This window comes from Triticum dicoccoides, chromosome 7B (genome assembly GCF_002162155.2).
Source record: "Triticum dicoccoides isolate Atlit2015 ecotype Zavitan chromosome 7B, WEW_v2.0, whole genome shotgun sequence".
NCBI lineage: Eukaryota > Viridiplantae > Streptophyta > Magnoliopsida > Poales > Poaceae > Triticum > Triticum dicoccoides.
The window spans coordinates 232563624-232635346 of record NC_041393.1 but is presented as its reverse complement, the minus strand read 5'-3'; the positions used below and the strand labels follow the sequence as shown (position 1 = coordinate 232635346).

Genomic DNA, 71723 nt, shown 5'->3' with positions numbered 1-71723 from the left:
ACATGACTACTAATAGCAAGACTTCTCCCTTGTCCTCGGGAACAAACGTAACTACTCACAAAGCATATTCATGTTCATAATCAGAGGGGTAATAATGTGCATATAGGATCTGAATATATGATCTTCCACCAAATAATTCAACTAGCATCAACTACAAGGAGTAATCAACACTACTAGCAACCTACTAGCACCAATCCCGGACTTGGAGATAAGAATTGGATACAAGAGATGAACTAGGGTTTGGATATGAGATGGTGCTAGTGAAGATGTTGATGGAGATTGCCCTCTCCCGATGAGAGGAGCGTTGGTGATGACGATGGTTATGATTTCCCCCTCCCAGAGGGAAGTGTCCCCGGCAGAACGGCTCTGCCGGAGCCCTAGATTGGTTCCGCCAAGGTTCCGCCTCTTGGCGGCGGAGTCTCATCCCGAAAGGTTCTCTGCTATTTTTTTCTCATCGAAAGACTTCATATGGGAGAAGATGGACGTCGGAGAGCCACCAGGGGGTCCATGAGGTAGGGGGCGCGCCCAGGGAGGGCGCGCCCCCCACCCTCGTGAACAGGGTGTGGGCCCCCTGGCCTTCATCTTTGGCGATGATTTTTCTTTATTTATTTTAAGGTGTTCCGTGGAGTTTCAGGACTTTTGGAGTTGCACAGAATAGTCCTTCAATATTTGCTCCTTTTCCAGCCCAGAATTCCAGCTACCGGCATTCTCCCTCTTCATGTAAACCTTGTAAAATAAGAGAGAATAGCCATAAGTATTGTGACATAACGTGAAATAACAGCCCATAATGCAATAAATATTGACATAAAAGCATGATGCAAAATGGACGTATCACTAGTCAACCAAAGTCCATACTTTGTTCTCATACATGGATCCCATCTCAGATTTCATGGCCTCAAGCCATTTTGCGGAATCTGGGCTCATCATCGCTTCCTCGTAGATCGTAGGTTCGTCATGGTCAAGTAACATGACCTCTAGAACAGGATTACCGTACCACTCTGGTGCGAATCTTACTTTCGGTAGTAACTTGATCAGAAGTTTCATGATCATCATCATTAGCTTCCTCACTTACTGGTGTAGTAATCACTTGAACTGATCTCTGTGATGAACTACTTTCCAATAAGGGAGCAGGTACTGTTACCTCATCAAGTTCTACTTTCCTCCCGCTCACTTCTTTCGAGAGAAACTCCTTCTCTAGAAAGGATCCATTCTTAGAAACGAATATCTTGCCTTCAGATCTGTGATAGAAGGTGTACCCAACAATCTCCTTTGGGTATCCTATGAAGACATATTTCTCTGATTTGGGTTCGAGCTTATCAGGTTGAAGCTTTTTGACATAAGCATCGCAGCCCCAAACTTTAAGTAACGACAACTTGGGTTTCTTGCCAAACCACAGTTCATAAGGTTTTGTCTCAACGGATTTAGATGGTTCCCTATTTAATGTGAATGCAACCGTCTCTAAAGCATAACCCCAAAATGATAGCGGTAAATCAGTGAGAGACATCATAGATCGCACCATATCTAGGAAAGTACGATTATGACGTTCGGACACACCATTACACTTTGGTGTTCCAAGTGGCGTGAGTTGCAAAACTATTCCACATTGTTTCAAATGAAGACCAAACTCGTAACTCAAATATTCTCCTCCACGATCAGATCGTAGAAACTTTATTTTCTTGTTACGATGATTTTCCACTTCACTCTGAAATTCTTTGAACTTTTCAAATGTTTCAGACTTATGTTTCATCAAGTAGATATACCCATATCTGCTTAAATCATATGTGTAGTTAAGAAAATAACGATACCCGCCGCAAGCATCAACACTCATCGGACTGCATACATTAGTATGTATTATTTCCAACAAGTCTGTTGCTCTCTCCATTGTTCTGGAGAACGGAGTCTTACTCATCTTGCCCATGAGGCATGGTTCGCAAGCATCAAGTGATTAATAATCAAGTGATTCATAATCAAGTGATTCCAAAAGCCCATCTGCATGGAGTTTCTTCATGCGCTTTACACCAATATGACCTAAACGGTAGTGCCACAAATAAGTTGCACTATCATTATTGAACTTATATCTTTTGGCTTTAATACTATGAACATGTGTATCACTACTATAAAGATTTAGTAAAAATAGACCACTCATCAATGGTGCATAACCATAAAAGATATTACTCATATAAATAGAACAACCATTATTCTCTTATTTAAATGAATAACCGTCTCGCATCAAACAAGATCCAGATAAAATGTTCATGCTCAACGCTGGCACCAAATAACAATTATTTAGGTCTAAAACTAATCTCGAAGGTAGATGTAGAGGTAGCATGCCAACGGCGATCACATCGACTTTGGAACCATTTCCCACGCGCATCGTCACCTCGTCCTTAGCCAATCTTTGCTTAATCCATAGCCCCTGTTTCGAGTTGGAAATATTAGCAACAGAACCAATATCAAATACCCAGGTGCTACTGCGAGCATTAGTAAGGTACACATCTAACATGTATATCAAATATACCTTTCACTTTGACATCCTTCTTCTCCGCCAAATACTTGGGGCAGTTTCGCTTCCAGTGACCAGTCCCTTTGCAATAGAAGCACTCGGTCTCAGGCTTAGGTCCAGACATGGGCTTCTTCACTTGAGCAGCAACTTGCTTGCTATTCTTCTTGAAGTTCCCCTTCTTCCCTTTACCTTTTTTCTTGAAACTGGTGGTCTTGTTGACCATCAACACTTGATGCTCCTTCTTTATTTCTACCTTCGCAGCCTTTAGCATTACGAAGAGCTCGGTAATTGTCTTATCCATCCCTTGCATATTATAGTTCATCACGAAGCTCTTGTAGCTTGGTGGCAGTGATTGAAGAACTCTGTCAATGACACTATCATCAGGAAGATTAACTCCTAGTTGAGTCAAGTGGTTGTGATACCCAGACATTCTAAGTATATGTTCACTGACAGAACTATTCTCCTCCATTTTGCAGATGTAGAACTTATTGGAGACTTCATATCTCTCAGTTCGGGCATTTGCTTGAAATATTAACTTCAACTCCTGGAACATCTCATATGCTCCATGATGTTCAAAACATCATTGAAGTCCCGGTTCTAAGCCGTAAAGCATGGCACACTAAACTATCGAGTAGTCATCAGCTTTGCTCTGTCAGACGTTCATAACATCTGGCATTGCTCCTGCAGCGGGTTTGTCACCTAGCGGTGCTTCCAGGACGTAATTATTCTGCAATGAGGATAATCCTCAAGTTACGGACCCAGTCCGTGTAATTGCTACCATCATCTTTCAACTTAGCTTTCTCTAGGAACGCGTTAAAATTCAACGGAACAACAGCACGGGACATCTATCTACAACAACATAGACATGCAAAAATACTATCAGGTACTAAGTTCATGATAAATTAAAGTTCAATTAATCATATTACTTAAGAACTCCCACTTAGATAGACATCCCTCTAATCATCTAAGTGATCACGTGGTCCATATCAACTAAACCATGTCTGATCATCACGTGAGATGGAGTAGTTTTCAATGGTGAACATCACTATGTTGATCATATCTACTATATGGTTCACGCTCGACCTTTCCGTCTCAGTGTTCCGAGGCCATATCTTCATATGTTAGGCTCGTCAAGTTTAACCCGAGTATTCTGCATGTGCAAAACTGGCTTGCACCCGTTGTATGTGAGCGTAGAGCTTATCACATCCAATCATCACGTGGTGTCTCGGCATGACAAACTGTAGCAACGGTGCATACTCAGGGAGAACACTTATACCTTGAAATTTAGTGAGAGATCATCTTATAATGCTACCGCCGAACTAAGCAAACTAAGATGCATAAAGGATAAACATCACATGCAATCAATATAAGTGATATGATATGGCCATCATCTTGTGCCTTTGATCTCCATCTTCAAAGCACCGTCATGATCACCATCGTCACCGGCTTGACACCTTGATCTCCATCGAAGCATCGTTGTCGTCTCGCCAACTATTGCTTCTACGACTATCGCTACCGCTTAGTGATAAAGTAAAGCAATTACATGGCGATTGCATTTCATACAATAAAGCGACAACCATATGGATCCTGCCAGTTGCCGATAACTCTGTTACAAAAAATGATCATCTCATACAATAAAATTTAGCATCATGTATTGACCATATTGATATGTCCATTTTGCATCATGCTTTTATATCGATATTTATTGCATTATGGGCTGTTATTACACGTTATGTCACAATACTTATGCCTATTCTCTCTTATTTTACAAGGTTTACATGAAGAGGGAGAATGCCGGCAGCTGGAATTCTGGGCTGGAAAAGGAGAAAATATTAGAGACCTATTCTGCACAACTCCAAAAGTCCTGAAACTCCACGGAAGTTATTTTTGGAATTAATAAAAAATACTAAGCGAAGAAAGTACCAGAGGGGGGCCACCCACCATCCATGAGGGTGGGGCACGCCCTACCCCCTGGGCGTGCCCCCTGCCTCTTGGGCCCCCTGTCAGGCCTCCGGTGCCCATCTTCTGCTATATGAAGTCTTTTACCCTGAAAAAATCGTAAGCAAGCTTTCGGGAAGAAACTCCGCCGCCACGAGGCGGAACCTTGGCGGAACCAATCTAGGGCTCCGGCGGAGCTGTTCTGCCGGGGAAACTTCCCTCCGGGAGGGAATCATCGCCATCGTCATCAGCAACGATCCTCTCATCGGGGGGGGGGGGGTCAATCTCCATCAACATCTTCACCAGCACCATCTCCTCTAAAACCCTAGTTCATCTCTTGTATCCAATCTTAGTCCCAAAGCCTCAGATTGGTACCTGTGGGTTGCTAGTAGTGTTGATTACTCCTTGTAGTTGATGCTAGTTGGTTTATTTGGTGGAAGATCATATGTTAAAATCCTTTATGCATATTAATACCCCTCTGATTATGAACATGAATATGATTTATGAGTAGTTACGTTTGTTCTTGAGGACATGGGATAAGTCTTGCTATAAGTAGTCATGTGAATTTGGTATTCGTTCGATATGTTGATGGGATGTATGTTGTCTTTCCTCTAGTGGTGTTATGTGAACGTCGACTACATGACACTTCACCATTGTTTGGGCCTAGAGGAAGGCATTGGGAAGTAATAAGTAGATGATGGGTTGCTAGAGTGATAGAAGCTTAAACCCTAGTTTATGCGTTGCTTTGTAAGGGGCTGATTTGGATCCATATGTTTCATGCTATGTGAGAGAGTCCTGGACTAGGGGGTGTCCGGATAGCCGAACTATCATCATCGGCCGGACTCCAAGACTATGAAGATACAAGATTGAAGACTTCGTCCCGTGTCCAGATGGGACTTTCCTTGGCGTGGAAGGCAAGCTTGGCGATACGGATATGTAGATCTCCTACCATTGTAACCGACTCTGTGTAACCCTAGCCCTCTCCGGTGTCTATATAAACCGGATGGTTTTAGTCCATAGGACGAACAACAATCATACCATAGGCTAGCTTCTAGGGTTTAGCCTCCTTGATCTCGTGGTAGATCTACTCTTGTAATACCCACATCATCAATATTAATCAAGCAGGACGTAGGGTTTTACCTCCATCAAGAGGGCCCGAACCTGGGTAAAACATCGTGTCCCTTGTCTCCTGTTACCATCCGCCTAGACGCACAGTTCGGGACCCCCTACCCGAGATCCGCCGGTTTTGACACCGACATTGGTGCTTTCATTGAGAGTTCCTCTGTGTCGTCACCGATAGGCTCGATGGCTCCTTCGATCATCAACAACGACGCGGTCCAGGGTGAGACTTTTCTCCCCGGACAGATCTTCGTATTCGGCGGCTTTGCACTGCAGGCCAATTCGTTTGGCCATCTGGAGCAGATCGAAAGCTACGCCCCTGGCCGTCAGGTCAGATTTGGAAGTCTGAACTTCATGGCTGACATCCACGGAGACTTGATCTTCGATGGATTTGAGCCACAGCCGAGCGCGCCGCACTGTCACGATGGGCATGATTTAGCTCTGCTGCCGGACAGTGCCCTGGAGGCCGCACACGAGTCCGCTCCGACCCTCAATTCGGAGCCGGCTGTGCAGATCGAGGACGGGTGGTTAGACACCGCCTCAGGGGCTGCAACCTCTACGGCGATAGAGCCGAATACTGACCTTGTCCCTTGTGAAGCTCGTGACTCCGAGGTGCCGGACTCCGAACCTCCTACGCCCCCTCCAATCGAATCCGATTGGGCGCCGACCATGGAGTTCACCGCTGCGGACGTCTTTCAACACTCACCTTTCGGCGACATCCTGAATTCGCTAAAGTATCTCTCGTTATCAGGAGAGCCCTGGCCGGATTGCGGTCAGGACGGTTGGCATGCGGACGACGAAGAAATTCAAGGCCCACCCACCACCCACTTAGTAGCCACTGTTGACGATTTAACTGACATGCTAGACTTCGACTCCGAAGACATCGACGGTATGGACGACGATGCCGGAGACGACCAAGAACCAGCGCCTACTAGGCACTGGAAAGCCACCTCGTCATATGACATATACATGGTGGACATCCCAAAGGATGGGAATGGCGAGGGAACAGCGGAGGAAGACCCCTCCAAGAAACAGCCCAAGCGCCGGCGTCAGCACCGCCGCTCTAAATCCCACCACAGCAAGAATGGAGATTCCGGCACCGGAGATAATAATACCCCAGACAGTGCCGAATACAACCCCCTCTAGCAAGATTCAGCACAGGAGGACAAAGAAGCCAGCCCTCATGAGAGAGCGACAGACGAAGAGGTAGAGGATGATAATTACATGCCTCCCTCCGGAGATGAGGCAAGCCTCGACGACGACGAATTTGTCGTGCCTGAGGATCCCGTCGAACAAGAGCGTTTTAAACGCAGGCTTATGGCCACGGCAAACAGCCTCAAGAAAAAGCAGCAACAGCTTAGAGCTGATCAAGATCTGCTAGCCGACAGATGGACTGAAGTCCTTGCGGCCGAAGAGCATGAGCTCGAACGCCCCTCCAAAAGCTACCCCAAATGCAAGTTGCTCCCCCGATTAAAGGAGGAGGCATATAAACCTGCATCACCAGTGCACAATACGGCTGACCGACCACCTCGTGGCCGTGACAGAGAGGCCTCTAGGCCCTCCACTAGAACCGTACCCCGGCATCGCTCGAAAAGCACAAGGCCATAGGGGAATGCTCCGGACTTGCGAGATATATTGGAGGATAAGGCAAGACAATCAAGATCGATCTACGGATTGCGTGGGTGCCCCATGATACGTGACGACAACCGTCGCGCCGGACACAGCAAGTCCGGCCGGGCCGAACACAGTAGACAAAGCTCGCTTGAGCTCCGTCGCGATATAGCCCAATACAGAGGCGCCGCACACCCACTATGCTTCATAGATGAAGTAATGGATCATCAAATCCCCGAAGGGTTTAAACCCATGAATATTGAATCCTATGATGGCACAACAGACCCCGCGGTTTGGATCGAAGACTATCTCCTTCATATCCACATGGCCCACGGTGACAATCTTCACGCCATCAAATACCTCCCACTCAAGCTTAAAGGACCAGCTTGGCATTGGCTTAATGGCTTGCCAGCAGAATCAATTGGGTGTTGGGAGGACCTGGAAGCCGCATTCCTTGATAACTTCCAGGGCACGTATGTGCGACCACCAGATGCTGACGACCTAAGCCACATAATTCAGCAACCAGACGAATCAGCCAGACAATTCTGGACACGGTTCTTAACTAAGAAAAATCAAATCATCGACTGTCCGGATGCGGAGGCCCTCGCGGCCTTCAAACATAACATCCGCGACGAGTGACTTGCCCGGCACCTGGGACAGGAAAAGCCAAAATCCATGGCAGCCCTCACATCACTCATGACCCGCTTCTGCGCGGGAGAGGACAGCTGGCTAGCCCGCAGCAACAACCTCAGCAAAAATTCTGGCGGTCCAGATACCAAGGACCGCAACGGCAGGTCGCGTAGCAACAAGAACAAACGCCGCATTAACGGCGACAATAATGAGGATACGGCAGTCAATGCTGGATTCAGAGGCTCCAAACCCGGTCAGCGGAAAAAGCCATTCAAAAGAACTACTCTGGGTCCGTCCAATTTGGACCGAATACTTGATCGCTCGTGCCAGATACACGGCACCCCCGAAAAGCCAGCCAACCACACCAACAGGGACTATCGGGTATTCAAGCAAGCAGGCAAGCTAATTGCCGAAAACAATGGCAAGGGGCTGCATAGCGATGACGAAGAAGAGACCCGACCGCCGAACAATAGAGGACAGAAGGGTTTCCCCCCACAAGTGCGGACGGTGAACATGATATACGCAACCCACATACCCAAGAGGGAGCGGAAGCGTGCACTCAGGGACGTATACACGATGGAGCCAGTCGCCCCGAAGTTCAACCCATGGTCCTCCTGCCTGATCACTTTCGATCGAAGGGACCACCCCACCAGCATCCGCCACGGCGGATTCGCCGCATTGGTTTAGACCCAATCGTCGATGGATTTCACCTCACCAGAGTCTTGATGGACGGTGACAGCAGCCTGAACCTGCTTTATCAGGACACAGTGCGCAAGATGGGCATAGACCCCTCAAGGATTAAACCCACAAAGACGACCTTCAAAGGCGTCATACCAGGTGTAGAGGCCAATTGTACAGGCTCAGTTACACTGGAAGTGGTCTTCGGATCCCTGGATAACTTCCGAAGCGAGGAGTTAATCTTTGACATAGTTCCGTTCCGTAGCGGCTATCATGCTCTGCTCGGACGGACCGTGTTTGCAAAGTTCAACGCGGTGCCGCACTACGCATACCTCAAGCTCAAGATGCCAGGCCCTCGAGGAGTCATCACGGTCAACGGAAACACTGAACGCTCCCTCCGAATGGAGGAACATACAGCGGCTCTCGCGGCAGAAGTACAATGCAGCCTCTTAAGGCAATTCTCGAGTCCGTCCGTTAAGCGACCGGACACGGCTAAACGCGCCCGGAGTAACCTACAACAAGACCACCTGGCACGTTCCGAGCACGCGTAGCAATGCGGCCCCAACCCCAGCCCTCGCAAGATTGCAAGACTGGTCCTCCGTGTACATCATTACGCTCTGGAGATACCATGGGCATAGGGGGAGGGGCACAACCACGACAGGCCCAGAATGCGGCTTAACCACACCAGGGGCTCCCAAGTGTGTCATTCTTTTTTTCTTTTTCTTTCTTACCCACAGGACTCCATTCACCAGAGGCCCTGTCCGGCAGTAGACCGGCCGAACTCATGATGCAACAGCCAGGGAAGGAGAAAGGCTACGATGAATATCCAGGTGGTCTCCATTACGAGCATTAAATCTATTTTATACACCATTCCGCAGCCTACCCATGGAGGGGGACATGTTTAATAGTCCCATCCCTTGCTTACCGCACTACTTGTATCGTTCTGCATTCATGGCAGTATTTCTTGAATAAACAATGCAGCACCTTTTTGCTTACAATTGCATTCCTTTCTTATACATATGTTCATTTATGACATGTCGCATCCGTACACTTTGGTACGGCTAAATACACCAGGGGCTTAAGTTCACCACATTATGGTGTGATAAGTCCGAACACTTCCACAAGTGCGGCACCCCGAACTTATAGCATTATATGCATCAGCTCCGAATCATGTCTTGGGTCAATAGTTGGGTTTGCCCGGCTCCCATGTTTTGGTACCTTAGGTTCCGTTGTATCGGCTAAGGTAGCACTGGGAGAACCACTGCGATTGCGCCCCAGTTGAGTTGGGCGAGCGCCTCAGTGGAGAAAGCTAAAACTGACCATCATGATGAGGCGAGAGCCGGTCACTGTTCGAGAGGTTTTTTCGAGTCCCTAAAGACTTATGCCGCTTAGAGCGAGGAACCGGCTTTGTCCGGCCCAGGCGTGGATAGCGCCCCGAATTTGGCCTTCTGAACACTAGGGGCTTCGCCGAAATTTAAAATTATAGAATTCTATGGCTAAGTGAGAGTGTTCAAGCATTATAAGTCCGGTTGCCTCGTTCGTTGTGTTGGGCGCCTCCCTAGATGGACCCAAATATGGGAACAAGAGTGCTCAAATTTATCCCGAACACCCCAGCACTCGTGGCATGGGGGCTGAAGCCGACGACTTGCCATCTCTCAGATTTGATAAACAGCTGCACAGAAGGTAATATTTTAAATCAACAAGCGTTGCTTAGCGCATATGAACAAAGTTTTCAGCGCACAGGATAACAAAATGCGAGTCTACTCAAATATTACATTTTTGGAGCACTCACCCGCAATAATGCGGGCACCCTTCAGGACACCCTTATAGTACATCTCGGGCGTGCGATACTCCTTGCCCGGCGGTGGCGCGTCCGTCACAAGCTTCTCAGCATCCATCTTGCCCCAGTGCACCTTAGCACGGGCAAGGGCCCGACGGGCACCTTCAATACAGGCGGATTGCTTGATGACCTCAACCCATGGACAAGCATCCACCAGCCGCCGCACCAGGCCGAAGTAGCTCCCAGGCATGGCCTCCTTGGGCCACAGCCGAACTATGAGGCCCTTCATGGCCTGTTCGGCCACCTCGTGGAGCTCAACCAGCTGCTTCAGCTGGTCGCTAAGGGGCACCGGATGTCCGGCCTCAGCATACTGAGACCAGAAGACCTTCTCCGTCGAGCTCCCCTCCTCGGCCCTGTAGAAAGCAGCAGCATCGGACACGCTGCGGGGCAGATCTGCGAACGCTCCTGGAGAGCTCCAAATTCGGGTAAGTAACAGGTAATTCACATTCACATGCTTACTTTGCATGAAAAATGCCTTACCCGCCGCTATTTTCCTCAACGCCTCGATTTCCTGAAGGGCCTTGTGGGCTTCGGCCTTAGCGGCTTTGGCACTCTCAAGAGCTGATGCAAGCTCGGACTCTCGAGTCTTCGAGTCGCGCTCCAAACTCTCATGCTTTTCCACGAGAGCCTGGAGCTCTTGCTGTACCTCCGCCACCCGCGCCTCCTGCTTCTCTCGCCCAGCACGCTCCACAGCCACATTACGTTCGGCCGCGGACACCGCCTCCTTCAGGGTCGCCACCTCGTTCGTGGCCCCTGAAGTACCCACGTTATCCTTGTCATTTCTCTTGCAACCAAATCCTTTTCTTTAAGGTACAACTTTAATAAGGTGTTACTCACCTTCCTTGTCCTCGAGCTGCTTCTTGGCACGGCCGAGCTCGTTCTCGGACCGCTCGAGGCTTTGCTTCAAAGCATCGACCTCCGCAGTCAGTGCGGCAGAGGTCAGCAGCGCAGCCTGCAATCCCATATTGACATATTTTTTAAGACTCCTGCGTATATCTTTTTAAATCCTCAGTCCGGCTTTTCTTTCCGAACACCGAACCGAGCATCAGGGGCTACTGTCTATGCGGTACTATTTTACATATATTAATATTCTTACCTCAAAGCCTGTTAGAAGGCTGCTGCAGGGTTCGGTCAGCCTGCTTTTGGCGAGCTGAACCTTCTGAATCACCGCACTCATGATAGTGCGGTGTTCCTCCTTGATGGAAGCGCCGTTGAGCGCCTCCAGCAAGTTATCCGGCGCCTCCGGTTGGACGGAGGCCGCTGGTGTCACGGTCTTGCCCTTCTTACGAAGGGGCCGCCTGCCGGACTCCGGAACCACTGCAGGTTCCGGTGCGGAGTCCGGTACGAAGTCCGGGAGGTTGCCCTGTGGCACCTCCGGGGCCTCCTCCTCCAGGTGGGTCCCTCTCTGGGATCCCACCTCGGCATCGTCGGCGTCACGGGGGGTGGAGGCGGTTGGAAGTGAAGTACTATTCACATCCAACGTACCCAAGGACCCGCTCGATGAAGCGGGAAGATCGTCCTTGGGCGGACTGCAGGGTTGTATGCGGCATTAGAAAGACACCGTGTGGCGAAAAGAAAAATCATGAAGTTATTCGGAAGTCCGGATACTTACGATCTCGCCAGGGGCTTAACCCTTGAAGGCCAATCCTCGTCGTCGTCACCGGCGTTGGCGGAATAGTCCGGGGGAAGAGTCCTTCCCTTCTTGGACCCTTCGGCCTCCCTCGTTGGGGAGGCCTTCCTTTTCTTCCCTCCCCCCGCTGGGGGAGAGGCCTCTTTCTTATCCTCCTTGTCCTCATGGGAGGAGTCCGCCTCAGAGTCATCGGACGATGAGTCCGATAACACCTGAAAACGGGAACTCTTTCGAGTGCATGTGGCCTTCTTCTTGGCCTTCTTCTCCGGCACCACGTGGGGTGCTGGAACCAGCAGCCCCGTTAAGCGGGCGTCCGTTGGGTCTTCTGGCAAAGGGGCCGGACAGTACGTCCGCTCGGCCTTCTTCAGCCAGTCCTGTCAAAGGAGAGGGAGTTTAGATCCCGCATAGAGTCAAACTATGGAAAACAAGTGTCCCGTAAAGGGTAGAATCGCTTACCTCGCTAGCCTGGCGCTGCGAGCTGAATCCGCGATCTTCAGTAGCGGATGCGGGAGCCTCGGCGCCCTTAAACAGCACCTTCCAGGCATCTCCGTACGTAGTGTCGAAGAGCCTGCTCAAGGTTCGGTGCTGGGCCAGATCAAACTCCCACAATTTGAAGGCCTGTTGTTGGCACGGGAGAATCCGGCGGATGAGCATGACCTGGACTACGTTGACAAGCTTGAGCTTCTTGTTCATTAGCTTTTGGACGCAGGCTTGGAGTCCGGTCAGCTCCTCCGAATCGCCCCAGGCCAGGCCACTCTCTTTCCAAGAGGTGAGCCATGTGGGGATGCTAGATCTGAATTCGGGGGCCGCTGCCCATTTAGGGTCACGCGGCTCGGTGATGTAGAACCACCCCAATTGCCACCCCTTGATGGTTTCCACGAAGGCACCCTCAAGCCAAGTAACATTGGGCATCTTGCCCACCATGGCGCCTCCGCGCTCCGCTTGGCTGCCCTTCACAACCTTCGGCTTGACATTGAAGGTCTTGAGCCACAAGCCGAAGTGGGGCTGGATGCAAAGCAAGGCCTCGCACACGATGATAAACGCCGAGATGTTGAGGATGAAATTCGGGGCCAGATCATGGAAATCCAGGCCGTAGTAGAACATGAGCCCCCGGACAAAGGGGTGAAGTGGGAAGCCCAGTCCGCGGAGGAAATGGGGAAGGAATACCACCCTCTCATGGGGCTCGGGGGTGGGGATGAGCTGCCCCTCGTCGGGGAGCCGGTGCGCGATGTCGCTAGACAGATATCCGGCGCTACGCAGCTTCTTGATGTGCCCCTCCGTAACGGAGGAGGCCATCCACTTGCCTCCCGCTCCGGACATAGTTGGAGAAGGTTGAGGTGAGATGTGCGGACTTGGGCGCTGGAGCTCGAGTGCACGGAGATGGATAAGCAAAGGAGGAAGAAGGCGCGGGTAAAAAGGTGGATCCTTATCCCCTTATATATGGGCGGACGAAACTATGCGTCCCCACCGGCCTGGTAAAACTCGCTTTTCTCCCAAGCGCCGCAATCAATGGCGCGGTTGGGTTACCCACATCCGTATTGATGGGAATCCCGGAATAAGGGGAACACAATCTCTGCTTCGACAAGACGTGCCAAGGAAACCGCTTCGCTAAACGCGCTGAGGTGGTATAACAAAAACGATTCAAGTAAAGGCTTGGTTGTGGTGTGACGTCACGCCACGAAATACGTCAGCAGATTGAACTTGTATAAATATTATTCTTTCTACGGTGGAATGTGGAATTTATTTTGCAGAGCCGGACACTATCCTGGTGTTCACAATCTTCTATAAATTATTCGGAGGAGGAACCCGCCTTGCAATGCCGAAGACAATATGCACGCCGGACTCGTCGTCATTGAAGCCTAGTTCAGGGGCTACTGAGGGAGTCCTGGACTAGGGGGTGTCCGGATAGCCGAACTATCATCATCGGCCGGACTCCAAGACTATGAAGATACAAGATTGAAGACTTCATCCCATGCCCGGATGGGACTTTCCTTGGCGTGGAAGGCAAGCTTGGCGATACGGATATGTAGATCTCCTACCATTGTAACCGACTCTATGTAACCCTAGCCCTCTCTGGTGTCTATATAAACCGGATGGTTTTAGTCCATAGGACGAACAACAATCATACCATAGGCTAGCTTCTAGGGTTTAGCCTCCTTGATCTCGTGGTAGATCTACTCTTGTAATACCCACATCATCAATATTAATCAAGCAGGACGTAGGGTTTTACCTCCAACAAGAGGGCCCGAACCTGGGTAAAACATCGTGTCCCTTGTCTCCTATTACCATCCGCCTAGACGCACAGTTCGGGACCCCCTACCCGAGATCCGCCGGTTTTGACACCGACACTATGGTTAGGTTTACCTTAATACTTCTTTTGTAGTTGCGGATGCTTAGGGGTTAATCATAAGTGGGATGCTTGTCCAAGAAAGGACAGCACCCAAGCACCGGTCCACCCACATACCAAATTATCAAAGTAACGAACGCGAATCATATGAGCATGATGAAAACTAGCTTGACGATAATTCCCATGTGTCCTCGGGAGCGTTTTCCTTCATATAAGAGTTTGTCCAGGCTTGTCCTTTGCTACAAAAAGGATTGGGCCATCTTGTTGTACCTTATTTACTTTTATTATTTGTTACCCGTTGCAAATTACCTTATCAGAAAACTATATGTTACCGACAATTTCACTGCTTGCAGAGAATACCTTACTGAAAACCGCTTGTCATTTCCTTCTGCGCCTCGTTGGGTTCGACACTCTTACTTATCAAAAGGACTACGATAGATCCCCTATACTTGTGGGTCATGAGGACTCTTTTCTGGCGCCGTTGCCGGGGAGTGAAGTGCCTTTGGTAGGTGGAATTTGGTAAGGAAAAATTTATATAGTGTGCTGAAATTTATTGTCACTTATTACTATGGAAAGTAATCCTTTGAGGGGCTTGTTCGGGGTATCTTCACCCCGACCAATAGAGCAAAGAGTTGCTCCTCAACCTACTGAACCTACTGAAAATGTTTACTTTGAAATTCCTTCAGGTATGATAGAGAAACTGCTAGCTAATCCTTTCACATGTGATGGAACATTACATCCCGATTTGCACCTAATATATGTGGATGAAGTTTATGGATTATTTAAGCTTGCAGGTATGCCCGAGGATGTTATCAAGAAGAAGGTCTTCCCTTTATCTTTGAAGGGAAAGGCATTGACATGGTTTATGCTATGTGATGATATGGGATCATGGAACTACAACCGATTGAAATTGGAATTTCATCAGAAGTTTTATCCTATGCATCTTGTTCATCGTGATCGTAATTATATATATAACTTTTGGCCTCGTGAAGGAGAAAGCATCGCTCAAGCTTGGGGGAGGCTTAAGTCAATGTTGTATTCATGCCCCAATCATGAGCTCTCAAGAGAAATTATTATTCAAAAAATTTATGCTCGGCTTTCTCTCAATAATCGCTCCATGCTCAATACTTCTTGTACTGGCTCTTTTATGATGAAGACTATTGAATTCAAATGGGATTTATTGGAAAGAATTAAAAGCAACTCTAAATATTGGGATCTCGACGAAGGTAAGGAGTCAGGTATAACACCTAAGTTTGATTGTGTTAAATCTTTTATGGATACCGATGCTTTCCGTGAATTTAGCACTAAATATGGACTTGACTCTGAGATAGTAGCTCCTTTTTGTGAATCCTTTTCTACTCATGTTGATCTCCCTAAGGAGAAGTGGTTTAAATATAACCCTCCCATTGAAGTAAAGGTAGTTGCACCTATTAAAGTTGAAGAAAAGACTATCACTTATAATGATCCTGTTGTTCCTACTGCTTATATTGAGAAACCACCTTTCCCTGTTAGAATAAAGGATCATGCTAAAGCTTCAACTGTGGTCAACAAAAGTAATATTAGTGCACCCAAACCCCCTGAGCAAATTAAAGTTGAACCTAGTATTGCTATGGTTAAAGATCTCTTGGCTGATAATATTGATGGGCATGTTATTTACTTCTGCAATGAAGCTGCTAGAATTGCTAGACCTGATACTAAAGATAAACATAGACCTGTTGTTGGCATGCATGTTATTTCTGTTAAAATAGGAGATCATTGTTATCATGGCTTATGTGATATGGGTGCTAGTGCAAGTGCAATACCTCATTCCTTATACAAAGAAATTATGCATGATATTGCACCTACTAAGTCAGAGGAAATTGATGTTACAATTAAGCTTGCCAATAGAGACATTATTTCACCATTTGGGATTGTTAGAGATGTTGAAGTCTTGTGTGGGAAAGTTAAAATATCCTGCTGATTTTCTTGTTCTTGGTTCCTCACAAGATGTCTTCTGTCCAGTCACATTTGGTAGACCCTTCTTGAATACTGTTAATGCTAGGATAGACTGTGAAAAGGATGTTGTTACTGTTGGTTTGGGGGATATGTCTCATGAGTTTAACTATGCTAAATTTCATAGACAACTCCGTGATGAGGAATTCCCTAGCTAGTAAAGATGAAATTATTGGTCTTGCTTCTATTGTCGTGCCTCCTAATGATCCTTTAGAACATTATTTGCTAGACCATGAAAATGATATGTTTATGAAGGAAAGAAGGGAAAGAGATGAAGTATTCTTTAAACAGGGACCTATTTTGAAACACAACTTGCCTGTTGAAATCCTAGGGGATCCTCCTCCACCCAAAAGTGATCCCGTGTTTGAGCTTAAACAATTACCTGATACTCTTAAATATGCTTACCTTGATGAGAAGAAGATATATCCTGTTATTATTAGTGCTAACCTTTCAGAGCATGAAGAAAAGAAATCATTGAAAACTCTGAAGAAGCACCGTGCTGCTATTGGATATACTCTTGATGATCTTAAGGGCATTAGTCCCACTCTATGCCAACACAAAATAAAATTGGGGAAAGACGCTAAACCGGTTGTTGATCACCAACGACGGTTAAATCCTAAGATGAAAGAAGTGGTAAGAAAAGAAATACTAAAGCTTCTGGTGGCAGGTATAATTTATCTCATTGCTGATAGTCAGTGGGTAAGTCATGTCCATTGTGTCTCCAAGAAGGGAGGTATTACCGTTGTTCCTAATGATAAAGATGAATTGATCCCACAAAGAATTGTTACAGGTTATAGGATGGTAATTGATTTCCATAAATTAAATAAAGCTACTAAAAAAGATCATTACCCTTTACGTTTTATTGATCAAATGCTAGAAAGATTATCCAAACATACACATTTTTGCTTTCTAGATGGTTACTCTGGTTTCTCTCAAATGTTGTGTCAAAAGAGGATCAAGAAAATACCACTTTTACTTGCCCTTTCGGTACCTTTGCTTATAGACGTATGCCTTTTGGTTTATGTAACGCACCTGCTACCTTTCAAAGATGCATGATGGCTATATTCTCTGATTTTTGTGAAAAGATTATTGAGGTTTTCATGGATGATTTCTCCGTATATGGAACTTCTTTTGATGATTGCTTGAGCAACCTTGATCGAGTTTTGCAGAGATGTGAAGAAACTAACCTTGTCTTGGATTAGGAGAAGTGCCACTTTATGGTTAATGAAGGTATTGTCCTGGGGGCATAAAATTTCTGAAAGAGGTATTGAAGTTGACAAAGCTAAAGTTGATGCTATTGAAAAGATGTTGTCTCCCAAGGACATTAAAGGTATAAGAAGTTTCCTTGGTCATGCCGGTTTTTATTGGAGGTTCATTAAGGACTTCTCAAAAATCTCTAGGCCTCTAACTAATCTCTTATAAAAATATATTCCTTTTGTCTTTGATGATGATTGTGTAGAAGCACTTGAAATACTTAAGAAAGCTTTGATTTCTGCACCTATTGTTCAGCCACCTGATTGGAATTTACCCTTTGAAATTATGTGTGATGCTAGTGATTATGCTATAGGTGCTCTCCTAGGACAAAGAGTTGATAAGAAATTAAATGTTATCCAATATGCTAGTAAAACTCTAGACAATTCCCAGAAAAATTATGCTACTACTGAAAAAGAATTTTTAACAGATGTATTTGCTTGTGATAAGTTTAGACCTTATATTGTTGATTCTAAAGTAACTGTTCACACTGATCATGCTGCTATTAAATACCTTATGGAAAATAAAGATGCTAAACCTAGACTTATTAGATGGGTTCTCTTGCTACAAGAATTTGATTTGCATATTATTGATAGAAAAGGAGCCGAGAACCCCGTTGCAGACAACTTGTCTAGGTTAGAGAATGTTCTTGATGACCCACTACCTATTGATGATAGCTTTCCTGATGAACAACTAGCTGTCATTTCTCGCACTGCTCCATGGTATGCTGATTATGCTAATTATATTGTTGCTAAATTTATACCACCTGGTTTCACATACTAGCAAAAGAAAAGGTTTTTCTATGATTTAAGACATTACTTCTCGGATGACCCACACCTTTATAAAGAAGGAGTAGATGGTGTTATTAGACGTTGTATACCTGAGCATGAACAGGAACAGATCCTACACAAGTGTCACTCCGAGGCTTATGGAGGACACCACGCTGGAGATAGAACTGCACATAAGTTATTGCAATCCGGTTTTTATTGGCCTACTCTCTTCAAAGATGCCCGTAAGTTTGTCTTATCTTGTGATGAATATCAAAGAATTGGTAATATTAGTAGACGTCAAGAGATGCCTATGAATTATTCACTTGTTATTGAATCATTTAATGTTTGGGGCTTTGATTATATGGGACTGTTTCCTTCCTCTAATGGGTATACACATATTTTAGTTGCTGTTGATTATGTTACTAAGTGGGTAGAAGCTATTCAAACTAGTAGTGTTGATAATAACACCTCTATTAAGATGCTTAAAGAAGTTATTTTTCTGAGGTTTGGAGTCCCTAGATATTTAATGACTGATGGTGGTTCACATTTTATTCATGGTGCTTTTCGTAAAGTGCTTGCTAAGTACGATAATAATCATAGAATCGCATCTCCATATCACCCGCAGTCGAGTGGTCAAGTAGAATTGAGTAACAGAGAGCTCAAATTAATTTTGCAAAAGACTGTTAATAGATCTAGAAAGAATTGGTCCAAGAAACTTGATGATGCATTATGGGCCTATAGAACTGCATATAAAAACCATATGGGTATGTCTCCGTATAAAATGGTTTATGGAAAAGCATGTCACTTGCCTCTCGAACTAGAACATAAGGCATATTGGGCCATTAAAGAGCTCAACTATGATTTCAAACTTGCCGGTGAGAAGAGGTTATTTGACATTAGCTCACTTGATGAATGGGGAACTCAAGCCTATGAGAATGCCAAACTATTTAAAGAAAAAGTTAAAAGATGGCATGACAAAAGGATACAAAAGCGTGAGTTTAATGTAGGTGATTATGTGTTGCTATTCAACTCTCATTTAAGATTTTTTGCAGGAAAACTTCTCTCTAAATGGGAAGGTCCTTACGTTATCAAGGAGGTATATCGTTGGTGCCATAAAAATCAACAACTTCGAAGGCACAAGTCCAAAGGTGGTGAATGGTCAAAGAATCAAACATTATATCTCAAGTAATCCTATAGATGTTGAAACCAATGTTATTGAAACCGTAACCCTGGAATAATACATAAGAGACCGTTTCCAGAATGTTTCAGACTCCGAAAAGGAATAGGTATGTGGTACGGTAAGTGAACCGACTCCAAAACAGTTCTAATGACAATTCTTCTCCGTTTCGGAATATTTAGAAAAAATAGGAAAATAAGAAGTAGTCCGGGAAGGACACGACGCATCCACGAGGGTGGAGGGCACGCCCTACCCCCCTGGGCACGCCCCCTGCCTCGTGAGCACCTCGTGTGTCCTCCGGACTCTGTATTCTTGCATGATACTTCTTTTGGTCGGTAAAAATTCATTATATAATCTCTCGAAGGTTTTGACCACCGTACCATGCAAATATCCTCTGTTTTCGTTTCGAGCTGCTTTCTGCCAGAGTTGTCAAGGCTAGGCATCATGTCGCCCCCCCCCCTCCAACAATGGTGACAACGATGCTTGGCTAATGAAGATAGAGCTGAAGAGAGAAGAACTCAGGGAGATCAACAAGGATAGATGCCATGGAGGAGGATCAAGAAGTTACTTTCCGTTTTCGAGCCGGATTCATGATGGGGGAACTACAGAGCTCAGCCATTCCAACCTCGGTCATCCCTTCCAATGTAAATTTCTCTCTTATGAAAATATGAAAAAGAGTGTTACTTGTTCTCCCGCAGCTATGCAACATCCATGGGTGAAAGGAGCTTTAACCGTCACGGGTAAGCTCCGTAAGGAAATAATGGATCTCAAGCAGCAAGTCAATAAGCTGGAGGAGGAGAATCGTATCCTGAGGGGCATCATCGCCAAGAATATCACATCACCGCCTCCGAAGAAGGAGACATAATCACATGGGTATGAGCACTCCCCTTGGCAACTGCCAAGCTTGGGGGAGGTGCCCCGGTATCGTATCACCATCACACTCCTATCTTTACTGTTTTTCTTAGTTCGATCCTTTTGGTAATATCTTGATTTAGTAGAATAAAGTTTTAGTATGATTTAGTTTTGAGTTTTGCTTTATGATCCTTCTATGTAATCGAGTCCGTGAGCTATATATAATAAAGATTATTGTTGAGTCAAGGGCTTGATTATCTTGATATGATCTTGAGAGAAAAGAGAACGAATAAAAATAAGTAAAGAGATCATTTTGATCTTATGGATAGTAATGACTTCACATATAAAGAGTATGATGAATAAAAGTTGTTGAGAGTTGACAAACATAGTTTTGGTCATCGTTGCAATTAATAGGAAGTAATAAAGAAAGAGAGGTTTTCCCATATAAATATACTATCTTGGACATCTTTTATGATTGTGAGCACTCATTAAAATATGACATGCTAAAGAGTTGATGTTGGACAAGGAAGATAATGTAATGGGTTATGTTTTCTTATATTTGTCATGCATCATCCAACATGTTGAGCTTGCCTTTCCCTCTCATGCTAGCCAAATTCTTTACACCAAGTAGAGATACTACTTGTGCTTCTGAATACCCTTAAACCCAGCTATGCCATGAGAGTCCACCATATCTACCTGTGGATTGAGTAAGATCCTTCAAGTAAGTTGTCATTGTTGCATGCAATAAAAATTGCTCTCTAAATATGTATGATCTATTAGTGTGGAGAAAATAAACTTCATATGATCTTGTGATATGGAAGCAATAAAAGCGACGGACTGCATAACAAAGGTCCATATCACAAGTGGCAATATAGAATGACGTTCTTTTGCATTAAGATTTCGTGCATCCAACCATAAAAGCACATGACAACCTCTACTTCCCTCTGCGAAGGGCCTATCTTTTATTCTTGTCTCATACCTTACACAAGAGTCATGGTGACTCTTCACCTTTCCTTTTTACATTTTTATCCTTTGGCAAGCACCTTGTGTGAAAGATCCTGATATATATATATATATATATATATCCAATTGGATGTAACTTAGCATGAACTATTATTGTTGACATTACCCTTGAGGTAAAAGGTTGGGAGGCAACACTATAAGCCCCTTTCTTTCTTAAGTATTGCGTGAGTGTTAGCAATTGTGAAAGACTAAGTGATAGTTGAGTATGTGGACTTGCTGAAAAGCTCTTATATTGACTCTTTCCGATGTTATGGTAAATTGCAATTGCTTCAGTGACCGAGATCATAGTTTGTTAGTTCTCAGTGAAGTTTCTGATTCATACTTGACATTGTGAATAGATTATTACTTGAGCATAAGAAATCATATGACAATATCCATATATGTTGTTGTTATAAGAATAATCATGATGCCCTCATGTCTGTATTTTATTTTATCAACACCTCTATCTCTAAACATGTGGACATATTTATCGTTATCGGCTTCCGCTTGAGGACAAGCGAGGTCTAAGCTTGGGGGAGTTGATACGTCCATTTTGCATCATGCTTTTATATTGATATTTATTGCATTATGGGCTGTTATTACACGTTATGTCACAATACATATGCCTATTCTCTCTTATTTTACAAGGTTTACATGAAGAGGGAGAATGCGGGCAGCTGGAATTCTGGGCTGGAAAAGGAGCAAATTTTAGAGACATATTCTGCACAACTCCAAAAGTCCTGAAACTCCACGGAATTTTTTTGGAATTAATAAGAAATACTGAGCGAAGAAAGTACCAAAGGGGGGCCACCCACCATCCACGAGGGTGGGGGCGCGCCCTACCCCGTGGGCACGCCCCCCTGCCTCATGGGCCCCTGGCAGGCCTCCGGTGCCCATCTTCAGCTATATGAAGTCTTTTACCCTGAAAAAATTCATAAGCAAGCTTTCGGGAAGAAACTCTGCCGCCACGAGGCAGAATCTTGGCGAAACCAATCTAGGGCTCTGGCAGAGCTATTATACCGGGGAAACTTCCCTTCGGGAGGGGGAAATCATCGCCATCGTCATCACCAACGATCCTTTCATCGGGAGGGGGTCAATCTCCATCAACATCTTCACCAGCACCATCTCCTCTAAAACCCTAGTTCATCTCTTGTACCCAAGCTTTGTCCCAAAGCCTCAGATTAGTACCTGTGGGTTGCTAGTAGTGTTGATTGCTCCTTGTAGTTGATGATAGTTGGTTTATTTGGTGTAAGATCATATGTTCAGATCCTTTATGCATATTAATACCCCTCTGATTATGAACATGAATATGATTTGTGAGTAGTTACTTTTGTTCCTGAGGACATGGGAGAAGTCTTGCTATAAGTAGTCATGTGAATTTGGTATTCGTTTGATATTTTGATGGGATGTATGTTGTCTTTCCTCTAGTGGTGTTATGTGAACGTCGACTACATGACACTTCACCATTGTTTGGGCCTAGAGGAAGACATTGGGAAGTAATAAATAGATGATGGGTTGCTAGAGTGACAGAAGCTTAAACCCTAGTTTATGCGTTGCTTCATAAGGGGCTGATTTGGATCCATATGTTTCATGCTATGGTTAGGTTTACCTTAATACTTGTTTGTAGTAGCGGATGCTTGCAATAGGGGTTAATCATAAGTGGGATGCTTGTCCAAGAAAGGACAACACCCAAGCACTGGTCCACCCACATACCAAATTATCAAAGTAACGAACACGAATCATATGAGCGTGATGAAAAGTAGCTTGACGATAATTCCCATGTGTCCTCGGGAGTGTTTTCCTTCATATAAGAGTTTGTCCAGGCTTGTCCTTTGCTACAAAAAGGATTGGGACATCTTGCTGCACCTTATTTACTTTCATTATGTGTTGCCGTTGCAAATTACCTTATCACAAAACTATATGTTACCGACAATTTCAATGCTTGCAGAGAATACCTTACTGAAAACCGCTTGTCATTTCCTTCTGCTCCTCGTTGGGTTCGACACTCTTACTTATCGAAAGGACTATGATAGATCCCGTATACTTGTGGGTCATCACATATGACATCACAACATGCTCTGCAAAAACAAGTTAGACGTCCTCTACTTTGTTGTTGCAAGTTTTACGTGGTTGCTACGGGCTGAGCAAGAACCGTTCTTACCTACGCATCAAAAACCACAACGATTTTTCATCAAGTGTGTTATTTTAAACTTCAACAAGGACCGGACGTGGTCACACTCGATTCAACTAAAGTTGGAGAAACTGACACCCACTAACCACCTGTGTGTGAAGCACGTCGGTAGAACCAGTCTCACGTAAGCGTACACGTAATGTCGGTCTGAGCCGCTTCATCCAACAATACCGCTGAATCAAAGTATGACATGCTGGTAAGCAGTATGACTATTATTGCCCATAACTCTTTGTGTTCTACTCGTGCATATAAAATCTACGCATAGACCTGGCTCTGATACCACTATTGGGGAACGCAGTAATTTCAAAGAAATTCCTACGCACACGCAAGATCTATCATGGTGATGCATAGCAACGAGAGGGGAGAGTAGTCCATGTACCCTCGTAGACCGTAATCAGAAGCGTTATGACAACACGGTTGATGTAGTCGTACGTCTTCACGATCCGACCGATCCTAGCACCGAAAGTATGGCACCTCCGTGATCTGCACACATTCAGCTTGGTGACATCCCATGAACTCCCGATCCAGCTGAGTGTCGAGGGAGAGCTTTGTCAGCATGACGACATGATAACGGTGATGATGAAGTTACCGGCGCAGGGCTTCGCCTAAGCACTGCGACGATATGACTGAGGTGGATTATGGTGGAGGGGGGCACCGCACACGGCTAAGACAGTTGTCTGTTGTGTGTTCTAGGGTGCCCCCTGCCCCCGTATATAAAGGAGCAAGGGGGAGGCCGGGCGGCCCTTGGGCGCGACAAGGAGGGGAGGAATCCTCCTCCTAGTAGAAGTAGGATTCCTCATTTCCTAGTCCTACTAGGAGGGGGAAGGAAGGAGTGGGAGGGGGAAGGAAAGGGGGGGCCGCCACCCCCCCCTCCTAGTCCAATTCGGACCCAAGGGGGAGGGGGCGCGCGGCCTACCCTGGCAGCCCCTCTCTCTCTCTCTCTTCACTAAGGCCCATCTAGGCCCACTAGTTCCCCGGGGGGGTTCCGGTAACCCTCTGGCACTCCGGTTTTCTCCGAAATCACCCGGAACACTTCTCGTGTCCGAATATAGCCGTCCAATATATCAATATTTATGTCTCGACCATTTCGAGACTCCTCGTCATGTCCGTGGTCATATCCGGGACTCCGAACTATCCTCAGTACATCAAAACACATAAACTCATAATACCGATCGTCACCGAACGTTAAGCGTGCGGACCCTACGGGTTCGAGAACTATGTAGACATGACCGAGACACGTCTCCAGTCAATAACCAATAGAGGAACCTGGATGTTCATATTGGCTCCCACATATTCTACGAAGATCTTTATCGGTCAAACCGCATAACAACATACGTTGTTCCCTTTGTCATCGGTATGTTACTTGCCCGAGATTCGATCGCCGGTATCTCAATACCTAGTTCAATCTCGTTACCGGCAAGTCACTTTACTCGTTCCGTAATGCATCATCCCGCAACTAACTCATTAATCACATTGCTTGCAAGGCTTATAGTGATGTGCATTACCGAGAGGTCCCAGAGATACCTCTCCTACAATCGAAGTGACAAATCCTAATCTCGATCTATGCCAACTCAACAAACACCATTGGAGACACCTGTAGAGCACCTTTATAATCACCCAGTTACATTGTGACGTTTGGTAGCACACTAAGTGTTCCTCCGGTATTCGGGAGTTGCATAATCTCATAGTTATAGGAACATGTATAAGTTATGAAGAAAGCAATAACAACAAACTAAATGATCATCGTGCTAAGCTAACGGATGGGTCAAGTCAATCACATCATTCTCTAATGATGTGATCCCATTTATCAAATGACAACTCTTTGTCCATGGCTAGGAAACTTAACCATCTTTGATTAACGAGCTAGTCAAGTAGAGGCATACTAGTGACACTGTGTTTGTCTATGTATTCACACATGTACTAAGTTTCCAGTTAATACAATTCTAGCATGAATAATAAACATTTATCATGATATAAGGAAATATAAATAGCAACTTTATTATTGCCTCTAGGGCATATTTCCTTCAAAGAACACACAGTCCTCCCCCAATCACTCTAGTAAGTCTTCAAGGTAGACTTTCAAACCTTCACATACTTCGTTCACCGGCAATCCACAATGGCTCTTGGATGCTCAGAATGCGACGCCTAACCGGCTGGAGGATTCACAGTCCTCAAGTGTAACAAGTCTTCAGATCACGCGGACAGAAAGACTTCAGTGATGCCTAACACTCTTTGGCTCTGGGTATTTTGGGCTTTGTCCTCGCAAGGATCTCTCTCTCAAATGCTTCAGAGGTGGGTTGCTCTCAAACAACAAAAGTTGTGCACTAACTCTGAGCAGCCACCAATTTATGGTGTAGGGGGTGGGCTATTTATAGCCAGGAGGCAACCTGACCTGATTTGTTCAAAATGACCCTGGGTCACTAAGGAACTGACACGTGTCCAACGGTAAGATTTCAAACACACGCGACAGCTTGACTTGGGCTACAAGTAAAGCTGACTCATCCAGCTCTGGATAAGATTTGCTCCCATTGTCTTCGCTTGAAGACATAGGATTTAGTTGAGCATCACATCAGTCACTCTGACTTTGTTCACTTGGACCCCACTTAACAGTACCGTGGTTCCTATGACTCAACAAAGAAGAAAAGGAAACTACAAAACAACTATGTCTTCGCACTCCATAGTATTCATGCGATGTCTTCTCATGTCATAGTCTTCAATGTGAATATCTTCATAGACCACCATTGTCTTCAATGTCTTCACACATTTTTAGGGGTCATCTCTGGTAGGTAAACCGAATCAATATGGGACTACTACCTGTGTTATCCTGCAATTCTCATAAACACATTAGTCCCTCAACCAATTTTGTCGTCAATACTCCAAAACCAACTAGGGGTGGCACTAGATGCACATACAGAGAGGTGCTTTGTAATGGGTTCGATCTTGCGATGCTCAATCCAAGTGACAGATGGGGACATGACACGCATTGTATCATTGCTATTCAAGGTAAAAAGATGGGGTTTATTCATACGTGAGTTTATCTTGTCTACACCATGTCATCTTGCTTAAGGCGTTACTTTGTTCTTTATGAACTTAACACTCTAGATGCATGCTGGATAGCGGTAGATGTGTGGAGTAATAGTAGTAGATGCAGGCAGGAGTCGGTCTACTTGTCTCGTACGTGATGCCTATATATGATCATTGCCTTAGACATCGTCATAATCTTAGACATCGTCATAATTATTTGCTTCTCTATCAGTTGCCCAAGAGTAATTTGTTTACCCAACATATGCTATTTTCGAGAGAGAAGCCTCTAGTGAAAACTATATGGCCCCCGGGTCTATCATATTAAAACCAAAAATACCATGTTTCGTTTTTACTTTATTTATTTTATTTTGTACTTTTGTTCAATCTATCTATCAAACACCATACGATTTAATCTTGCTCGTAACCGTCAAGGGATTGACAACCCCTTGTTTGTGTTGGGTTGCAAGGATTTGTTGTTTGTATGCAGGTGCTGCTAACGAGGTGTTGCTTGGTTCTCCTACTAGATTGATAATGTTGGTTCTTAACTGAAGGAAATAGTTATCTATGTGGTATGCATCATCCTCTCCTCTTCGGGGAAATCCCAACGCAGTTCGCAAGTATCAACAAGCAACTAGAAAAATAATGTAGATGGAGCTTTCAATCAGAATGGCGGCAAGGGCACCGCTGCTGCTGCTGCTATATGTAGAACGAATCAAGGAGTTTATGTTGGAGCCTCGATGATTGTGGTGCAGAGTATCAGCGACCCATCGAGCCTAGAAGCACTCGCTTGCCGAGAAGGTCTTGCACGAGCCGATGATCTTTACCTCTCTCTAAAGAATAGTTGTTGCTTCTGATTGTCAGGTTGTGATGAATGACATAGAGCAAGGTTCAACCGGGGCATATGGTGCAAACATCAGAGAAATAAAGGAGTGTAGAAATCATTTCGACAAGTGTAATTTTGTTTATGAGCATAGAAACTTTAATTTTTGATGCTCATTCTCTCGCAAAGCACGTTGTTAATTTAGGTCTTGGTAGGCATGTTTGGCTCAGAATACCTTATGTCCCTGCCGTAGTTCCTGTAAACATTGTTTATCTATACCTCCTGATGAGGACATCAATACCATTGTTACACCCCACAGCCCCTACTGCTACATATACTGGACCAATTACTAGAGCTCGCGCACGCCAATTAAATTATCAGGTACTTTCGTTTCTTGGTAATGATTCTAATGTTCATGAGAATATGATGCTGCCTAAATTGGATACATTTGTTTTGCTTACAAATGAAGGGCCTAATTTGGAGAAGGATGGACATTGGAGCAAGAACAAGCATGGAGATGATGCCATGCGCAAGGGGAACAAGAACGGAGTTACAAGTGATGATTTCAGGACTTTGAAGCCACCATAATGGGTGCATGAAGCCTTGGACGAAATATACAAGATGCCACTTCATAAATTTCGTCCCGAGGCTATTCTAGGTGCTGCGTCACCTTATTATTGGGCCAGGCCCATGTAATTTCGAAATACATAAGTATAGGCTATTTTTAGAGTCCGTATGTGTGGGGAAACAAGAGATATGGTTGATTTCGGAACCCTCCACCAAGGGCCACGAAATCCCCCCCCCCTCTTCCTCCATATATACAGCCCTTAGGGCACCGTTTAGACTTTCGGGTTTTGTTTAGATTAAAGTTCGCCATAGCTGCAACTTCGCGTACTTCGTTTGTGTTCAACGACCAGACAAAGGCGTCACAGAACCCCACCTTGATCAATAAAGCTTTCATCTTATATTCGCAATATTCAGATTGCAAACTCAGTTTCTTGCTTGTTCTTCGTTTGCTCGCAGGAAACAGACCCTCGTGGTCAGGTTGATCGTGCTCCGGCATGGTCAATAACCTCTCGGAGTTGGTTTAGCGATTGCTAAGGCGCGACAACCTCGCACGTTCGTAGTCGGATCGTCAAAGTCTACTTCCACCAAAGCGAAATACATCATCTCATCGAAAGACGGGACACCTTTGCCCCTATCAAGTGGTATCAGATTTCCAGGTTGCTCGGTGAGATTTTACAGTTTTCCGTAGTTTAGATCGAGTCTTTTCTTCATACCTATAGTCCACGAAAAAGCCACAAAAAAATTAGGGTTAGTTCATCATATCCGAACCAGTCTGAGCCATTGCATAATCTTTTCTGTATTTGCGTTGTTGAATTTGCGGTTGCATCGTCGTGTCTAGTTGCTGGTCTTAGCGTCTAGTCTTTTAGAGTTTCGAGTTCTGGTCATAAGTTGTCACGCCGCCACCGCACCATCATCGTCGCCCCTGCCACCTACCACCACCGCTTCGAATCCGTATCCATATACCACCACCGATCCATATCCATATACTACCACCGCTACCACCACCGCTGCCATATACCACCACCATATATCCACCACCAATCTGAGTTCCTTGCATATTAGGTTTGTTTTCGAGATTCATCTAGTTTCCAATTCGTGTTTCCTTGCCGGAGTAGGTTTCGGAAAAAAAAAGAGTCCGGAAACCACCCTCCATTTAGGCCCAAAATTTTCCGAAAACGCACTTGTCAAAAAAAATTCTGGCTATCCTATTTTTAGGTGTTTCTAAGCGTATTGAGACAGTCGCTGTTATAGAAAGTTTTTTTTGACCCGTTTCCAGTTTTTGGGTCCGGGCAGTCGAAAAAAAAACTTTTGGTCGAAAAAATTTTGTGCCCATCCTGTCAGTTTGACCTGGGAAGAGTTTTGAGACACTCGCCATTATAGTGATTTTTCGCAAAAAAAAGCAGCGCAAAAAAAAGAGCAAAAAAAAATTCCAGAGTGTGCTTTTCCCTTGTTTACGTGCAGTGCCGTGATTTTGTTAGTGTTCTAGGCTCGCGTCTCTAGCACGGTCTAGTCTAGGACCAGCACAGTACCGTCGTTGAGCGTTTATTCAACTTTGCATCTCTGAATTGATTATTGCTGACCCCTTTTGCTACCATATTATAAGCCTTCCCAGCTCCACATACATCTACGTCGTGCGTTTGACTCTCCCTGGTAATCCCTCTATCCAAGCTTTGAGAGTTTTGACTACAACGGTTGCCGATCACCGCCTGTTGTTGGGTAAGAACTGGTAAGAATTTGAGTTTTGCTTGACGGATTTGTGACACCCACCACCACCACTTGTTTGTAGTCTGTAGGATCATATCCTTGTGTCTTTCTATTGCTGCTAACCATGCCAGGATCACAAGCCGACGAGATTGACTGGGAGAACTTATCGAACAAGGAGCTTCATGATAAGTTTCAGCAAATGATGAATGAACAGGTGCAAGATGTGCTGAACAATTTTGAAGAGGCCATGGAGAAGATCACTGGCCTTGAGAAGAGTTCGAAACAAAGCTCGATAACAGATTTAATGAACTGCTTGCGCGTCTTCCACCACCGGCTGCACCTGCCGCACCTCAGCAACAACAACAACAACAACAATTACCTCCAGGTCGCGAAACAGCCCTCCGCCGAGCGAGCCATGTACTTCTTCGGCCTGGCCAAACTGTTGGTGCGGCTGTTGATACTTCTGTGGCTCCTGCTGCTGATGCGGAGGATGATGAATATGCGGGCGATTATGAGGATGAGGTTGATCAAAATCAGAACTACGTGCAACCACCAGCACTACCACCAGCAGGTCGACCTCAGGTATATATTCGCAATGGTAGGCCCGCACCACCACCTCAGGTACGAGATGATGTCCATATTCCTAAACTGAAATTGAATATTCCACCATTTGAGGGTAGATATGCTCCTGATATATATCTTACTTGGGAGTTAGAAACTGAACAACGATTTACATGTTTACAATATCCTGAGGAGAGAAGGGTTGCTGCTGCTATTTGTGCTTTCACTAGTTTTGCATGTGTATGGTGGTCTGAACATTGTAGATTATATCCTATTCCCGCTACTTGGGCTGCTTTGAAAACTGCTATGCGTACTCGTTGGGTTCCACCATATTATCAACGTGAATTGCTTCAAAAATTGCAGCGTTTAAGACAAGGAAAAAATTCTGTAGAAAATATTATCAGGAATTACAAACTGGCATGATTAGATGTGGTATTGTTGAGGAGAATGAAGCTATGCTTGCACGTTTTACGGGTGGATTAAATAGAGAGATTCAGACCATTCTAGACTATAAGGAGTATACTAATATCACTCGTTTATTCCATCTTGCTTGTAAAGCTGAACGTGAAGTGCAGGATCGACAAGCAATGGCGCGCACTAACTTTTCTGCAGGTCGACCTTCCTCATGGACACCGCGTGCATCTTCTACTTCCACTACACCAGCACCTCCATCAGGTGCCACCTCCAGCCGTGGTACAAGAAAGCAGGCACAACCACCACTATCTGCCAAGAGCGCACCTGCCGGACCTACACAGAGCTCTTCTTCTTCCATGGCATCAACAGGGTACACAAGTGATATTATTTGTCGTCGTTGTAAAGGAAGAGGTCATTATGCGCGAGAATGCAAATCTCAGCGTGTGATGATTGCTACTGAGGATGGTGGGTATGAGTCCGCTAGTGACTATGATGATGAGACTTTGGCTCTTATTACACGTGAAGAACATGGTGGAGATGATTCTGATCATGAGACACAATACATGGCTCCTGAAGACGCTGACAGGTATGAATGTTTAGTTGCTCAACGTGTTTTGAGTGTGCAGGTCACACAAGCTGAGCAAAATCAGAGGCACAATTTGTTCCATACCAAGGGAGTTGTGAAGGAACATTTTGTGCGTGTCATCATAGACGGAGGGAGCTGCAACAACTTGGCTAGCATGGAGATGGTGGAGAAGCTTTCTCTCACCACAAGACAACATCCACATCCTTACTACATCCAATGGTTCAACAACAGCGGCAAGGTTAAGGTAACACGTACTGTTCGTGTGCATTTTAGTATCTCACATATGCTGATTATGTTGATTGTGATGTGGTACCTATGCAAGCATGTTCCTTATTACTTGGTAGACCATGGCAATTTGATAAAAATTATGTACACCATGGTAGAAACAATCAGTATACTCTTGTTCATAAGGATAAAAATATTACTTTGCTTCCTATGACTCCTGATTCCATTTTGAAAGATGATATTAATAGAGCTAATAAAGCAAAACAGGAGAAGAATAAGAGTGAAATTCAGATTGTGGCAAAAGAATTTGAGCAACAAATGAAGCCTAATAATAAACCATCTAGTGTTGCTTCTGAAATTAAATTGAGAAGTGCATGTTTATTCGCCACCAAATCTGATATTGATGAGCTAGATTTCAGCAAATCTGTTTGCTATGCTTTTGTGTGCAAAGAGGCATTATTTTCATTCGAGGACGTGCCTTCCTCTTTGCCTCCTGCTGTCACTAACATTTTGCAGGAGTTCGCTGACGTCTTTCCACAAGACGTGCCACCGGGATTACCGCCTATTCGAGGGATTGAGCATCAGATTGACTTAATTCCCGGTGCTTCACTGCCAAATCGTGCGCCATACCGTACCAATTCAGAGGAGACGAAGGAGATTATGCGTCAAGTACAAGAGCTTCTTGACAAAGGTTATATACGCGAATCCCTTAGTCCTTGTGTTGTTCCTATTATTCTAGTGCCGAAAAAGGATGGTACATCGCATATGTGTGTTGATTGTAGAGGCATTAATAATATTACTATTCATTATCGTCATCCTATTCCTAGGCTAGATGATATGCTTGATGAATTGAGTGGCTCTACAATATTCTTCAAAGTTGATTTGCGTAGTGGATACCATCAAATTCGTATGAAATTGGGAGATGAATGGAAAACAGCATTTAAAACTAAGTTTGGATTATATGAGTGGTTAGTCATGCCTTTTGGGTTAACTAATGCACCTAGTACTTTCATGAGATTAATGAATGAAGTTTTACGTGCTTTCATTGGACGATTTGTGGTAGTTTACTTTGATGACATATTGATTTATAGCAGATCTTTGGAAGAACATTTGGAACATTTACGTGTTGTTTTTATTGCTCTACGTGATGCACGTTTGTTTGGTAACCTTGGGAAGTGCACCTTTTGCACCGACCGAGTATCTTTTCTTGGCTATGTTGTTACTCCACAGGGAATTGAAGTTGATAAAGCCAAGATTGAAGCTATTGAGAGTTGGCCGCAGCCCAAAACGGTCACACAAGTGAGGAGTTTTCTTGGCCTCGCTGGATTCTATAGGCGTTTTGTGAGAGATTTCAGCACCATTGCTGCACCTCTCAATGAGCTTACAAAGAAAGATGTGCCTTTTGTTTGGGGTACCGCACAGGAAGAAGCCTTCACGGTATTGAAAGATAAGTTGACACATGCTCCTTTACTCCAACTTCCTGATTTTAATAAGACTTTTGAGCTTGAATGTGATGCTAGTGGAATTGGATTAGGAGGTGTGTTATTACAAGGTGGCAAACCTGTTGCATACTTTTCTGAAAAATTGAGTGGGCCTAGTCTGAATTATTCTACTTATGATAAAGAATTATATGCTCTTGTTCGGACTTTAGAAACATGGCAACATTATTTATGGCCCAAAGAATTTGTTATACATTCTGATCATGAATCTTTGAAACATACTAAAAGTCAAGCTAAACTGAATCATAGACATGCTAAATGGGTTGAATTCATTGAGACTTTCCCTTATGTCATTAAAAACAAGAGGGGAAAAGAAAATGTTATTGCTGATGCATTGTCTCGTCGCTATACTATGCTTTCACAACTTGACTTCAAAATATTTGGTTTGGAGACCATCAAAGATCAATATGTGCATGATGCTGATTTTAAAGATGTAATGCAGAATTGTAAAGAAGGAAGAATGTGGAACAAGTTTGTCGTTAACGATGGATTTGTGTTTCGTGCTAACAAGCTATGCATTCCAGCTAGCTCCGTTCGTCTTTTGTTGTTGCAGGAGGCGCATGGAGGAGGATTAATGGGACACTTTGGCGTGAAGAAAACAGAGGACGTACTTGCTACACATTTCTTTTGGCCAAAGATGAGACGGGATGTTGAGCGTTTTATTGCTCGCTGCACTACATGTCAAAAAGCTAAGTCACGACTCAATCCTCATGGTTTATATATGCCTTTGTCTGTACCTAGTGTTCCTTGGGAGGATATATCTATGGACTTTGTTTTAGGTTTACCTCGAACAAAGAAGGGGAGGGATAGCATATTTGTTGTCGTGGATAGATTCTCGAAAATGACACACTTTATACCATGTCATAAAAGCGATGATGTTGTTAATGTTGCTGATTTATTCTTTCGTGAAATTATTCGCTTGCATGGTGTGCCAAATACTATTGTTTCAGATCGTGATACTAAATTTCTTAGCCACTTTTGGAGATGTTTATGGGCTAAGTTGGGGACTAAGCTGCTTTTTAGTACTACTTGTCACCCCCAAACTGATGGACAAACTGAAGTAGTCAATAGAACTTTGTCTACTATGCTTACAGCTATTTTGAAGAATAATAAGAAAATGTGGGAGGAATGCTTGCCTCATATTGAATTTGCTTATAATCGTTCATTGCATTCTACTACTAAGATGTGCCCTTTTGAAGTTGTGTATGGTTTCCTGCCTCGTGCGCCTATTGATTTGTTGCCTCTTCCATCTTCGGAGAAGGTTAATTTTGATGCTAAACAACGTGTTGAATTGATTTTAAAAATGCATGAGTTAACTAAGGAAAACATTGAGCGTATGAATGCTAAATATAAACTTGCTGCAGATAAGGGTAGAAAACATGTTGTGTTTGCACCTGGAGATCTTGTTTGGTTACATTTGCGTAAGGATAGATTTCCTGATTTGCGTAAATCAAAGCTAATGCCACGTGCTGATGGTCCCTTTAAGGTGTTAGAGAAAGTAAATGATAATGCATATAAACTTGAGCTGCCTGCAGATTTTGGAGTTAGTCCCACTTTTAACATTGCAGATTTGAAGCCTTATTTGGGTGAGGAAGATGAGCTTCCGTCGAGGACGACTTCATTTCAAGAAGGGGAGGATGATGAGGACATCAATACCATTGTTACACCCACAGCTCCTACTGCTACATATACTGGACCAATTACTAGAGCTCGCGCACGCCAATTAAATTATCAGGTACTTTCGTTTCTTGGTAATGATTCTAATGTTCATGAGAATATGATGCTGCCTAAATTGGATACATTTGTTTTGCTTACAAATGAAGGGCCTAGCTTGGAGAAGGATGGACATTGGAGCAAGAACAAGCATGGAGATGATGCCATGCGCAAGGGGAACAAGAACGGAGTTACAAGTGATGATTTCAGGACTTTGAAGCCACCATAATGGGTGCATGAAGTCTTGGACAAAATATACAAGATGCCACTTCATAAATTTCGTCCCGAGGCTATTCTAGGTGTTGCGTCACCTTATTATTGGGCCAGGCCCATGTAATTTCGAAATACATAAGTATAGGCTATTTTTAGAGTCCGTATTTGTGGGGAAACAAGAGATAGGGTTGATTTCGGAACCCTCCACCAAGGGCCACGAAATCCCCCCCCCCCTCTTCCTCCATATATACAGCCCTTAGGGCACCGTTTAGACTTTGGGTTTTGTTTAGATTAAAGTTCGCCATAGCTGCAACTTCGCGTACTTCGTTTGTGTTCAACGACCAGACAAAGGCGTCACAGAACCCCACCTTGATCAATAAAGCTTTCATCTTATATTCACAATATTCAGATTGCAAACTCAGTTTCTTGCTTGTTCTTCGTTTGCTCGCAGGAAACAGACCCCCGTGGTCAGGTTGATCGTGCTCCGGTGTGGTCAATAACCTCTCGGAGTTGGTTTAACGATTGCTAAGGCGCGACGTCCTCGCACGTTCGTAGTCGGATCGTCAAAGTCGACTTCTACCAAAGCGAAATCCATCATCTCATCGAAAGACGGGACACCTTTGCCCCTATCACCTCCTAATAAAGCAAGATGCTCTCTGATTTTTTTTCATTCGTTCATCGTTAAAAGAATTGTTTTCTATTCGAGGTGGTACTAAACTTTCGTGCGTCCGTCTGTTAGCAAAGGAAAAACGATTTGTGTAGAATTTCTTATGTGGGCCGCGCGGCCTATGGCCCAGTAAAGTCAGCCATTTTTTCCGGCCCATGCAGCAATAAAAAGATCGTATTTCCCGCTCAATGCGGCAAATAGTTTCAGCTACGCACAGGGCGCCCATGGCTCGCCGGACCATTTTTGCTTGTGTTTTGTTTCAAATTTTCTTTTTATATTTCTTTCTCTTTTTATTTTCTATTTTTCGCATTGCAAGTCTATTTTTTATTTTTTTCCTGAATTTAACAAAAATAAATAAAAAAATCACAATTTCAATTTTTTTCGAAATTTCGTAAAAAGTTATGAATTACAAAATTGTGTTCCTATTTTTTTTTAAATGTATTTTTTTTGTTCTGCCAAAATTTGTGCAAAACTTATTTTTTTCCATTTTTAATAAAATGTTTGCATTTTTCAAAATTGTTCAATATTTAAACAAATGCATTTTTCAAAAAGTTCCAAATTCAGAAAATATTCTTGTTGTAGCGATATGTTTAAAAATTGAAAAGAATGTTTGCTTTATTAGTAGGTATAGATGTGTGTGAATTTCAGGAAATGTTTCGTTCAAATTTTTTGTTCTTGCTTTGTCCAAAAATGTATGGAATTTTCAAAAAAATTGTTCATAATTTGTAAACTTGCCATGTTGCCAAGTATATTCGATAGTTCATGTTATGAATTCCAGAATTGTGTTCCTATTTAAATAATGTTTGGAATTTTAAATTTTTGCCATTCTGATTTTTTGCAGAACTTCAAAAATTATTCCATTTTTTGAAAAATGTTTGGGGTTTTCCAAATTTGTTCAAGATTTAAAAAATGATTCAAATTTGAAAAATATTCATGTTTTAGTGATATGTTCAAAAATTAAAAATATTCTTTGCATTAAAAGACACATTTTCAAAATTTCTTCTATATGTTCAAAATATGTTCCCGTTTCCAAAAATTGGAAAGTATTTTTATAAAACATTCATGCTTTTAAGAAATGTTTGTGAATTTCAACAAATGTTCCGTTCAAATTTTTTTGTTCGTCTTTTATAAAACGTGTGGAATTTTCAAAAAAATATTAATTTGGAAAATTGTTCATGGTGCCAAGTATATTTGGCATTTCATAGTTATTAGTTTTTGAAAAGTTGAAATAAAAGTTTTGAATCCGACCATTGGTTAGCAGAACGCGTTTGTTTGAGTGGCTAGCAACATGTGGTCGGGTCTTTAAGGTCGTGAGTTCGATCACTCCCATATTGGGCCTGCTCCGCATCCGGCGCATTCAGCTAAGTTGGCTTGTTCAGAATAAGGGACACCATAAATTATTGACAGTGGTAGCCTCCATGTGCCAATAAAAGAGAATATGCTGGTTAATTATAATTAAAAAAATTATGGGCACGTGCCAATAAAAAAGAATATACTGGTTTGGCTCTAATTAAAGGGTGCCGTGTTGAACTAGAGAATACAAACATGTGGGGTCTTGATCCATTCTTGTATTGAGCTAGAGGCATGTATTTTATTATCCCATTGCAACGCACGGGCATATGTGCTAGTGAGTAATAAAATAAATAAAGCGTGTTTTTCCTAAAAAAAACTAGTTATTTCTAGTTTTTTTAGGGGTACTAGTTTTTCCCAGTGATTTCGATGAGCCAGCCATGCTGCTAGTGGATGGGCCTGGTGCGCGAAATGGTCCTTCTTTGACTGATCTCGGAGCTCCTCAGTTATGGCCCATGGACTACTTTCAGCCCGCTAGAAATCGACTTCGCCTTCGCTGCTACGCAGTCATGTCTTCTGTCTTAGCCCACAAGACCATAGTCCCCCCCTCACGCGGCGGCAGAACACGGCCGGCGATGGAGCACGGGACGTCATCGGCGGCGGCGCTCTGGGGGCACGAGCACCTCCCGCTGCTGGCCCGCGCGCGCTCCAAGGACTCGGTAGAGTACATCCTGCAGGCCCTTTGGCGCACCCGCCGCACCGGCCTCGACGCCGCCGACCGCGCCATCGTCCGCGACATCCTCCAGCTCCCCTCCGACTCCGAGCTCGACCCCGTCCGTACCTACCAACTTCTCATCTCTGCTCCCTCTCCCCCTTCCGCGCCGCTGCTTGCGCCAGGTGCGAGGCATTTTTGCAAAAGCAGCTTGGCCCTGTGCTCAATGCCTATACTTCTCTCTGTTGCAGCTCTTGGTGTGCCTCAGGATACTGACCCGCAGGTGCGTCCATGACAACATCGCGAAGGAGGAGATTCCGAAGCTTTTCCCCAAGGAGGTGCTGCCCGAGCTGCAAAGGCTGCTCACTTTGCTCCTGCAGAAGTTTCAGCCGGAGTGGCGAGAGGACACCTTAAAGGATCAGGTAATATAGAGCTGAGCAGCAACGAAGAGCTGTCTTATGAACATTTAATCTGAAAACAATGCAATCGATCCAGTACCGAGGTCAATAGTTAGCATGTTTTTAGCTTTATCCTTTTCGTAGGGTTTGTATCTGATTGTTATTGTCTGAAGGATCTGTGGTCTCAGTTTAGTGTGATGCGTTATTTTGTAGGCATCCGCGGCGAATTCGGGAACAACAAAAGGCCATTTGAGTAAAAATCAAGACGCGTCAGAGCAACCAGCTACTACACAGGTTAGTTCAAACAATTGCTATCATGTGCTTCTGCATAAATGCGTTGACATTTTGCTGGAAATTACTTGATCTGTGAGATGCTTATTATCCTTTTGTATGTGAGAGTAGTTCATTGATTGGTCTGTAAAGCTCCCCGTTAAGAAAACCGTTTCAGTACTTTTGGGGGTGCAATCAAGATATATTTGATGAAAGGTGTAATTCGTGTGAATCATCATGTTCCCTGCAGCTTCACTGTGGTACATCATCAGCAAAGGTGTCGTCTGAATCAGGAGAGAAAGAAGGGAAGCTACAGTTAGCTAAGGATTCCTTAGACAAAATGCTCAACGATGTATACCCAGTCAGGGGCAAAGTGTCAAATGCTGTGAGTAATGATTCTTTAGACAAATGCAGAGCGTTGGCTGATATATTTTCCCTTTTGCAATTCAACGTTTTTTGCAGACTTGCAGTGAGTAATATCAATTGTTTCTAACCATCTTTTGCAGGGCAATACCAACGGGGGCCATGGAGAAGCAGCCAGAAGCACTTAGGAAAGGATGATTCTACCGCTTCTTTTTTAGCTCTGAGGGCATTTTTTTAGCTATAAGCGACCCATATGTAAATTCACTAGTAGTACCTTTTCCATTTTTTATTAAATCATTGGTAGATAGCATCTTTGCAACTAGAATTATTGTGTTCTTTATCAGACAGAAGGCAACTTCTGCCATGTTCGTCTGTCTTTACTGGTCTACGCTATAGGGTTGATGCCAACATGGGAGATAAGAGCATCTCCAAGCTTTTGCCCCTAAGGGCATCTCCAGCCGTTTGCCCCCCCCAGGAGGCGTTTTTTTCGCCTCCTGGGGGGCTGCCGGCGAGAACTTTGGCCTGGGGGGCCAAAATTTTTCACTCGTTGCCTCCCCACGAGCAGTGTTGGACTCCTCACAAACAGAGCGGCATTTCGTCGAGCACCTTGACCGCGGCGGCGTCGACGACCTCCAGCCAGCGGAGGAGCACGCCCCTGAACTTGCTCCCGCCGCCGCCAGCCCCTCGCTTGCCCACGCCGCCGTTCTTCACGAGGCTCGTGGCCGAGCACTCCTCCCCCTCGCTGCTCGACCCGGTCGTCGCCGCGGCCGCAGCGACAAACTCGCAGCCGAGGCACCCGTCCACGCCGCACCTGGCACACGCAGCAGCCGCAGGCGCCGGAGTGGGAGCAGGAGCAAAGGGCGGCGTCGACAGCTCCGGGCGCAAGGCGGGGGCCGCGGTGTCCTCGGACACGACGGAGATGAGAGCACGGAGGAAGAGGGAGTTCTCCTGCTCGGAGTTGGGGAGTTGGAACCCGCTGCCGCCGCGCTCCAGCCTTGGCACCATGGCGATGTGGAGTCCTGCGGTGGCGGGAGGCGGCGAGCGGGGAGGGAGGCAGGCGCAGGGCGGCAAGCGGGGAAGGAGGCGTGGCGACGGCACGCGATAGCCAGGGCGAGGCGTGCGGCGAGCAGTAGTGGCAGGTGGTGGGCTCGAACTGGCTGACCACCGGCGTGCACCGCCTCTCACCGGCGCCTGGCCTCTTCTTGTTCTTCTTCCGCGGCGTCATAGAGCACTGGGCCGGAGCCTCCTCCGCCTCCAGCAAGTCGCGCTCCGTGGCGGTCCTCGGCAGCACGGCCGCCGGCGACACCTCCTGCTCTGTGACGCCCTCTGCGCACGCCTTGGGCGCCTTGCGCTGCTGCATCGCGCGGCCGGTGTGCCTTGCGCTGCTGCATCGCCGACGCTTGGAGGAGGTGCTGCGGGAGACGGCCAGCGCCCGCCCCGTCCTCACCCGTCCCGGCCACGCACGGCGAGCTCCAGCCTCCGAGCCTAGAAGTCGCCGAGGAGAGAGGGAGTGTGGGCTGGAGAGGAGAGAGAGGGAGTGTGGCTCGCACGTGGGTGGGCCTGGAGAAGATAAAGGCAGTTGGAGACACTGACTGGTGGACCATTTTGCATGCAAAAGTGAGTGCCGGCGTCCCCAGCTGCCCCCCGGGTTGTTGGGATTCGCCTGATATCGCCGGCCGTGTTTTTGGATAAATCCGGCGCAAAACAAGCCTTTGGAGGTGTGGCTGAGAGCATTTTTTACTGCCGGCGGTCAAAAAGGGGCCTGGGGAGGCGTTCTGGGGGCTCTAGTGGAGATGCCCTAAGGCACAGCCGGCTGTGCATTTGCCGCATGCGCGCGGCTGCCGCAAACGCAAAACCGAGCCACGCGCAACCCAGCTGTTGCCATTCGGAACATTCCCGTAGCCGATTCCCCTCCCGCGCCACCGTCACCCCCACTGGATCCAGACATTCCCGCTATAGCTGCACTACCATGTTGCCCGGATCTGCCGTTCCCCTCCTCCAATCGTCCGCACCGCCGCCACAACACCCATTTCCACCCGTCGTCACGCCGCATCGCCCCACCGACGAATTTACACTGTCGTTGCGTTGCATCTGCCGGATGCCGTCAAAGCGTGTGTAGAGCAAGTTCGGCTGCCGCCGCATTCAGCCACGAGAGTTCGCCGTTTTTCAGCATCAAGTTCCAATGCGACGGCCGATGATATTGGCTCGGCACCTTCGAGACAATGAAGATGGCCGCACGCGCCTATGACATCATCGTGTGGAGGCTCAGCCGGCCGTGCCACGAGCTCAACTTCCTGGTGATTGATATGCGGGCGGATGTGAAGTTCATCGGGCTGTACCAGTGAGTCCCACCCGACAAAGAGGAAGACCCGCATCATCCTCAAGTTGAGGGACACCAGGAAAAGCGATGAGGCAGCGATGGCAAGGTTCACGAGGGAAAACCCGCATCTCATGCAGGCAAAGGAGTTCTTCTGAAAGAGGGACAACGAGTGCAAGACAGAGGATGTGGTTGGCCCCTCCGGTGTGGTTAAGCTCGAGTTCGACGACAAGGTTGAGCTCGGCGATGAGAGTGACGAGTCCGACAACATTGACTTGGACAACCTGTAAGGTGTTCATAGGAGTCTATTGTAATGTTGGAATGATCTACTCCCTCCGTTTCTAAATACAAGTCATTTTATAGATTTCAATATGGACCACATACAAAATGAGTGTATTCATTCTAAAATGCATCTATATACATCCGTGTGTAGTTCATATTGAAATCTCTAAAAGGACTTATATTTAGGAACGAAGGGAATAGTTTGGATGTTCATTTAATCTATGCAATGTTTGGATGTTCAAAACTTTTAATGTTTGAAGTGAACTATGCAATGTTTGAATGTTCTAAAAAAATATTTGCATGTTTGAAGTGCCCTATTTTAGGGCAGCCGTTGGAGATGAAGATTTTCAATTGCCCTAAGTCATTTTTTGGTGCCTCCAATATTGGTGCCCTAGAATAAGGCTAAGCATAGCGAGCATGCTGCAAAGTAACCATATTGAAGAAATAGGACAGTTAAGCACTAACCACGATAATTCTCCATCGAACAGCCTGCTGTTATGCCCAAAAATTTGTGGTTCATGCTCAACGCTGACACATTCTTAAAGCACTTCAAACATGCATTCCTAAAGCACAAGTCATAGCGATTCTATCAGCCAACACAAGCAGTTATTTGTAACGCTGGTAACAAACCAACACAGTTCCATGACAAAGTACATACTCCCTCCGTTCCAAAATAGATGACTCAATTTTGTACAAAGTTAGTATAAAGTTGGGTCATCTATTTTGGAACGGAGGGAGTACGAAAATCACAGAAATTAAGCTGCAGTAGCTTTATTATTTGGAGATATCATGGACTCAGCTGGACCGGCGTGCTGCTTGTTCTAGGCACATCAACATACTTCCTTCACATTTTGGATCTAGATACGCACGATGTATTCTGTATTTTGATCCGATGCCAAGATGTGTTGAGGATTCCTCTCAGATTCCATATGTCCTCCACTTTTTCGGGTTGAATGTTTGCGGCCGAATCCACCTGTTGTCCACGAGGCGCATTTTCAGACTCATTAATCTGAGCAACAAAAGAGTGAAACAGTAATGCTTCCAGCGGGGAATTCTACTTACCGCCTTAGCTACTATCTCGGCATTTGGTGGTATGTCCAATGTGGCCTCAAATAGAACCCATGCCCACTTGTCGCTTTGAGCTCCATCAGAGACGTATGGCACATTGCTTTTCTGACATCTATGAGCTTCAACCCATGTTTTACCCCCATCAACAGATATATCTACTCTCTCAATGCCGCGGCCGCCACCTGAGACTGCATATCCAGCAATTCTAGCCTGCATAGAGCATGCAAACCAGTGTGTACAACTCATCAGAATGTACATATGCTACCTACACAAGCTGCAGTATCAGCTTATACATTCCTTCCTATCATGGAAGTAATGCTAACCTTTCCTTCCTTGATAACATCCACATCTTCCAGGGTGCAAATAGCAGACTGCTTGGTCAAATCCAAAAAGAAATTAAGATAAAATAGACTTGACTTCATTAACACAGAAGCAAAAAAAAAAAAAAGGTTTTATGAGAACTAAGTGCTTCAATGCTTCATAGGTGCATCCTGCAATAAATACATAAACAAAACAAACTGATGGTAGATTAACACCTACCAGAATACCAGCTACACTAATCATAAAAGGCCACATCTAAGGCAGGACAGCATTCTGTTCCATAAATTTAGAACCCATCTAGAATATTCTTGAATCCAATGTAGATCATTTTAAAATGGCAGATAATTGCAAGGAGTATGCAAACAGCCTCCGGCCCAGTATCTGCCATTCTTCTCTATATTAAATGGATATGAGACTAATCAACTTTTCTGTTCACAGGGCATTATAAAAACATTCATAACTGCGGTATATTGTAATGTCTTCTATTTGCGTGGATTTAGTCCATTGTAGTTGACAAACAAGAAGATGTTTAATAACATCTAGCAGTCGGTTCTGAGTACAACTACATAACTTACTAACTGCGATTACTTCAACAGACAAGAGAAGAATTGCCAGTACATTATACCTGCACAGGAAAATCCATTTGTGGTCTTCTAGTTGACCAATTAATATTGTCCCAATCTACGGTAGGTGGGAACATCTTGTAATCTTTTTGCATAAAAAAACCCTGGTTGAGAACAGCGATCAGTGTTTATTCCCAGAGATTATATTGAAGAGGTACCGCAGTTAAATTTTCAGTAAACCTGGCATTCTTCCTTGATTATGTTGATGCTGTCAAGCCATTTTACGGAGCGTGCACCTATAACACCAGGTACGACCACACGGAGTGGATATCCATGGTCACGATTGATGGTCTATACATGGTAAATCACGACGGGTGAAATACGGAACATAGCAACACAGGAGCCATTACAGCAGAATATTTAGCCAGATAATAAGGTTGCATCTAAATTTGAGCATAGAAAAACTGACAAGTAAACATTTGATAAATCAGAATCTGGTGTAGCAGTGCTAGATAGATAAAGTGCGACACAAAAGCCAATGCACAATAAGCTAACGGTGGATATATATGTTCAGTAAGAGAAGCTTCAGGTGTTGTTTTCATACTAAACACTCTGCCTTAGGAAGTAAACACCTATATATGCATAATACGCTATTATGTTCCAAGAAAAACCCATATTATGGTATCACAACATGTCAAACTATGACTCTATTTCATCAAAATCAGCTTCAAAGAAACAAATGCATTAGGTAATAATTACGTGCTGACAGAAAATCAGCTTCAGAGAAACACATGCATGAACAAAAAAGTGAGAAACAGTAAGCAAAAACTAGGAAAAAAACATTCGGAATAATTGATTTTGAAAAATAGTCTAAACCCCAGAGGAACGTTAAATCAGTTCAGCTTTGAACTATTAAAGGAAATAAAATCAATGCGCAGTCACCTCTCCATTCATTTCATATGCGAGTAACACATCAGCATCAGGATCTGTTGCCTGCTTTAGTGGAATTGATGCCTTATAGGGGCCACCTTTCTCCTCCTGAAATACGAAAGTCTCAAGATTATTGAGGTAGGCTACAAGGATTGCTGCTGATCAATAAATACAGACATACTCACTTTACACCTGTCAACACTGACGAACTCAACATGTTTGCCTCCTAAAGATGTGACTGAACTGAGTTTATGTATTCCAACTAGTTCAAGGACATCGGATAGTTTTGCTCCACCCCAAGTTGCTGGAACGATTAGTGCAAAGGTAAAAACATTGTAGAATAACCAAACTACTACCTCTGTTCCAAAATATAAGACGTTTTTGCAGGCTAAACTAGCCTACAAAAACGTCTTATATTTTGATACGGATGGAGTACAAGAGAACAAAATTGTATCTGAATTATATAAGATAATTGGTGAGGGCGATTCAGGCCCATTTAGTTTTTTATGTGCCATATAATAATCAAGCAGGGTATTGTTCCTCATTACGTAGATGAAACAAAGGTACACAGAATAGTCTATGAAAGCACTGAGACTTATAGCAGAAACCTAATTCTAGTGGTACGCTAAATATGTTCATGCAGTAATGGTACCAGCATGCCCAGATCTCATAAAGTGCATATTCTTCTGGGTGTCAGCATTCAGAAATATGGGTACATTAGATTGCATTTCTATAATAGAACTAAAATGCATTCCTTACATTCAGAAAATTCAGATTACCATAATGCGCCTCTTACCATTTCCAAGAGCAGATACGTCCCATCCAACACCTCTCACTTTCCGTACCTTACTCATTGCAGTTCTCTTATTGCCTGCACACTTTTATATAACAATTATATTGTTAGATCCCTATTTACTAGCAATACTCATACAATAGACACCATAGAAATTAGAAAGATAAGAAAAGCATAAAAGGGACTTGTCGCAAACCTGTAATGTTGCAGTGACATTGTACTTCGGAAGCATCCTGAGTGTGAAATTTGCGTTGATTATTTACTAAAAGATAATAAGTATTTGAAGGTGCATGATAAGAGATTAAGAAGAACATTACCTAATGTCATCCATGGACAGCTGGATATGCTTATTAATGAGGCCACTGATGGAAACACTGTATCTGTTCAAAGGTCATATAAAAGTATTAAGGTTTGGTCCTACATTAAGGGTTTGCAATATAAATTATAATGATACATGGATACGTATAGTTCTTTCTATAAAATGGAAACCTTGAGATATCATCAACTTTGGGAATTGGTCCATGATTCCTCTTGTAGAAGAAATCCACTGGGGTGATATAAGATGAAACTAACGCAGATCGATGAGGCTCAGCATTAAATGGCTCCTGCAGAGAAGCAGACAACCCCACCAGGTCAGTGCTATAAGATTCAAATGAAGTGGGGTGAAACATATTGCGGACGTGCTATATAGAACTCCTCCACTTCTTGTCCTTTCTAGGAATCAGGTATTGTTTCTATAAGCAATGTCTTACGACGAAGCGTAGGAATGGGTTCCGAGACAAACTGATAATACATCAACCTAGCCCGTCCAAATTAATCCAAAACACATAGACAAGTCACAAATGCGTACTTATCCTTTTTTTCCATCAATATAAAGGAAAAGTTCCTGCTGCACAAGAAATAGTACTCCTATAGAATGTCGTAATTAATTCACAGACATGTCACATACTCCCTCTGTCCCCAAATACATGGCGCATAAATTTAGTCAAAAAGTCAATGCTTTCTAATTTTGACCAAATATATAGAAGAAAATATCAACAACTATAATATTGGATGAATACATTATCAAAATATATCTAATGATGAATATATTGATATTGATTTGGTATTGTTTATCTTAATATTCTTGTATACATTTGGTCAAACTTAGAAAGCGTTGGTTTTTTGACTAAGTTTATATGGCATGTATTTCCGGACGTAGGGAGTAATCTGGTTCTACATTTGTTTGAATAAAAAGTTTCGCCAATTGCATGCATCTAATTAAAAAAACTTATCTTATTTGTCTTTTTCTATCTTCCCATTCATCTCCACTACACCCCTCGTCTTCTAATTCCTTCTGTTCGACTAAGGAATTCTCTATAATAATTCGCAAATCCAAATCTGCTAATTGTTCCCTAATAGCACCTGCTCCTGTTGCAATTTTCTGATTTCGAAATGTTGCAAAGCCTGGGGTAGAAGAAAAGGGAGAAATGTTGTGGCTACTGGATGCAGCTTCCTCTTTGAATAAACCTCGTAATCGTATACTAGGCCCTCCAAATTCTTAAGAGGGAAATCCACATAAGTATTTTGCATACATATGAATAGAGACCATTTCGACGAAAGTTCGAGTTTGCGTGTTTCAAGTCAACGGTCAAGTTCTTCGAATAAATCGCCTAGAGAAATCAGATTACTCTACTCCTACAACTTGTGAGAAATTCAGGAATAGCTGGAGTTGCTAAATGCTAACTACACATAGCAACAGGCTGAAATCCCTGTTGGAGTGTACTGGAACGAGGACTTCATCACCCTAATCAGAACTGGAGCGGGAACCCCGATCGTACGCCTTGGTACCGGCAGTCGGACGCGCACCTCATCACTAGACTAAAATTCCGAGCCTAAACACGGACACCCGATTGCTCACGGCTCATATCAGCAGCCGAACGCGCCACGGCATAAACGGAGAAGCCCGCGATTCCCCCCGCCCCGATGCGGCGGCGCACAAATCCAGCAGCCCCAGGCCGCGAATCCGCAGCCGATGCCGCCGCCCGCGCCGCGACATGCCAAACCCACCCGCGCGACCGAACAGCAGGTAGGAAGGAGGGCGGGCGAACCAACCTTGGAGTTGATCCTGAGGGCCGGGTGGCGCGGCGGCTCCTCCGCGTAGTCCGATGGCGCCGTGAGCCCCGGCATCTCTCTTCCCTCGTCTTCGCTTGGTCACTGGCCGTGGTTCTGGTTTTTTTGACAGGCACGCACGGGAGTATTTTTGTTGTCGCAGAATTTGGGTGACGATGACACCGATGATTGTGGGTGTGTGGTGAGTCGGGAACTGCAAAGCCGCCGCTCGATGGCCTAACATTCCATGTGCCATGACACGCGGGCCCTCTCGTCTCTGGAAACAGGGGTCTGCCCCTGGTTTCATTGAAACAAAACCACAGCGTTTAGCTACATTGTTTCGTTCTATACGAGGCGAACGGTTCTCTTCATTCCATTCTCTTTTTTCTTTTTAACCAAAAAAAAACCGTGAGAATTTATTGTGATTATTTAGACGAGATCATTCTCAAGTCTACCTATGGTCTCCGCTGCTAGTAAAAGAAAAAGAAGGTAGGCTGCGTTCGGTTTGAAGGAATGATGAAGGAAATCTGCAGGGAAATAAAAAAGAGGAAGTTATATTGAAGTGTCGTTTGGTTTGCAGGAAAGAAGCGATTTTATTTCATAGGAAGGTTTCTGCGGCCTGTACTTTCACGGGAAATCAAACATCCATCTTGAGCTCTTTTTCTGGTGGAGTCTCGAGGCCAAGCATGGAAAATGACAGTTGAGGCCCACAACACGAGGCAGAAAGTTCATGCATGATCGTTATTAATTTAAACATTGTATTCTGATTGTGGGATCCTGTTTTTCTACATGGCCCTTGTTTCCTTTCCCACGAACATAACAGTTCAATTTTTTTTCTTCGCATGTTTCTACATTCACAGGTTTTCACTAGCACCTCAATTATATTCCTATACAGTTTTTTTTTCTTTGTTTCTAAACATCCATTCCGAACGAGGCCTTAGCTGTTGAGCAATGTCAGAAATAATAATAGTTCCATACAGGACAATTACATGGCTTCACGCTTTTGTAGTTATATACTAGAGCAAATTGATCCCCTGATCGGGTGTGGCCACCCAACCAATGGCTCGGGGGCTACTGGCCTTCGCGCTCTATAAGCTCCTCGGCCAGGCCGAGGATTTTAAGAACCTCAAATAAGGACGGCAATTGCACTTCGTGAACTTGAGCGTAAATCATACGCTCACCTTAAGGGCTACTTGGTTAGCCGGAACACTTTGCAAAATAAAATTACCTTCAAACGTTCCGCTAGAACATCTGTAGCCTCTTTAAGCCCCATCTGAGCAGCCACGACATGAGCATCCATTGTTCGGAGCGCGTTAAACTCCTCATAAAAAAACTGGATTTACCAGCTATGTCCTCCTCACCCGATGACGCATCAAGCTTTCAACCTCGGAGGCGGTCGCTGTCGGTGTCAAAACCGGCGGATCTCGAGTAGGAGGTCCCGAACTGTGCGTCTAAGGCTAATGGTAACAGGAGGCAGGGGACACGATGTTTTACCCAGGTTCGGTCCCTCTCGATGAAGGTGATACCCTACTTCCTGCTTGATTGATCTTGATGATATGAGTATTACAAGAGTTGATCTACCACGAGATCGTAGAGGCTAAACCCTAGAAGCTACCCTATGATTATGATTGTTGTTGTCCTATGGACTAAACTCCCCGGTTTATATAGACACCGGAAGGGACTAGGGTTACACAGAGTCGGTTACAGAGAAGGAGATCTACATATCAGAATTGCCAAGTGTAAAGGCATATTTATCCCCAAGATGTTTTGGTGATTGATGACAATGCTTTTGCGGACTAATCATGTGCGTTGAGATTTTCATAGATTCATCCTTTGGCACGAGACGATTTCATTCCCTCGGAACTTTCATTCAAGACAGTGTAGCTCCTTCGTTTCTCTGTTGGTGGACTAGTTTCGTAGGAGTCACCGTACTATCAAGAGGGGATCCGCTTTGGTAAGGATAGGGTGGAATCAACACGTACACATTCCTATCACACCCGATGTTCCTTTCCGCTTCATTGGAGCTATCTTTCCTCTCCTTGCCTGCCCTGTCCTGTCCCAACAATAGTACCGCGGTCCTCAGCGGTAGTACCGCCGAAGTACGTCAAGCGGTAGTACCGCTCCCCCAGCGGTAGTACCGCTTGCGGTCTTCGGCCGTAGTACCGCAGTGGTTCCGGGCTACTACCGCCTCGACTCAAAGACTGTTGTTTTTCGTGTCGGGTTTTACGGTACTAGTAGCGGCAGTAGTGGCGGTAGTACCGCCCATACTTCCGTGGTAGTACCGCTCTGGGTCCAGGACCCTGCAACCCTCGTCAGCGCGACAGTACCGCTGGGAGGGACGGTAGTACCGCTTGTCAGCGGTAGTACCGCCATGCCCAAGCGGTAGTGCCGCTCTGTGCGTGGCTGTTTGGGGGGTAATGGTTGGATTGTTTTCCCCACTATATAAAGGTGTCTTCTTCCCCAAAGTTGACTGATCTCTTCCCCAAAAAGCTCCATTGTTGCTCCAAGCTCCATTTTCGCCCGATCTCTCTCCCTAGCCAATCAAACTCGTTGATTTGCTGGGATTGGTTGAGAAGGCCCCGATCTACACTTCCACCAAGAGAAATTTGATTCCCCCCACTAATCCCTAGCGGATCTTGTTACTCTTGGGTGTTTGAGCATCCTAGACGGTTGAGGTCACCCCGGAGCCATACTCCATTGTGGTGAAGCTTCGTGGTGTTATTGGGAGCCTCCAATTAAGTTGTGGAGATTGCCCCAACCTTGTTTGTAAAGGTTCAGTCGCCGCCTTCAAGGGCGCCAATAATGGAATCACGACATCTCGCATTGTGTGAGGGCGTGAGGAGAATACGGTGGCCCTAGTGGCTTCTTGGGGAGCACTGTGCCTCCACACCGCTCCAACAGAGACGTACTTCCCCTCAAAAGGAAGGAACTTCGGTAACACATCCTCGTCTCCACCGGCTCCACTCTTGGTTATCTCGCGCCTTTATTTTTGCAAGCTTACTTGTGTTGTATCCTTTGCTTGCTCGTGTGCTTGTTGTCATTGCATCATATAGGTTGTTCACCTAGTTGCATATCTAGACAACCTACTTTGATGCAAAGTTTAATTTGGTAAAGAAAAGTTAAAAATTGTTAGTTGCCTATTCACCCCCCCTCTAGTCAACTATATCGATCCTTTCAATTGGTATCAGAGCCTCGTCTCTTTATTAAGGACTTTACCGTCCGAAGAGTATGGTTGACACCGTAGACGGTGGGGAGGAGGAGCACTCCGGTGTGAATCCAATCTCGTCTACGGGTAATGGGGAAACCGCGGTGTCCCGTGAGGAATTCAATGTGGCCTTGGACACATTGAAAGCCTCCATGACAACCACGGTTGAAAGCATGTTTAATAAATTCTTAGAAGGACTTAAACTACCTACCTCGCTGTTGAAAGTGGGTGATCCCACTAACAAGGTGACGGATGCTAACTCCGACAAGGGGGAAGCTAATAGTGAGAAGGGTCCTTCTACTAGTGGTAGAAATGGCACCGGCATCTTTGCCCATGTGGAACCTCCAATTTATGTAGGACCGATTCCCTCTACTCATTTAAATCATGTCGGTCCTCCTCCTAAGATTGTGAAAAATGAGGATTTTGATTCTTGGGTGTATCGCTTCAAGCGTCATTTAAATCATGTGAATACTAATCTTTGGAGAATCATTGAAGAAGGTTTCTATCCACATGACCGAAGCAACTTTACCCCGAGAGAAGTGGTGGATAATCAATTCAATGAGAGTGCTCTCTTCATCATCCAAGATGCAATCCTTCCCGAAGATCTCCCTCATCTTCGACCTCATGCCATGGCCAAAGACGCATGGCAATGCGTTGTGTCTCTCTATCGAGGAAGTGCTAGCATTCAACGCTCCAACTATGAAGTGGTGCAAGATGAAGCCGATGAGTTTGCAATGAAAGAAGATGAAGAACCTCGTGAGCTCTTTCGAAGAGTGACCGAACTCGCGGTCTCACTCCGAGATCATGGGAGCAAGGACACGGATGACAATTGGATCAAGCGCAAGTTCCTCAAGGCCATGATGCCCTACAACAAGGCCATGTCCTCCCTCATTCGCCAAAGACCGGACTTCCACTCCATGACCTCAAGTGAAGTGTTGGATGAGTTCGTTGCAATGAGCATCTTGGACAAGACCGCCGACAATGCGGTGCTCCGTTCTCAAAGGGCAAAGAAACCCAACCTTGCCTTGAAGGCCAAGGTCATTGTGGAAGAAGAGGAAGAAGAGGAAGATGAGGAGAGCAATCCCGAAGATACAAAATATGATTATCATGAGCACATGGCTCTTGCTTCAAGACATTTTTGGAGCAAGAAGAATTCAAGACCCAACTTCAACAAGAACAACTCAAGTGGAGTCAAGGGCAAGCAACGAGTTAGAACTTGTTTCAACTGTGGCAATGTGAGCCATTTCATTGCGGATTGTCCCTACGAGAAGCGGGAAGACAATGGTGGCAAGTTCATCCGAAAAGACAAAGCCAAGTCCTTCCCCAACAAGAACAACTTCACCAAGAAGACTCCTACTCGTGGGTTGGTGGTTCAAGAAGAATACCGTGAGGAGGAGGATGATGATGAAGATAGAGAAGCAATGGCCATGGCATCCGTTGCCATTGCCACATCTCCCTAGATGTCTCTCTTCGATTCACCCAACGAGAACATCACCGCCAAGTGCCTCATGGCTAAAGCCACCAACAAGGTAACCCCCAACATCAAAACCACCATCATTACTAATCCCTCTTTGATGGATGACATTGATGAAAGTGAGGGGTCTAATGAAGAAGTTAATGAATTTGAGTCTTTTATGAGTAAGCTCAAGGGGAAATCCAAGAAGCACTTTGTTGCTCTCTTGGAACAACTTGGTGAAGCCAATGACATGATCGAGGCTCACGAAGATACCATCTCTAAGATGGAAGGTCATAGTCGTGACTATGACGATGAGATATCGGATCTCTCCAATGCTCTTGAGGAAGAGCGTGGGCATCATTTGGCTCTTGAGGAGTCACACAACGGTGACCATGCCAAGTTAAAGAAAGATCTTGATCATGCTCTTGTTGTGTCTCGTGTGCTAAATTCCGAGAAGGCTAAACTCAGGGTTGATCATGCTAGACTCAAGGAGGAGTTTGATTTACTTGACAAGGCCCACAAGGTCTTGAAGGGTGCACATGCAAACCTCAAGGAGTCTCATGCTCAACTCCAAGTTGAGCTAACCAAAGAAAAGGCCACCTTTCCTCATATGGTATTAATTGATAATGCATATGCCACTAACCCATGTTGTGAGCATGAGCATCTTGTGGAGGAGAATGCCAAATTGAAGGATCAACTTGAGAAAGGCCTTGTGACATGCATTCAAGGTGAGAAGAACCTAAATGACCTTTTGAGCAATCAAAAGGAAGTTGTGGCCAAGGAAGGAATTGGATTCGCACCCAAGTCCAAGAATAAGAAGAAGAACGACAAGACCAAACGACCTCCCCCTCTCAAGCAAACCTTTGTGAAAGAGGGAGAGGGTGCTCCTAAGGAGAAGAAGAACAATGTGAAGGGTGTTGATATCAAAAAGGGCAACACCACCTCCCCCTCCTCCATCAAAGTCGGCGACTTTAACCCGTCATATATGTTGTGTCGTGCTAGTGATGGACATGTTTATGCTAAATTTGTTGGTTCTCCATATGTGTACATTGAGTGGTCTATTTGGGTTCCTAAGACCCTTGTTACTAACATCAAAGGACCCATTACTAAATGGGTACCTAAAACCAAGCATTGATCTCTTGTAGGTGTTTGCTTCCGGTGGAGGATCATGGTTGCTCGATAACGGAGCAACAAAGCATATGACCGGGAGCAAGGACTTGGTGGTGGACGTGCAAAAGATTCCATCTATGCCCACCAATGTCGAGTGGGGTGATGCCTCACATTCTAAGGTATTGGGTCTTGGCAAGGTTGTCATTTCTCATGATCTAACGATCGAGAAAGTCATGCTTGCTGAGTCCCTTGCATACAATTTGCTTTCCGTTCGTCAACTTGCACTCATGGGTTTTGCTACTTTCTTTGACATTGATACTGTGGCCCTCTTGTGGAGCAAGACTCTTAAAGTAGCCTTTGTTGGGCATGTCGAGAACGGTCTCTATGTGATCAACTTTTCGGAGTGACCCACTAAGACCGCAACATGCCTAATGTCTAAAGTTGACGTGGGATGGCTTTGGCATCGCCGTTTAGCCCATGTCAATATGAGATCTTTGCAAAGTCTTCTCAAGGGGGACCATGTCCGTGGACTAACAAATGTTAGTTTTGCCAAAGATCGTGCTTGTAGCACTTGTATCAAAGGAAAGCTTCATGAGAAGGCTCACCCTCCCACGACTATCATCTACTCGAAGAGACCCTTGGAGCTCCTTCACATGGATCTCTTTGGGCCCCCATCTTTTGATAGTCTTGGAGGTAGAAAGTATTGCTTGGTGATTGTGGATGATTATTCAAGATACACTTGGGTATACTTCTTCAAGAGGAAGAGTGAGACTCAACAAACCGTCATCGACTTTGCAAATGAAGCTCAACATCAACATGATGCAAAGATCTTGACTATAAGAAGTGACAACGGCACCGAGTTCAAGAACTACACCTTGGATGAGTTTCTTAGTGATGAGGGGATCAAGCATCAATATGCTGCTCCATATACCCCTCAACAAAATGGTGTAGCGGAGAGGAAGAACCGGACGTTGATGGATGCGGCAAGGACCATGATGGCGGAGTTCAAGTCTCCATACAACTTTTTGGGCCGAAGCCATCAACACCGCGTGTCATGCATCCAATCGGCTCTATCTCCGCAAGGGCTTGAACAAGACTCCTTATGAAATACTCACCGGTAACAAGCCCAATCTCAAGTACTTCCGGGTGTTCGGGTGTAAGTGTTTCATTCTTAAGAAAGGTGTTTGTTTGTATAAATTTGAGGCTAGAGCTTATGAGGGCATATTGGTTGGTTATGCTACAAACTCTCATGCTTACTGTGTCCTCAATAAGTCCACCAGACTCATTGAGGAGACGTGTAACGTGGAGTTTGACGAAAATAATGGCTCCCAAGTGGAGCAAAGTGGTACTTGTGATGTAGGTGATGAAATTCCTTCCCAAGCCATAAAAAGAATGGGTATTGGTCATATTCTACCCATTGAGGAACCCCTTGTGGCCGAAGGAGAAGGACAATGCACCACTCAAGTGGAGCCATCACCTTCCCAAGACCCACATGCTTCCGAAGAACAAAGTGAAGGCCCTCAACCTCGTGAACAAGACCAAGGGCAAGATCAACCTCAAGATGATGGTGAACCACCAATTGATGCCCAAGGTCAAGTTCTTCCCCTCGAGCAAGTTCAAGATCATGAGCAAGCTCAATATCAAGAACAAGCTCAAGACGGCGCTCAAGATAATCAAGTTAACCCTCCACCTTCCACATCCGAGGAGGAATTAGAGCATCGTGCCGTGAAGATTGCTTCCAAGCTCACCACCAAAGGTCATCTCATGGAGAATGTGGTTGGAAGCCTAAGAGGGGGTAAGCACTCGTAGACAATTAGCAAACTATTGTGAGCATCACGCGTTTGTTTCTTGTGTTGAACCCCAAAAGGTCTATGAGGCGCTCGAAGATTCGGATTGGCTCAATGCCATGCATGAAGAACTCAACAACTTCGAGTACAACAAGGTGTGGAGATTGGTGCCAAGGCCGTCGGGGAACCACAATGTCATTGGAACCAAGTGGATATTCAAGAACAAGCAAGATGCTCATGGGAACATCATTCGCAACAAGGCAAGATTGGTAGCACAAGGCTACTCCCAAGTCGAGGGTATCGACTATGGTGAAACCTTTGCTCCCATTGCTCGCCTTGAATCCATACGTTTGTTGATTGCTTATGCTTTCCATCACAACTTTAAGTTGCAACAAATGGATGTGAAAAGTGCTTTTCTTAATGGACCTATTAATGAGTTGGTCTATGTCAAGCAACCCCCCCGGGTTCGAGGATCCCTACTTCCCGGATCATGTGTATCAACTCGATAAGGCACTTTATGGCCTTAAACAAGCCCCACGTGTGTGGTATGACCACCTTACCGAGTTGTTACAAGATCGTGGATTTGAGGTGGGGCAAATTGATCCCACTCTTTTTACTAAGAAGGTCAAAGGGGAGTTGTTTGTATGCCAACTATATGTTGATGATATTATCTTTGGTTCTCCTAACAAAGCTTTCAATGAGGAATTTGCCGCTCTCATGACCTCCAAGTTCAAGATGTCTTCGATGGAAGAGTTGAAGTTCTTCCTTGGTTTTGATATCAAACAACGAAGAGAAGGAACCTTCATCAACCAAGCCAAATACACTCAAGACATGCTAAAAAGATTCAAGCTAAGTGATGTCAAGCCGGCTACTACACCAATGCCTACCAAGTGCCAACTTGACATTGATCCCAATGGTAAAGCGGTGGATCAAAAGGTATACCGCTCCATGATTGGCTCCTTGCTTTACCTTTGTGCATCTAGACCGGATATCATGTTGAGTGTGGGAATGTGTGCATGGTTTCAAGCCGCACCAAAGGAAAGTCACTATGTGGCGGTCAAGCGAATCTTTCGATATTTGGCTCATACCCCAAACTTTGGCTTATGGTACCCAAGAGGAGCAAACTTCAAGCTTGAAGGATTTACGGATTCCGATTGGGCGGGAGACAAAGTGGATAGGAAGTCCACTTCCGGAGGGTGCCATTTTCTTGGGTGCTCTTTAGTGAGTTGGTCTTCCAAGAAGCAAAGTTGTGTGTCTCTCTCGTCCACCGAAGCGGAATATGTGGCGGCTGGTAGTTGTTGTGCACAACTCTTATGGATGAGTCAAACTTTATAGGAATACGGTGTCATTTGTGACAAAGTGCCTCTTTGGTGTGATAATGAAAGTGCCATCAAGATTTCTCTCAACCCGGTGCAACACTTCAAGACGAAGCATATTGAGATTCGGTATCACTTCATCCGGGATCACATTAGGCGAGGGGAGATCGAGCTCAAGTATGTCAACACTCATGATAACCTTGCAGATATTTTCACGAAGCCCTTGGATGAAGCAAGATTTCGCGAGTTAAGGCATGAGCTAAATATCATTGATTCGAGCAATGTGACTTGAACCCTTGCACACCCCACCTCACTCAACTTGTTGTCTAGTTTAGATGTAGGCATGGACATAGGGGGAGTGTTGTTCTCTCAATGAACTCTCCCTCTCCCCATTATGCATAAATTGATCTAGTCCTTCACTTTAACCATTTTTGGATGGTACTTGTGCTTCAAGGATGAGTTTTGGTCATGGGTCCAAGGTTTTGCAATGCCATACCTCTTGACTCAAACATAGGTGGCCTCGACCACCGCCCTCTCTTGAAGAGGTGTGTTTTGGACTTTTGTTAGTAGGTTTGTGGTCGTGCTGGTTTTTCTTTCTTCTTGGCTGTGTTTCTCCGGTTCATTTTGAGCTTAGCCGCTTTGCCTTCTTCCTTTTGTTGCTAGGCGGTACTACCGCTGGTGGTGCGCGGTACTACCGCTTTAAGCGGTACTACCGCCCACCAGCGCGGTACTACCGCTGCGGGGCGGGGACAGGGGGTTATATCGTGGGCAGGGGGAGGTTTCTCTCCCCCATACCCATTCGCTCGCCCCCTCGCTCTGTCTCGTCTATCCAGCAACCAGCACCGTGGGAGGGCTCCGGCGGATCTCCTTCTCCGGGGTGTCCCTCTCCATTCCCTTCGGTGGAGTCGATCCCCACCTTGTCCTCTTGCCATGGATGCCGGTATTGCCCCTGTTCCCTCTCTCTTCTTGTCTAGATTTCCAATCTAGCATCTTAGGGGCAATAGTTTGCAACTCTAGATTTTTGGCCAAATCTAGGCTTGAGTAGGATGGAGAAGGCATCTAGGCAGTTTGGATTAGTGGTTGGTAGAAGTATTTTTGAATTTGGTAGGACGGTAGTGCCGCATCTGACCACGGCAGTAGGAAACTGCTGTTTCCCCGTCTCGAGCGGTACTACCGCTCCCTCTGAGCGGTACTACCGCTTGGAGCGGTACTGCCGCTCACAGGTCGCGGTACTACCGCCCTCTACCAGGTTCCATCATACTCTTACTACTCAGTGATCCTTTTGGTTGTGTTTGGTGGCTTATGCTCATTCTTTCTGGTTGTTTTGCGTGTTCTTGTGTGTGGTTCTAGGTGATAAGCTTCCTGAGCATCAGGCTCGGCGTATCAACCCCGGTCGTTCCACGTCAAAGCGTTACCGCACAACTGAGTCTGCAGGAGAGTCCTCAAGTGCTCCACCTCCACCTCAACTCAAGAAGAAGTCTGCTGTCAAGCCAAAGCAATCTGGCAAAACCGTGCCGGAAATGCAAGCCAAGGAGTTCTGGGCAAGGCGTCGTCGCAACCCCTATGAGGCAGACCAAGATCCCACTTTGGTCAACCGTCCGTTCTGGAACAGGTTTCAGTTTGCCATCTTCTTTGATGTGCTCAAGGCCAAGAAGAACCTCTTTGTTAACATGCACTCCATCGACACCGACCATATGGAGAAGGATCCTGAATACTTTGGTGAAGCTCTTCAGATGTGCACTCAACTGAACATTCTTGGTGTCATGCAATTCAACAAAGATTATGATGCTGATATTGTGGCCCAATTCTATGCCATGGTTCATCTCGGGACTGATGAGGACAGGACACTGACTTGGATGACCAATGGCAAGTTGCTTTCTGTCAAGTGGAAGGCGTTCATGGAGTTGATTGGGGTGGAAGATCACGGGCTTGCGTCTCTTGTCGGCTTTCGCCCACACCGCAACACCACCTCCACTCACAAGCAAGCACTATGGCCCTACTGCACTTTGAAGATCAACCCTGAGACGAAGGAGGAAACGTATGAGCTGCCTGCCTTTCTGGACATTCTTCACCGTGTCTTCCGTGAGACTCTTTTCCCTCGCATCGGGAATCTGGATATGGTCCATTCTTATCTCGTGGACATGCTTCTCTTCTGCCAGCGTGAGAAGGAAGAAAACACCGGAGAGTCCCTGGATATCTCTCATGTTATGTGGTCTGAGCTCTTATCTGCTATCTCCGAGCGCAAGTGCCCGATTTATGGTCCATTCATCATGCTGCTTATTGAGAAGGCCTGGGATCATGTCTATCCCAAGGTGATGCTAGAGACTGGAGAGTTGGTCTCTCATGACATCAAGCGTCTGAGGAAGAAGGACAACTGGGGCACTCATGTCCCTAAATCTGGAGGTCCTTTGTCTGCTACTGCCATGGAGACCGAGGAGGAGGCTGAGGCTGAGGCTGAGGATGATGATGACTATGAGCCTTCTGCGGCAGAGCCCTCTTGGGCAAAGAAGCTCAAGCTCAAGATGAAGAAGCTATTCTGCATGGAGTCTCACGGTCAGTACATGACTCATGTGGCTGAGAAAAAGGCCCGAGGTCGTCACAAGGAGCTCATGCGTCAGTTGGGTGCCACCGTTAACAGTGGATCTGAGGACCAGCTTACTGAGGAGGAGGAGTGGATTCAGCAGCACTGCCCGTGGACAGATTCTGATGCCGAGCACTTCCCGACCGACGACGGTGGTGAAGACGATCCCGCTGAGATCTGATGTTTGAGACCCTCACTTGCTATCACCTGGAGCTGTAGCAACACTCCCTCTCCTTTTTGGTGTCTCGATGCCAAAGGGGGAGAGAGTTTAGGGATTTGTGTCTTTCGTCTCCTATGTGCGTGTTTGTGTTTTATCGCAGTTTTCTTTGGTTGGCTTGTGTCAGTGAGACCTAAGTTCCAGTCATATGGTGTGAGACATATGCTACCTTATCTTTCGACTATCATTATCTATGTCTATCTAGCTTATGAGTTGCATGCTTATCCTATTATCTTATCCTGTTATCTATGTTACTCTCATATACCCTGATTAGGTTGTTGGTCTCTAAAATGAAGGGGGAGCGTTGATCCTAGTATGTGTGCTATGCAGTCCAAAGCACTTATCTAGATAGCACACATCTAGGGGGAGCCCATCTACATTTTAGGACGGTGGGGTTTTGCGCTTGTCTTATATCTTTTCCGTTTCTGCAAATCCTGTATTGTCATCAATCCACCAAAAAGGGGGAGATTGTAAGGGCATATTTATCCCCAAGATGTTTTGGTGATTGATGACAATGCTTTTGTGGACTAATCGTGTGCGTTGAGATTTTCAGAGATTCATCCTTTGGCACGAGACGATTTCATTCCCTCGGAACTTTCATTCAAGATGGTGTAGCTCCTTCGTTTCTCTGTTGGTGGACTAGTTTCGTAGGAGTCACCATACTATCAAGAGGGGATCCGCTTTGGTAAGGCTAGGGTGGAATCAACATGTACACATTCCTATCACACCCGATGTTCCTTTCCACTTCATTGGAGCTATCTTTTCTCTCCTTGCCTGCCCTGTCCTGTCCTAGCGGTAGTACCGCAGTCCTCAGCGGTAGTACTGCCGAAGTACGTCAAGCGGTAGTACCGCTCCCCGAGCGGTAGTACTGCTTGCGGTCTTCGGCCGTAGTACCGCAGTGGTTCCGGGCTACTACCGCCTCGACTCGAAGACTGTTGTTTTTCGTGTCGGGTTTTACGGTACTAGTAGCGGCAGTAGTGGTGGTAGTACCGCTCCAAGCGGTAGTACCGCCCATACTTCCGCGGTAGTACTGCTCTGGGTCCAGGACCCTGCAACCCTCGTCAGCGCGGCAGTACCATTGGGAGGGGACGGTAGTACCGCTTGTCAGCGGTAGTACCGCCCTGCCCAAGCGGTAGTACCGCTCTGTGCGTGGCTGTTTGGGGGGTAACGGTTGGATTGTTTTCCCCACTATATAAAGGTGTCTTCTTCCCCAAAGTTGACTGATCTCTTCCCCAAAAAGCTCCATTGTTGCTTCAAGCTCCATTTTCACCCGATCTCTCTCCCTAGCCAATCAAACTTGTTGATTTGCTCGGGATTGGTTGAGAAGGCCCCGATCTACACTTCCACCAAGAGAAATTTGATTCCCCCCACTAATCCCTAGCGGATCTTGTTACTCTTGGGTGTTTGAGCACCCTAGACGGTTGAGGTCACCTCGGAGCCATACTCCATTGTGGTGAAGCTTCGTGGTGTTGTTGGGAGCCTCCAATTAAGTTGTGGAGATTGCCCCAACCTTGTTTGTAAAGGTTCGGTCGCCGCCTTCAAGGGCACCAATAATGGAATCACGGCATCTCGCATTGTGTGAGGGCGTGAGGAGAATACGGTGGCCCTAGTGGCTTCTTGGGGAGCATTGTGCCTCCACACCGCTCCAACGGAGACATACTTCCCCTCAAAAGGAAGGAACTTCGGTAACACATCCTCGTCTCCACCGGCTCCACTCTTGGTTATCTCGCGCCTTTATTTTTGCAAGCTTACTTGTGTTGTATCCTTTGCTTGCTCGTGTGCTTGTTGTCATTGCATCATATAGGTTGTTCACCTAGTTGCATATCTAGACAACCTACTTTGATGCAAAGTTTAATTTGGTAAAGAAAAGTTAAAAATTGTTAGTTGCCTATTCACCCCCCCTCTAGTCAACTATATCGATCCTTTCACCAAGCTAGCCTTCCACGCAAAGGAGAGTCCCATCCGGACACGGGATGAAGTCTTCAATCTTGTATCTTCATAGTCCAACAGTCCGGCCAAAGTATATAGTCCGGTTGTCCGAGGACCCTTTAATCCAGGAGTCCCTCAGTAGCCCCTGAACCAGGCTTCAATGATGATGAGTCCGGCACACAGATTGTCTTCGGCATTGCAAGGCGGGTTCCTTCTTTGAATACTCCATAGAAGATTTATAACACGAGAATCGTGTCCGGCTCTGCAAAACAAATTCCACATACCACCGTAGAGAGCACAATATTCCACAAATCTAATCTGCTGACGACTTCTCATAGCGTGACGTCACACCACGGCCCGGTCTTTATTTGAACCATTTTTCACAACCAGCCACCGCACATATCGCGAGGCGGTTTTATCGGCACGTCTTGTCGAAGTAGAGATCGTGTCCCCTTATCACAGGATCCTCATCAATACGGATGTGAGTAACCCAACCGTGCCATCAAACGTGGCGCTTGGGGAATAAGCGATTTTAACGGGCAAGTGGGGAGGCGCAAGATCCCTGCTTCCTTTATAAGGGGATAAGAACTCCCTCTTTCACCCACGCCTTCTTCCTCTGCGCATCTGTCCCTTCTTACTTAAGCCCTAGCGCTCAAGCGTCCGCCTTCTCCATCAAAGAGGTTTCCCAAGAATGTCCGGATCTGGAGCAGGAGGCAAGTGGATGGCCTCCACCGTCCGGGAGAGGGGCATCAAAAAGCTTTGGGGGGCAGGGTATTTGGCCAAGAGAATCGGCCACCGTCTTCCGACGGCGGGACAAATCGGCCCCACCCCGGAACCCCATGAGAGGGTGGTATTTCTCCCTCATTTTGTCCACGGGCTAGGGTTTCCCCTCCACCCATTTGTTCGCGGCATCATGTACTATTATGGAATTGATTTTCATGATCTATCTCCCAATTCTTTCCTCAATATCTCGACATTCATCATCGTGTGCGAGGCCTTTCTCCGCGTCCCGCCGCACTTTGGCTTATAGCTAAAGGTTTTTAATGTGAAGCCCAAGGTAGTGAGCGGCGAGCATGCCAAATGCGGAGGTGCCATGGTGAGCAAGATGCCCAACGTTACATGTCCAATGGGTGCTTTCAATGATTCCGTCAAGGAGTGGTAGCAGCAGTGGTTCTACATCACAGAGCTGCGTGGCAAGGAATGGGCCACCGCCCCAGAGTTCAGATCCGGCGCCCCCCTGCGGCTTACGTCCTGGCCCAAGAAGGGCCTGAACTGGGCTTCGTCTGATGAGCTATCGGAGCTCCAGACGCACATCCAAGATATGGAAGAAAAGGACATCAAGCTCGTCAATGTAGTCCAGGTGATGTTAGTTCGCCGGATTCTACCTTGTCAACACCGGGCTTGCAATCTATGGGAGTTCGACCCAGCGAAGCACCAGACCTTGTCAGAGCTCTTTGGTTCTTCGCATAAGGACATCTGGAAGGTGCTTTTCAAGTCCGGCAAATCATGGCCGGACTCCGCCAAGGACCGCGGGTACCAACTGTCCCGCCCGGCAAGTTCGGTAAGTGATCGTTTGTTGACAGTTCGTATGTTTCATTTGCATATTCTTTAAGAAAATGCCTGAAGTGTTTCCCCCAAATTTCCTAGGGCTGGGCGAAGAAGGCGGGGAGGATCTACCGGCCCACTTCTGACGAAGATGTTGGTCCCGGCGCCTTACAAGGTACCGAAGAAGAAGGGCGGAAATGAGGCCAAGAAGACCAGGGGCGGCCTCTGTCGTCGTGGCGCTTCGGACGCAAGATTCAAAGAGTCCAATGCCCATTCTTCCTCCGAAGAGGAGGAGGAGGAGGAAGGAGATGAATCCCCCGCGGGGGGAAGAAAGAAAAGGACGGCCTCCACATCCTTGGAGGCCGAGCCACATAAGAGGGAAAAAACTCCTCTACAAGAGGAGTCCACCGGCGCCACCGATAGCAGCCCGGAGTGGGATCCCAGGGCCGAGCCCCTGGTGAACTCGTGAGTATAAAATCCGAACACACTCATGCGTTCGGACTTGTCATGGCATCACATTCTAATCTGAGCTGTGCTTTTTTCAGTCCGGCGAAGCCCCGCGCCGAACAATCCTCGTCAAAAGATCTGCTAGGTTCGGACGCTATGGAGAGCGGAACACCCCCAAAGGCCTCCTCTTCCAAACATAGGAATGAAACTGAGGTTTTGTCCCAGAAGGACCCAGGCCGCGGAGGAGGGGAAAAGGTCGCAAAGGCGGCGCCAGGAGGCCATACTTCAGGGGCCGGACACACAGGAGAGAAAGCTCCCGTGGGCATCGACGGCGGGGGTCATCTTGAATCCGGACCCCAGCCGGACACGATTCTAGGGACCCATAAGGTCCCCGAGTCAGACAGACGGCCTCCGCCAACTGGAGGAGGTATGCCTGCTCCACCGGCCGCCTCTGTCCAACCAGAGGTGTCGGATACTTTATTGGCAGCGCTGAAGGGTGCCTCCATCGTTGAACACCGTTCCCTCATGGGTGCGGTGATTGAGAAGATTAAGTCCGCTGAGAGTGGACTGAATGAATCCTATGTCAGCCTCATAAGAGGCTTTGAGGTATGTTTTATGAGTTTTTGGGAGAGTGTCATGGTATAGATAGCAGACCCTGATACACTGTTCGGTGAAAGAAAGAATCAAACAGAGGATCACATTCATGCTCGCAGGAGACTCACTTGATGACATTTATCACTCTTTTTAATCAGCAGGCATCTGTAGCGACTGTCGCCTCTCATGCTGCGGAAGTATCCGGACTGAGGCATAGTCTAGAGTGGGCTGAAGGAGAACTTGGCCAAGTGAAGAGACAGCTGGAGGATAATCAAGGTATGTAGAAACCTTGTTTATGTAGCACAAATGAATAAGTGTACATGATGAAAATATTTTTATAATGTGCTCTAGGAGCGACAACCGAAATTGAGGCTCTCGGGAAGGATGTGGCCAAAGCCGAGAAGAAGGCAGCCGCAGAGCAGACTCTTCATGAGAAATACGATGCTAGAGTTATTGAGCCTGAGCGAGAGCTTCAAGAGGCCGTGCAGAAATGCGAGACCTTGGAGAAGAGTTTAGCAGGGAAAGAATCCGAACTCTCCCAGGCTCAAGCCACAAGTGATGCCCGGGGGGAGGCCCAAGGTGCCCTGAGGGAAATCCAGGAGGCGAGGAAGATTGCGGCTGGTAAGGCTTTTTCTATACAAAGCGAGTATTTTGAAAGGAGAAAATCAAGTTGAGAGTTTAAATTTTGATTTTTTCCAGGGGTATTTGCGAAGCTACCACGCAGCATATCTAACGCCGCCCAATTCTACCGAGCCGAAGAGAGGAATACTGCGGATAAACTCTTCTGGATGCAGTATCTGGCGTCAAATTATCCGGTGCCATTTTCCGATCAGCTGAAGCAGCTGGTCGAACTGCATAAGGCGGCCGAGCTAGCCATGAAGGATTTGATTATCCGGCTGTGGCCTGCCGAGCTGATTCCAAGCAGTTACTTCGGGCTCGTGAAGCGGATTGCGAGTGTCTGCCCTCGACTCAAAGTCATCAAGCGGTCGGTTTGCATAGAAGGTGCGCGAATGGCCTTCGCCCGTGCAAAGGTGCATTGGGGGAAGATGGATGCAGAAAAGCTAATGACCGAGGGACCACCAGAGGGGAAAGAGCACCACAAGCCCGAACTGTATTATGAAGGTGTCTTGAAAGGGGCCCACCTTGCGGCGGAGCAGTGCACCAAGGACATTATATTTCCATGAATACGGTCATGTTTTTCGTTTGTAATATTTGAACGAGGTCATTATTTATTGCTTGTCGTATGAAAGTTTTTCCTCCTGTGCGACCGTTTTATATAATAATCCTGAGAGTCGGCCAGTCGTCGGCTTCCGCCCCCACGTAGTGAGTGCGGGGGTGTTCGGGATAAACCTGAGCACTCTTTATCCCAGTTTTGGGTCCCTAAAGGAGGTGTTCAGCACAGTGAACCAGGCAATCGGACTATAGGGCTTTATCGCTCTCACTTAGCCATAGGAGTTTTTTCGAGGAAGGTAGGCGCAATCCCTGGTGTTCGGAAGACTGCACGAGGGGCTCTATAAGCGCCTGATCGGAAAAGGACGATCCATCGCATGTTGCATTGGTTATGGCATTATGCGGAAGAAATCCTTAAAGATTTTAGAACCTCTCGAACAGCTGACCAGCTCTCGCTACATCGTGACAGTTAGTTTTCGGCTTTCTCTACTAAGGTGCTCGTTCGAAAGAACCGGGACATAATCGCAGTAGTTCTCCCAGTGCTACCTTAGCCGATATAGAAGAACGTAAGGTACCAAAACTAGGAGCCGGGCAAACCCAACTATTGACCCAAGACATGATTCGGAGCTGATGCATATAATGCTATAAGTTCGGGGCGCCGAACTACCATGAAGGTGTTCGGACTTTTTTGCCATAGTATGGGCATGATGAAGCCCCTGGCATATTAAGGCATATCGTGATAAGAAGCCGCCTTTTAACAAAAGAGTTTTAAATAAGAAAGAACAGTAGATGAGCATCACATAAATCCACATGTTGTATTTGAATGATACGTCAATGCTATAAGTACAAAATGATGTGATAAAAGGAAATATGATTGCGGAACCTGCTGATACCAGGCGTGAGGAAATTGTGTTTGGATCCGAGGTGTAGTTGGATGATCATAGAGGGGAATATCTAGAGATTCCCTTACGTGCTCGAACTGTTTCCACGCCATCCATCCTGGCCTACGTAAAGGTGAACCTGCAAAGAAAATGCAAGAAATGGTTTTGCGCCACCTAGCGGTTGAGCCGCAGTATGTGGTTTGTATTATCTTTTTCTGGAGTGTTTTTAATTAAGCTCTGGGCGAACCGGGCTATCCTGCCGCGCGGTAGTTCGGACTCCTTTGATGGTGTCCGGGAGCTTGGTCTTCGACTCGAGGTTCGGCTGGAAGGTGCCATCCGTTGTTCTTGTTGTTAAAGCGGTGGTAGACTCTTCGGCAATGATGGGGAGTTCGGACCTGCCATTAACCGTGATGACGCCGCGTGGACCGAGCATCTTTAATTTACAGTAGGCATAATGTGGTACTGCGTTGAACCGAGCGAACGCGGTTCGTCCGAACAGTGCCTGATGGTCACTGCAAAATGGGACGATGTCGAAGACTAAGTCTTCGATACGGTGATTGTCCGAAGATCCGAAGACCACTTCCAGTGTGATTGAGCCCATGCAACAGGCCTCTACACCTGGTATGACACCTTTAAAGGTGGTTTTTGTGGGCTTGATCCTTGAGGGGTTGATGCCCATTTTGCGCACTGTATCTGGTATAGCAGGTTCAGGCTGCTACCTCCGTCCATAAGGACTTGTGTGAGGTGGAATCCGTCAATGATGGGGTCGAGGACCAGTGCGGCCGAACCGCCATGACGGGTATTGGTAGGATGGTCCCTATGATCGAAAATGATCGGGCAAGAGGACCATGGGTTAAACTTTGGGTCGATTTTATAGACTTCCCTTAGTGCACGTTTCCACTTGGGGTTGTGGCTTGCACATATCATATTCACCGTTTTCACCTGGGGGGGGGGGGGTTCTTCTGTCCTCCTATATTCGGTGCTCGGGGCTCCTCGTCGTCCTTGCTTTGAGACCCCTTCCCCTTGTTTTCGGCATCTGACCTGCCGGCTTGTCTGAAGACCCAGCACTCTCTGTTGGTGTGGTTGGCTGGTGTTCCTGGGGTGCCACGAATTTGGCATGGACGGTCGAGTATGCGGTCCAAACTGGACGGGCCTGAATTGTTTTTGTTGAATGGCTTCTTCCGCTGACCGGATTTGGAGCCACTGAATCCAGCATTGACTGACGTGTCTTCGGCACTATCACCGTTTCTGCGGCGCTTGTGTTTGTTGCGCCGTGGTTTGTCGTGCTATCCTTGGCTTTCAATCTGCCAGGATTGCTTGCTGTATTGTTGCTACGAGCCAACCAGCTATCCTCGCCCGTGCAAAAGCGGGTCATGAGTGTTGTGAGGGCTGCCATGGACTTTGGTCTTTCCTGGCCGAGATGTCGGGCAAGCCACTTGTCACGGATGTTATGCTTAAAGGCCGCTAGGGCTTCGGCATCTGGACAGTCGACAGTTTGGTTCTTTTTGGTTAGGAAACGGGTCCAAAATTTCTTGGCTGACTCTCCGGGCTGCTGGGTTATGTGCCCTAGAAGTTGTCAAGGAATGCGTCTGCCAGGTTCTCCCAACTCCCAATGGAGTTTGCCGGCAAGCTATTCAGCCAATGTCGAACCGGTCCCTTTAGTTTTAGTGGGAGGTACTTGATGGTGTGTAGATCATCTCCGCGGGCCATGTGAATGTGGAGGAAAAAATCTTCTATCCATACCGCGGGGTCTGTGGTACCATCGTATGATTCAATGTTCACGGGTTTGAACCCCTCTGGGAATTCATGATCCATTACTTCATCAGTGAAGCATAGGGGATGTGCGGCGCCTCTATGCCGGGCTTCATTGTATTCGGCCCCACCGGATTTGTTAGTGTATCCGGCGTGACGATCCTTGTCACGCGTTGGGGCGCGCCCCCGTGATCCGTAGATCGATCTTGACTGTCCTGCTTTGTTTTCCCATACATCTCACAGGTCCTTCGTGTAGCCCCGGGCCTTAGTATTATCATTTGATTGGCGACGGGGTGCGGTCTGGACTTCGGGCTGGTATGTTGCTTTGTCTCGGCCACGGGTGGCCGGTCAGCCGCATCATGCGCTGGTAGTGTGGGCTTTAACGCCTCCTCCTCGAGTTGAGGTAGCAATCTGCGCTTTGGGTAACTTTTGGTAGGGCGCTCGAGTCCGTATTCCTCAGCAGCCAGGACCTCGGTCCATCTGTCAGTTAGCAGATCTTGATCAGCTTGAAGTTGTTGCTATTTTTTCTTCAGGCTTTTTGCAGTGGGTATAAGCCGGCGTTTGAAGCGCTCCTGCTTGACGGGATCCTTAGGCACGATGAATTCTTCGTTGCCAAGGCTCACTTTGTCTTCGGAGAGAGGCATGTAATTATCATCCTATGATTCTCCATCTGTTGCCTGTTCTTTAGGGCTAGCTTGCCCATCCTCTTGCTCGGCCTGCTCGAAGCCTGGCTGGGCAGGATTGTTTTCGTCTTCGGCACCATCCGGATTGTTATCTCTTGTGCCAGTATCGCTATTTCTGCTATGGCGGGGCTTGGAGCGGCACCTATGACGCCGGTGCTTAGATTGCTTCTCCAAGGGGTTATCGTGTGCTGCCTCATTGACATTGGTTTCTTTGGGGGTGTCCACCATATATATATTGTATGATAAGGTGGTTGTCCAGCGCCCTATAGGCGGTGGTTCCTGTTCTTCTCCTGCATCGTCGTCCATACCGTCGATATCTTCGGAGTTGAAGTCAAGCACGTCAGTTAAGTCATCGACAGTGGCTATTAAGTGGGTGGTGGGTGGGGAACAAATTTCTTCATCGTCCGCTTCCCACTCGAGCCGGGCATAGTTCGGCCAAGAATCTCTCGACAAGGAAAGAGACCTTAATGAGTTCAGCACGTCACCCAAGGGCGAGTACTGAAAAATATCTGCGGCAGTGAACTCCATGACCGGTGCCCAATCAGATTCGATAGGCACGGACGCACGCGGTTCGGATCCTGTAGCCGGAGACGAGTCCGAGGGTCCGATGACACCACCCTCACGGGAGGTAGGATCAGTGTTCGACTCAGCGTCGATGAGTGCGTGGCCTCCATGGCGGGGTCCATCCACCCTTCCTCGGAGGGCACGATCTGCTCCGGATTGACTCCGGTGCCGCCGCAGGCTCGATCTCCTGAATAGTGTCCGATGGCAGATCAAAGTCATGCCCGTCGTGACCGTCCGACACGCCTGACATGGGCTCGAATCCGTCGAAGATCAAGTCTACACAGATGTCGGCAGTATAGTTCAAGCTTCCAAAACTGACCTGATGGCCAGGGGCGTAGCTATCGATCTGCTCCAGATGGCCAAGCGAGTTGGCCCGCAGTACAAAGTCGTCGAATATGAAGATTTGTCCGGGAAGGAAAACCTCCCCCTGGACCACATCGTTGAAGATGATCGAAGGAGCCATCAAGCCTTACCGCGACAACACAGTGGAACTCTCAATGAAAGCACCAATGTCGGTGTCAAAATCGGTGGATCTCGGGTAGGGGGTCCCGAACTGTGCGTCTAAGGCTAATGGTAACAGGAGGCAGGGGACACGATGTTTTACCCAGGTTCAGGCCCTCTCGATGGAGGTAATACCCTACTTCCTGCTTGATTGATCTTGATGATATGAGTATTACAAGAGTTGATCTACCACGAGATCATAGAGGCTAAACCCTAGAAGCTAGCCTATGATTATGATTGTTGTTGTCCTACGGACCGAACCCTCCGGTTTATATAGACACCAGAGGGGGCTAGGGTTGCACAGAGTCGGTTACAGAGAAGGAGATCTACATATCCGAATTGCCAAGCTTGCCTTCCACGCAAAGGAGAGTCCCATCCGGACACGGGACGAAGTCTTCAATCTTGTATCTTCATAGTCCAACAGTCCGGCCAAAGCATATAGTCCGGCTGTCCGAGGACCCCTTAATCCAGGACTCCCTCAGTCGCAGGATGCACCGCTGAGGATTTCGGTTGAGGAATATTGCGGTTCTCCTCAACCGGAGACGGCACCTCTAGTGCCACTTCATGGTTAGGAATATGAGTCCCCGAGGCCTCGGGAGCGGGTGCATTAGTGGAAGGGGGAGGCATGTGAAACAGGAAGAAACAACCTTGTAAAAACAAGGTATCGACTTGTAAAAGAACGCAACTAAAAAGACACTTACATGGCAGGACTATGTGTCGCACCCTCAACGGCTTGCTGGACAGCCGGGCCAGGTTTTTCCCTGTTCCCTTGAGGAGTTGAGCCAACCCTTTGGTGCTTTGATTGGTGGCCTTTCATAGAAGTAGTATAAGTGCTAGCGGCAATGATAGCATTGGGGAGGGACCGTTTCTGGGAGGAAGCACGAGGGGTGCTAGCCACACCTGGAGAAGGTAGAATGCCGGGGTAATCAACAAGGACAACCACCTTGGAACCCTCCATGCTCTCCTAGTAGAAGGACCCAATTTTAAAAAATAAGGGTTGTCTCCGAGTCCTTGGCATAGTCAGGGTCGTCATACTGATCATGGTCCTCCTACTTCAAAGCAAGAGAGCTTACTTTCTCAATGCATCGCCTCTAGCCCTGCTTAGATATGTTAAACAACTAATCATGAGAATAAAAAATTTCCCTAGTAAAACTGAGATATCAATAAAAGGAACTCACCGCTTCGGCTGGCTTGTGAGAATAGAAGCAATCATACATCGTTTGCTTGAGGAACTCCTCCTTTTCTCCCTTGAAAATGGCCTCCAACGCGGATGCCAGAGACTAGTTGTCCTTAAAGCCTTTTTTGATGGCTCGGGCCATGTCATCAGTGTCGGCGTTCTGGGAATGGGGGTCCCCAGACTTGCCTGCTTGCGGCCTGCAGCGTGGCTCAAGTGGGGGCCCAGTGCAGCCCAGCTTCATCAGCTCAAGTTCAAGACCCTCGCTAGGGGCCAAGCCTCGCGGGGCGGATGACAGGAAGCTTCCTCAGGAGCAGCCTCCTCAGGCAGGCTTGCGAGGAGGCGGAGAGATCAAGGCAGGGTACCTCCTGAGGAGCCTGTGACACAAGCCATGATGATCGAGACCAGGCGGGCGCCGGCCTGCGCAGTGTCCTTGTTTCCCTTTCGATGCAAAGGGGACAAGCAGAGACCAAGGCATCAGGCAAAGGTTACGATTTCGGTGCAACAAGACCAAGACCAGCAGAACGGCAAGATGGGGGTCATCGTGGAGCCCAGGGCAGCGTCATCGTCAGAACCTTTGGCAACCGAAGACCAACTTTAGTCAGGATAAGTGTACTAGATGTTCCCCTTCAAAATGGCCAACTGTTGGCGCCCTTCCCGCTCATTATTTGGGAAGAGGCCCAAGGCCTCCTTCTATAAATAGGACTAGCCACCCATGGGGTAGGGGCATCTGGGGATCGGATCGAGAGAACAGATCGACCAAAGAGAGAGAGAGAGAGAAGCGACTGAACTCACCCTAGCAGTTCATTGCACCAGCTCAAGAACAGCCCCTCGCGAGGCTGTTCTCCCTTTGTACTATTCATCATCAGCCCCTGAGGCAATCCACCACACCACACACTGGAGTTGGGTATTACACCATAATGGTGGCCTGAACCAGTATAAATCTCGTGTCCCTCGTGTGTTCTTCTTTCTAGCTTAGATCCTTGTGAGACTTCGACGCGTGAGCTGGTAGGGGAAAGATCTTCATGTGCACCCAAGTGTTCGAACCTCAAGGGTCTGTCAGAACCCGAAATCCAACATTTGGCATGCCAGGTAGGGGTGCGCCAGAATCTTTCTTCCGCTAGTCGCGTGAGATCCTCCGCTGTGTCCATGGCTGACGCTTGCCGAGCTCGCGCATAGCGTCGGGCTGCTCTCGCCACCCGCGTCGCCCAGACGGCGCCCGTCGGCGGTCGCCCCCATCGTTCCCCGTCGCCTGCCGCCAGTGCTGCCACCAGCATGATGGGGAACGAGCAGCAGGCCTCGTCCCTGCATCCTTCCGTGCGGCGCGATGGCCGCACCGCCACCCCGTCGCTGACTCCAGTCGGTTCGTCGTCCCACGCCCATCACGGCCCCATGAACACGCACGCCGCGCTGCTCCTGGCGTGTGAGCTCCTGCACTCCCGTCCCGTCGATGACCTCTACGAGGACTGGCTCGCCCGCACCACCGAGCTTGTCAGCACCGCAGGGGGCTCTCCCATGTCGTCCCTCTCGCTGCCTCGCCCTCCATCCTGCGCAGGAGGCGAGGAGCAGGAGGTGCCTCCACCACCTCCTCCCCAAGAAGGCGTTCTGGCTCCAAGGCGCGCGGCCCCAGGACGAGACCCACCACGTCCGGCGCCTACGCGACAAGAAAGGAGCTGCCAAGAGATCCCTCGTCCCCAAGAAGGTGCTCGCGTGCTCCTAGCACCGGAGCGCTGTGACCGCATCCCTGCGCCACTACGTCAAGACCCCGCGCTGCTCCAGGCAGCGGTGCGCGGGAATCCCCAGGAGCAAGCCCCGCATCAGCAGAGAGCTCCGGTGGCCACTGCAGGCTGCCGCGCCTTCACCTCCGAGCTGCGTAGCATCGCATGGCC

General features: G+C 46.4%; 3 protein-coding genes across 4 annotated transcripts; 1 reads left to right on the top strand and 2 right to left on the bottom strand.

Moving 5' to 3' along the window:
* The first annotated feature begins 37433 nt into the window (after positions 1-37433).
* On the top strand, positions 37434-38933 carry LOC119335975. Of its 2 annotated transcripts, none has more exons than XM_037608018.1 (5): positions 37434-37647; positions 37778-37948; positions 38138-38218; positions 38445-38579; positions 38701-38933. In XM_037608018.1, exons 1-5 carry the CDS (start codon positions 37450-37452, stop codon positions 38743-38745), a joined length of 630 nt encoding a protein of 209 aa, XP_037463915.1. In that variant the 5' UTR covers positions 37434-37449; the 3' UTR covers positions 38746-38933. The 2 variants fall into 2 exon arrangements, with proteins under 2 accessions (XP_037463915.1, XP_037463916.1); XM_037608019.1 differs by having other exon boundaries at positions 38445-38583.
* Positions 38934-39133: 200 nt separating this feature from the next.
* LOC119338840 lies at positions 39134-39562 on the bottom strand. The gene has a single exon (XM_037611060.1). The coding sequence runs from the start codon at positions 39560-39562 to the stop codon at positions 39134-39136; it is 429 nt and encodes a 142-aa protein (XP_037466957.1).
* A 2067-nt stretch (positions 39563-41629) lies between these two features.
* Positions 41630-47000, bottom strand: LOC119335974 (sulfite oxidase-like). Its single transcript, XM_037608017.1, has 12 exons — positions 46926-47000; positions 45321-45436; positions 45149-45211; positions 45028-45064; positions 44835-44916; positions 44224-44342; positions 44051-44146; positions 43349-43459; positions 43171-43272; positions 42548-42595; positions 42219-42434; positions 41630-42129 (listed from the first exon to the last, which is right to left on the bottom strand). Exons 1-12 carry the CDS (start codon positions 46998-47000, stop codon positions 42001-42003), a joined length of 1194 nt encoding a protein of 397 aa, XP_037463914.1. The 3' UTR covers positions 41630-42000.
* Between the last annotated feature and the right edge of the window lie 24723 nt (positions 47001-71723).

Bases quoted from the DNA above. Each gene is read 5' to 3' on its own strand.
- LOC119335975 (XM_037608019.1), top strand. From the start codon at position 37,450: ATGGAGCACGGGACGTCATCGGCGGCGGCGCTCTGGGGGCACGAGCAC. The intron at 37,949-38,137 runs GTAATATAGAGC...GTTATTTTGTAG, and splicing joins AGGACACCTTAAAGGATCAG to GCATCCGCGGCGAATTCGGG. The intron at 38,584-38,700 runs GTAATGATTCTT...CATCTTTTGCAG, and splicing joins CAAAGTGTCAAATGCTGTGA to GGCAATACCAACGGGGGCCA.
- LOC119338840 (XM_037611060.1), bottom strand. From the start codon at position 39,562: ATGGTGCCAAGGCTGGAGCGCGGCGGCAGCGGGTTCCAACTCCCCAAC.
- LOC119335974 (XM_037608017.1), bottom strand. From the start codon at position 47,000: ATGCCGGGGCTCACGGCGCCATCGGACTACGCGGAGGAGCCGCCGCGC. The intron at 45,437-46,925 runs GTTGGTTCGCCC...GCTTCTCTGCAG, and splicing joins CCCTCAGGATCAACTCCAAG to GAGCCATTTAATGCTGAGCC. The intron at 42,435-42,547 runs GTTAGCATTACT...TGCTCTATGCAG, and splicing joins ATGTTATCAAGGAAGGAAAG to GCTAGAATTGCTGGATATGC.